At 37.7% G+C, this 72,089-nt stretch overlaps 2 protein-coding genes across 2 annotated transcripts in view; one reads left to right on the forward strand and one right to left on the reverse strand.

Moving 5' to 3' along the window:
• The window catches only part of LOC140246058 (monocarboxylate transporter 7-like), a 55,905-nt gene extending 46,178 nt beyond the window's left edge, over positions 1-9,727 (forward strand). Inside the window, exons 4-7 of the mRNA XM_072325503.1 lie at positions 1,801-2,237; positions 4,604-4,829; positions 8,406-8,549; positions 9,478-9,727. Coding sequence (XP_072181604.1) covers positions 1,801-2,237; positions 4,604-4,829; positions 8,406-8,549; positions 9,478-9,683 — 1,013 coding nt within the window. The 3' untranslated portion in view covers positions 9,684-9,727. The remainder of the gene's footprint in view (positions 1-1,800; positions 2,238-4,603; positions 4,830-8,405; positions 8,550-9,477) is intronic.
• A 7,494-nt stretch (positions 9,728-17,221) lies between these two features.
• LOC140245704 (amidase-like) lies at positions 17,222-51,418 on the reverse strand. Its single transcript, XM_072325245.1, has 13 exons — positions 51,325-51,418; positions 33,510-33,656; positions 32,862-32,959; positions 26,179-26,309; positions 22,995-23,167; positions 22,379-22,518; positions 21,471-21,671; positions 20,679-20,753; positions 20,068-20,233; positions 19,619-19,681; positions 18,768-18,868; positions 18,028-18,214; positions 17,222-17,611 (listed from the first exon to the last, which is right to left on the reverse strand). Exons 1-13 carry the CDS (start codon positions 51,416-51,418, stop codon positions 17,382-17,384), a joined length of 1,806 nt encoding a protein of 601 aa, XP_072181346.1. The 3' UTR covers positions 17,222-17,381.
• Positions 51,419-72,089: the final 20,671 nt, after the last annotated feature.

Raw genomic sequence — 72,089 nt, forward strand, 5'->3', positions numbered from 1 at the left:
TGCCTCAGTCAATTATTGTGACGCACTGTGAAATCAATGAAAGCCCACCTGTCGTGCGCGTTGTCTCCAGCAACGCACATTTTGTGAGCGTGAATTAGTTCCGACTACCACAACATGCGGCTGCTATACAGGAAGGAGAACAGGAATTTCCGCTGCTGGGGTTCTCCAATATAGACGTACTCATAGCAAATTATTTGATTCCTCATACAAAACGGCGGAGTTGAGTCTTAAATCCTTTAGCTCACCTGAGCTAAGAGTTCACAGTAACCATGTTACTATTTTATATTTAATCGTGTGCTTTACATGTCATAACAGATAAGTCCTATAGTCACATACAAAAAACAAACAATCTACCCCTACAGTTTGTAAACCGAAATGATTACATACAAACGCACACACACACACACACACTTCACACACACACACACATCTCCGTATACAGGCAAGTGTGTTAATGTTTATGAGGAGAAAGAGTTTGTTAATGTTAATGTATGTCTGCCCATAAATCTATGTGTATCGAATAGTCATCTGTATGTATGTGTGTATTTGTACATATACATATAGAGTGCGTGTAAAAAAAAAGTAATCCAACTTTGAAGGGCTACCATTTCCTAATTGTCAGCTATGGAGAGCACAATGTTAGTTGTAAGGAAAGGGGAACTCTTCCTCTTGCCATTGATACCTAATTATGTTGACAAATGCCATGCATGACTGAGCACGTTAATTTTAAAGACGACAATGACAAATTGTGCACTTTTTCCAAGTTTGAGTGTCACATGAAGGAACAACGAATGTCTCACTGAATGGATGAGATCTGTCAATGAAAGTGTCCAAATAAACAGGCCAGCCTGTATGATGCACGTTTGTGTTTAGGTTTGTGTTCAGGGTTTCTTCTAACATTTTGTGGTCCATAACCTGCAACATGGCCACCTGTCCGATAACTTGGTCACTAACACAAGGCTAGCCCACACAGTCCATTTTCTCTGTTCTTAAAACACATAGCTCATATAGCGACAAACCATGTCTTGAATATGAAGGGAGAAAATGGATAATGGATCAACCATTGTGGGAATGATCAAGTTATCGACAACATGGCCATGTTGAAGGTTATGGACCATAAAAGGTTAGATGAAACCCTAAACACAAACATGCAGTCATGCAGGCTGGCCTGCTAATTTAACCACTTTCATCAACAGAGCCCATCCCTCCTGTGAGACATTCATTGTTCCTTCATGTAACACTCAAAACTTGGAAAAAGTGCAATATTATTTGTCATCGTTGTCTTCAAAGTTCGTTCGTGTGCTCAGTCATGCATGGCATTTGTCAAGATAATTAGGTAGGTACCCATGGAAAGGGGAAGAGTTTCTCTTTCCTCACAACCAACATTGCGCTCTCCAATAGTAGCCCTCCAAAGTTCGGTTACTTTTTTTTTTTTATTTTTTATACGCACTGTATATGTATGCATTATGTAATTATGTATGGTATAACATAGAACGGTATACAGAGAGAGAGAGAGAGAGAGGGGGGGGGGGGACTGACGAAACATTATACAATAGGAATGTAATGTCACTGTCGTGTGTGTCTGCAGGACTTATGGCAGTAAACCCGCTTTTTTTTTAACGTGATGAACGTCCATCTCGGATTGCAAAACACGGTTCGGATTTTTGATACGCACTGTATGTTGGTTATTTGTATGGTATAACATAGAACGGTACACAGGGGAGGGGGGGGGGGAGGACTGACGAAACATTATACAATAGAAATGTATTCAATAAATGTCATTGTCGTGTGTGTCTGCAGGACTTCTGGCTGTAAACCCGCTTTTTTACGTGATGAACGTCCATCTCGGCTGGCGAAACACGGTTCGGATTGCGTCGGCCTTCGTGTTGGTCACCGGTCTTGCTGCTGCGTCGACCTACACCGCTCCCAATCAACAAGAGAGATCAAGCGAGAAGAAGTCGACGGGAACGTATGATCTGGTCAAGGACGGTGATTCTCGCCAAGAGACGATCAAGCAATACGAGCCCTTGTACAAGGAGCTTGCACGTGAGCAGCTCAATGAGCAAGAGCAGGCACTTCAGAAGAACCGTCGGGGACAAAAGGGTGAAAGTGAACTTCACACAAGCGAGGAGGGGGGCCCCAGGCTGTATGCGGTTCTCTGCTTCCCTGAGCTGTGGATGATAGCCGTTTCCATGGTAGCATGCTCAGCAGCCGTTAGTTTCTTCTATATGAGCTTTGTAAGTATTCAACTACTGATTGAAAGTGAAACGGCATGTTCATGTCCTATACAATGACTAAAATGTTCATAAATTGCCTTATAATAAGACAAACTCGTTCAAGCCGTCAAATTGTCCAGACCATAAAATAGCAAAATGTTTTGCATTAATGTTGTAAGAAAAGAACATTCCAAATCTTACACTGAACTTTGAATCTTTGTATTCTTTTGAAAGAAAAAAAAAAGAAAGATATTTTAGACATCGACAGTGCGAGAGGCGTGACAACTCGTCCTTGCAAATGATAAGCCACAAGGTTATGAAATATTGATGATACATTATTCTGTTGTGTGACATTGTAATAAAAATATCAATGAACATTCCCTGATTTAAGCGCCATATATCGTGTGTTCTCAATGACTTTCCAAAGCTTTGAGCTACTGTATATAGTCACAAAGTTGGACGAGGTCAAAGGTCAAAGGTCAAAAGATCAAAGAACTTACGTTGGAAAAATACTCCAATAATAAAAAATTGCGATGTTTTATGATTATTATACCGGCGAGCGAGACATCGCATATAGCGTATGCCTCGTTATTGTATAGTCAACAAATCGTTATCTTATCATTTTGCTCAGCCAGGTCTCCTTAGCGGATCAAACCACTGATTTCGTTTCAAAAGTACAATGGAGGTGCGATATAGTTTTTAATTCCTTCTCACTAATTTCTCTGTAGGTTACCTTCTGCATTACAACTACATTATTTTGAAATGTCTGAGAGTTTATTAGCAATGCACAATGCACTTACTTACCCACGAGTGTTTGTCAAAATTTTAAAATGATTACTTGCGGATATACAGTCTGTGAACTTTCTGGGGGAAAAAAAGTAATACATTTTCACAGAGCATGCAACGTTTAATGAGTGAAGATTCTCCAGCAGTTTACACTGAGTAATATAGGTCAATGAACTTCCGATAACCTCTACCTTCGTTATCGTAAACCGAGTGAAGTTGAGATTGTTACCACAGCGGATGTTTTTATTGGCGTCTTGTAACAACCAGGTGTAGTGGGCATTCACAAGAAACGGATACCGTCTCGTCCTTGGTATGAGAACACTGTGTGTTGCCTTGTATCTAACTTGTTGTTAGAATTCACACGTCATCAAATTCTCAGTGTTACATTTTGATGATGTAAATGTTTGTTATTAGCGGTATAGCAATTATCTGTTGTTTACTGGATAATCTCTTTTCAAATTCGTAATGATGGAAATAGCATAGACTAAGGCTGAGGATTTATATATATATATATATATATATATATATATATAAAATGTGTGTGTAAGCGGGCTGTCTTTAATGCTAGTGATGACTCATGGGGTAACCATCTCCAAACCGGTGCTAAACCTTGATATTTGATTATTTGATTTTTTAAGGCAAAAGTTCAGTCCATGATCCAAATTTAACAGGGTCACAGAAGGTCAAAAACATTTCGATTGTTAACAGTTCGAATCTGTCGTGTCATTGAGTATCGCTTTACGATAGGAATTACGTAACTCCTCTGTCATTGTTGAGGAGCTGTTGTGATAAGAGATAAAAATGAGATTATGAATTTGTAAGCATTAATGCAAATGGTAATTGGTTCTCACCGTACCGAACAATGTCTGATGACGGCCGTTATCTACGTGTACTTGTCGGTGCTGGAAGCGAATAGCTATCGTAAAGTTCTCTGGGATCACCCCACCAATGTTTATCGTATAAGGGCGGAGGCCCGCCTGTAGCCTGTAGTATAGGTACCCGACTAACTTATCTGTCCTGTTATACATCACGCTATACATTGACATGATGATGTCAAACACACACACAAAACACACACACACACAAACACACACTCATACATTCTTGTCTACAAAACCAAATCATTTACACCACGCCGGCACTCGAGTCTTGCCGATAGAACAGAAATCAGGGACTTTAAAACTTAACGGTTCCCACCACAACGGCATGCACTTTGATCCACTGCACTTGATGTTATTGTTTAGTTTGTTGACACTCACGCTATAGATTGCATTATCACGCATATAAATAATGTCAATGAGAGTTCACTCGTGAGAAAGACTCACAAACTGAAGCATTTAGGCTGATTATAATTATGTTCGTCATCTTTTGCAGTGGCGGATCCAGAGGGGGCACCGGGCACGCGCCCCTCTTTATTTTCGGTTAAAACAAAAGAAATAAAACGGAAAAAAAAATTGGGGAGTGGGTGCGTGCGCCCCTTTTATTTTGCAAAGGCGCCTCACCTTCACGGAATTCCTAGATTCGCCCCTATTTTGAGCGTCGCTGTTTCACTGTGTCATGAGTACACGTCTTGTTTCTTTGTTTGTTCGTGTGGTATGCAGGTGAACTTCCTGATCTCGAAAGGGTTCAACGAAGAGACCAGTGCCATCGTGATGACGGCGCTGGGTGTATCGCAGGTGGTGGGGAAGGCTCTTGTGGCCGTGATCGGCGACCACCTTCCGTTTCCCAAGATATTCAGTCTGGTGATCGCTGCTATTATTGGAGCAGCAATGATGGGGTCACTCCTCGCCTCAAACACTCTCATCGCCATCTTGGCAAATATTATCAGTGAGTTGAAGAAGGCAGTGATGTTAACCCTAAAAGGGCCGGGGGGGGGGGCGGAATCCGCCCCCCCTCGACGTTTCGCGCTATAATTCTGTAACGCGAGAAGGCCTCATCGCGAGGCTTCTTGACTTTCTTCGTTCAAGTCTCGCGCAACTTTTGAGACCAAATTTGCAACGTCCGCGCATACTTTTGCGAAGCCACGCCCATTTTTGTAACGGAATGTCGCTCCAAAACGGGCACAATTTTGTGATTTTGTGTACATTTCCTATGGAAAACAGTGCTCTGTCATGAAAGGCATAAAAACCTGATTATTTTTACAATTAATCACTTTCATTGATTAATTTTGTGCTAATTATGGTAGAAAAGTGGTCAGTGACAATTTCCAATGAAAAAACAAAGAAAAAACAAAAGTTGAAAAACAAAGAAATACATAAGAAATTCTGAAAACAATAAAATACATAAGAATTGAAATGAGTTTTGGAAGTTTTTGTGATGTACAATTGTTGAATATGCTAAAACAGATTTACAGATCAAAAAGTAGACTCTCAATGCTTTTAATTAAGCTAAAATATCACCTTGAGCTTAATTTGCATAATTAATTAATTAAAATTAGAAATTGATTGTTTCAAAAAATCTTATAACACAATCTTGTAGATTATGACGCGGGTCTCACGCATGCAAAATTTCATCGCGATTGCACCACCGATGGCCGAGATCTCAGGGGGGGCGGAATCCGCCCCCCCCCCCCCCCCCCCGGTCTGAGCATAGCCAAAAAAGCCCGGCCCCTTTAGGGTTAAGAATAACAATGTGTTATATTTATAAATATATATATATATATATATATATATATATATATATATGTATATATAAATATATATATATATATATATATATATATATATATATATATATATATATATATATAATTGGCAGCAAAACTTTAACTGTCCTTGCACCGCCCCGCCATGTTGTGGTTAAGTCCTTTGTTGTCACTATATACATACAAGGCTCGACGCTAACTTTTCTGTTGGTGGCCCGACAATAAAATTTGGCAGCCGGAAAAAGAATGAGCAAAAACATGAAAAATGAAATTTTCTCATCAATTATTAGAATAAACCATGATAATTGTATGATTGTGTGAAAATTGACAAGTGCGTCAACAACCTACTGTGACTGGGAAGTAAGACAAAAAAAAAATGAAACATTTGAAAATGAAATGATTCATTAGAATATAGTTAGATGAATATAGTTAGTTAAAAGATAGTTTGGCCGTAAACAAGACGGGGTTCGGCCGTGAAGACTATCTTGCAACCTTGCATTATAGCTGAAATGCGTGTAATGAAGCACTGAACCGTGAGTTATTCTCCCGTTGTCTGTATGGGTGACAAAAACACGTGAAAACCACATACTCTCGTGAATTTTTGGTGGCCCCATCGGACCTGTGAAACATATCTTTTCTTTATTAAAGTGGTAACCCGACATCTAATACTGGTGGCCCAGGACCACCGGGCATGCGTATATGTCACCGATGATGCTCAAATTAAGTATTACATGGATAAGCAAATAAGTGTAAATTATCGTTGAAAGGTTCAGGATCTGCAGGATTGCTTACGGGTGGACTAAAAACAGCCTAAAGAATGCAAGTACATTGTCGTCCACCATAAACGTCAAGTAATATAGACATGAGAATTATCATTATTATTGATATAGATACGATTACATCACCAGAAACGTTTGAAAGCTGTTGGGTCAAGGAGTAAATTCCTTTATGTTATCATTATTGTCCCCGCCGAACGAGTTCGAGCAGGGGACTATGAAACGGGCTCCATACGTGTGTGTGTCCGTGTGTCCGTGCGTGTGTCCATCCGTGTGTGCGTCCGTGTGTGATCAAAATCTTCAATTTGCTACTTCTCTGTCATTTATGAGCCAATATTGATTCTGTGTGTTTTATATGATAACACTACATGGGGGCTTTGAAACGTCTACACAGAATTTCAGTCGTGACCTTTGACCTTGACCTTTGACCTATATTGTACATTTTACTACAAAATGCTACTCCTTCGCCATTTCTAACCCGATTTCGATTCTTTTTGCTTTATGTGATGGCACTAGGTGAGGGCTTCAAACCTTCTACACAGAATTTTGACCTTTGACTTCTTTGACCTTTGACCTTGATTTTTGACCTGTATTGTACATTTTGCTAAAAAATGCTACTCCTTCGCCATTTCTTACCCGATTTCGATTCTGTTTGCTTTATGTGATGGCACTAGGTGAGGGCTTCAAAACTTCTACACAGAATTTTGACCTTTGACCTTAATTTTTGACCTGCATTTTGTTGTACATTTTGCTACAAAATGCTACTCCTTCGCCATTTCTAACCCGATTTCGATTCCGTTTGTTTTATGCGATGGCACTAGGTGAGCGCTTCAAAACTTCTACACAGAATTTTGACCTTTGACTTCTTTGACCTTTGACCTTGATTTTTGACCTATATTGTACATTTTGCTACAGAATGCTACTTCCGGCGGGGACATATATTACGCACCGCGTAATTTCTACTTTTCCTTGTTTATGAAAAGGACAGCTCTCTATTAAGATAAGATTACGATACATCCACATGGCAATTTTTGCCGCTGATTCGGTTTTTTGTTTGTTTGTTTATTGTTGTTTTTTGTCTCGCCTGCGTAGCGGAAGCGCGACATTTAGCGTCACTTTTCCGTCGTCGTCAGAGTCGTCGACAATAATTTGGTGTACTCTCTCTAACTTTCCACAACTTTGAGCTATGACCACAAAACTCACACCAGGGTACCGTACATCACCTAAAGATGTCGGTCAAGTTCAAACATTGGTGAACTTCAAGTCAAAGGTCAAAAGGTCAGTGAACTTACACTGAAAAGCAATATGATTACAAATTGCTATATGCAGGCGAGTCATCGCATGGCATAAGTTTGCCTTTTTTTTTTCATTCTGTCTGTCTGTTTGACTGACTGTCACAAATACGGGTGCTGATTATTATTCCGAAGGTTCGTTATTCCGAAGGTTTGTTAATCCGAAACACACAAAACTCCCTATACCTAGAGGTTCGTTAATCCGAAAATGAAAAGGGATTCATTGATCCCAACATTTGTGGCGTTATTCCGAAGGTTCCTTATTCCGAAGGTTCGTTTATTCGAAAATGAAATAGGGTTCGCTATTCCAAAGGCTCGTTTATCCGAAAATTAAATAGGGTTCGTTATTCCGAAGGTTCGTTGATCCGTCAATGAAATAGGGTCCGTAACGAACCTTTGGAATAACGAGCTTTGTTTCATTTTCGGATTAACGAACCTTCGGAATAACGAGCTTTTTTTTCATTTTCGGATTAACGAACCTTCGGAATAACGAACCTTATTTCATTTTCGGATTAATGAACCTTCGGAATAACAAACCTTATCACATTTTCGGATTAACGAACCTTCGGAATAACGAACCTTCGGAATAACGAACCTCCGGACTCGAGAAACTTCGGAATAACGAACTGTAACCCACAATAGTAATACACACTCTTCCTCTCTCTCTCCGCCAATCTTTTTCCCTCTCCAGTCTCAGGTGTATTCGTAGTCTCAGTTCTAGACACCATTCCTCATGCTGTCAGCCACCAACTGTTCCACCCGAAGGCGTGTTGTGTCTCATGGACCGTCATTACGTCATCTATGGGCTCCGGATACGTAGTGGGCGCCCTCTTAGGTTAGAAGCTGTACAATGACTTTTATGATCCGTGTTTTTGTGATTTTCCTCAAAATTTTGAAATTGTCAGTATTCGATATTTCCAAATTTCAAGGAGCAGCCTTTTGACACTAAATGCATGAATATAGATAATAATTTCGTAGCATGTTTTTATGATTTGCCCCTATTGAAAGGTTGCCTCAATCCTGCATGCAATTTTGAACTTGGTTAATGTTTTAATGTGGCCTCACTGCCTTGCATGTGTCCCATTCCGGTACAAAACGTGTACCATGCACTTGCTCACTGCTAACAAAGTCATAAAATAACTTTTGTTCATGTCGCAAGAAACAAACATTAGACGACATTTAACGTCAAACTGATATTGCTGTTTGCAGTAGCGTAGATGGAACCAACTTTTACTGTATCGTTAATAACCAATATTTATCTTTATAATGATTTCTTGTACTAGCTTTGATATCTCCTACTGTATCAGTGTTAATGTCTTGATTCTATCGTCTTATTCTGTTTTAGTTTTAATGCATTTATTGAATGTACTCATGCTTTCGACAGGGAAATGGCCAACTCCTGTGAAACGGCTTGAATTTGATTTAGTTTACCCTGCTGTAACGGAACAATGAGTGATGAAATGTATCTAGGGGGTGGGTATATTTGATATGCTGCATCTCAAAGTTATGCTCACAAAACGTGCTGTGAGAAGTTTACTGTACAAACAGAGAGCTCTCCGAAATGATAATTCAGGTGTGGGATTCATTGTGAAGATAAGGTCGTGAGAGTTCGTGTAAACACTTGATATATCAACCTTTGTTTTTGTGTACAATCCAGCAATGGCCTGAATTGGTTCTGGGAGGGTGAAATCAGGATATCGGTCTATTTTTCTTTTCGCCTGTCATTGTGTCGCTTTTTTGCTGTCATTTTCTCGATTACAAAGGCGAAAGTATCGACAGAACGGGATCCTACGACTACGCCCTCTACGTTTGTATGAGTCTTTTCCTTGCCTCGGCCTTTCTTTCGTGTCTCGCTCCGTCCTACCAACTTCGCTTCGCGCCACAACGTGTCATCACCTCTTGCCGAAAGGAGAACAGGGATGATGTCATCACCATCAGTGTCTTTAAAGCTAAGGAAACAACTGTGTGAGAGACAAACGGGTCCAAACAGATATTCAGGGTTTGATGCAAAGAACAGAGAAAACTTCGGGTTTTTTTTTTTTTTTTCATTATTACGAGAAATGGAAGCGTTCTGTATGAGAGCAACTGATACTTGAAAAAGGACAAATTTACCTTCATTTACATCTGAATTGAGAGGAAGCAGCAATGTGAATAGAAAACAGAGAAAAATCTAACAATCCGTTCATAATATCGATGTAGATTTTGATTCATCCAGATAGTATGCTAAAAGCGTGTAAATTGAATCTGTTTGACTGGACTTGTGAAAATCACGGAGAGAACAGTTTCGTGACTCGTCCGAGTCACTTCTTCAGCTCTGTCTGGCTGGCGAGCATTCACCCGTGGAGGATGAATGGGCGATGTTACTGCCTTTATTGTCTGCACGTCGAGGAATTTTGCGGACCAACGACTTGTAGAAACCAAACAGCCTCCAATAACTTCCCTACCAACATCGCAGATCCGGATCAGCTGGGAACGAGTCGGCCGTGTTCACCCACCTGAAGAACACGGGCACCACTTTGAGGACAAAGAGGTCGACATCATTGACAAGGAAACCAGATGGTTTGAAAGAGGAGTCCGTGAAGCTGTGTATGTGAATGCGGAAAATCCTTCACTCAACAGGGGAGGGGGACCCCGACACAACCTTTCATGAGCATAAAAGTCGGGGATCCGCAAAATTCCTCGACGTGCAGACATTATTAAAGGCAGTAACAGGTGGCCGCTGAGGTAGATTTGACTGTATTTGGTTTACAAAATGCGACTCAATCATAATTATTCAACTCTAACTTGATTTTAGTACTTATATCGATGAAACGTCTGTTTGTAACACGGACAGTGGACACGCTATAGCGGGGTTGCTTCATCAGTAAAATTAATGCAACTGGATCATATTCAACTCTTACTTGATTTTAGTAGGCCTACTTGTATCGGCGATACGTCTGTTTGTAGCATGTACTGTGGAAATGCTGGCAAGGTTATTTCGTCAGAAAAAATAATTTAATTATGTTGATGTGTTTTAGTGTAACTCTTACTCACAGGTATTGTTTTGTTATGTCGTATGACAATAAAATGTGATTCCACTCAAAGTGTGCATTTGGTAAAGATATAGATTTAATAGATTGGTATACGAAATATGAATTTATAAATATTAGTGAATTCATTTCTATTATAAAATGAAGTTTTCGATTTATCTCGTCTATTTTCAGCAAGAAAATATATCCATGACCGGCAAGCAATTAATTTTGGTAGCAGTTATGATTATGGCACAGTGCTACAGACTCGTTTGCTAATGATGCAGATCTAATGTTTGACATAATGTAGTTTACCAAGGTTATTATGAGAACTTGATATGAACTTAATTGATATATCAGCTATCGGTTTAAACAGAACTACTGCCAGTCAAGTACTGCCAAATTCAGTATTACACGAAACTTGCTGCGTAGAAAGACACTGGTGCAGTTACTGTAGATGTACCAAAAATTACCGAGTGATTTCTCATTCGCTGTTTAGGTCAGTTTATTACTTTTATAAACAAACACAAACAAACAAACGAAATGAATACGAATATGAACCCAATGCCTTAACCCTATTCCCACCTGTGGGGGGGGGGGGCAAAATGCCCCCCCCCCCCCGACGTTTCGCGTGATTATTCCGCAACGCGTGATGCTCGCCGCGACATTTTATGACTTTTTTCTTTCAAGTATCGCGCAACTTTTGAGACCAAATTTGTCGCTCCCGGGCATACCCTTTTGAAGCCACGCCCCTTTGAAAAAAAAAATTCGTCGACCCAAAAATTGCTCAAAAAAGTGATTTTGTGTACAAATCCAATGTACATGTGCTTTTGCAATTAATTCATATAAAAATGAATATTTTTACTTTCAATGGCTGATAATGATTCATTTTAGCCTGATTTTGCTTTAAAAAAGTTTCTTCGACAAATTTTGACAAAAAAAAACAAAAAAAAAAACAGGGAAATACATAAGAAATTCAATAAAAAATAAAGTACATAAGAAATAATGATGAAACCGAATTTTTGCTTCAATATTATTGTTGAGGATATTGAAAAGAATATGTTCACCAAAGTTAGAAGTCTTGGAGCTTTATTTTTTGATTTACAGGCAAAAATTATTTTTGCATAAATTAGCATAAATTAATTAGTATAAAAAAAACATTAATTAAAATTTGAAAAATCTGACTGTACAGTTTTGTAGATTACATTGGCCTCTACCTTAGTGCAAATTTTCGCGAGGATCGCGCGATCCACGACCGAGATCTAAAGGGGGAGGTGGGGGGGGGGGGGGCCAAAGAGCCCCTTGCCCCCCCCCCCCCCCCCCCCGGTGGTTTCAAGTCCCTCAAAAAACCCGGTGGGATTAGGGTTAAATCTATAGTATGGGAAACCTCACTTAGGACAAGTTCACCTTATTATACACGTTGATTGAGCGAATGCAGTAATATCGCTTGAACGTATCAGTGATAGTTTGAGGAAAACCGGACAATCAGTTCAAAGTTAATGAGTTTTCTGTGCAGTCACTGCTGGATGAGAAGACTTCTACAGTTTGTGATATCACGTGCGTAGAATGATATAAGGAAAATATAAAGAGAATTCCACAAACTTTCATTGGTAAAAGTACACATTCCCTCAATTTGTTACAAACGGATGATATGGATAATGATATTCCCCCTGCCTTCTGAAAAAGGGAAGTCAAGTGCTCTTTAATTACGAGGAAAAAAAATGAAAATATGAATTTCTTTATATTTTCTTTGTTTTGTTCTACACATAACATCACAAGCTGCCTGCGGTAGTATTCTCACCCAGCGATGGCGGCACTGGAACTTCAAAATCCCAACATCTGAACGGGTTATCAGATTTTCCTCAAACTTTCCCTAATGTGTTCTTTTTTTTCACACATTACGATGAACTTGTCTTTTCATTCATGTGGAACCGTGGGATGTCCCTTTCCGTCCACCACGCCTTTCTATATCTCCGTTTTCTTTTTCATTATTTGATATTGCTAGGTTTGGGAAGGTAAGTATATCGTGTGTGAAATCGTCTCTCAGTTACCTTGTAAAGATAACATTCATCTCTTACAGTTTACTTACTTACTCTCTCTAAAAAAATGAAAAAATGAAAAAAAAGTGTGTAGAAAAAGTATCTAGAGTATACTTGAAATGATTTGTCTAATTAGACATGTTGCGATATTGGTCACCTAGTGACAAGTGCACGGTATTAAAGTATGGTCAAAAGAAATATCTTTTGATCATATTTTTTTTAGGAACTCATACATACCAGTTGGTGCTCATTGTTCAAAGTGTCAATTGTACTTTTTTTGCACAGGGTCTCTGAGTTTAAATATTATTGTACTCTTTATACGACATGTATTAGGTAAAACTCATTAGTGAAGATTATATATTCGATTATACCGAAGCAAAGGCAGGTATAATAATTACTCGATTATCTCCTTTATGGTGTGTGTCAGTTTCTCTAATAGCAATTCATCATGTGTGTGCTTATATTGCTTTTGTACGGGAACGTTTGGTATGAAGCAGCGTTGAGAAAACATATTAAAAGTCTTTCAGATATCCAAAGTGTTCTTGTGTAGATATTGGTGGGTTTTTTTAATGAATCATTCGAACACAGTAGATGATGCGAATGATTGAGGTGGCGATTTTGATGCTGTATATTATGATGGTGTGAATTTTTTGCTTTATTTATCAAAGCACATTTTCCCTCATTCTTTATAATATTATATACGCGTATATATATTATTTTGATATTATATTTTCATGAATCATTCGAACACAGTAGATGATGCGAATGATGGAGGTGACGATGTTGATGCTATGTGATGGTGTGAATTTTTTGCTTTATTTATCAAAGCACATTTTACCCTCATTCTTTATAATATTATATACGCGTATATATATTATTTTGATATTATATTTTCATGAATCATTCCAACACAGTAGATGATGCGAATGGTGGAGGTGACGATGTTGATGCTGTATGTGATGGTGTGAATTTTTTGCTTTATTTATCAAAGCACATTTTACCCTCATTCTTTTTAATATGAAATTTAATTTAACCGAGATAAAAGATTGTTCCTCCCTCTACCAGTGAAGTGTAATATTTGGTGACTCCACCCCCCCCCCCCCAGTCCACAATAATAAAATTATGCATACGTAATGACCCGTATTTATTGTAACGGTGCTAAGTCAGGTTATGCCTTTGTGAGAGCATCATTATACATGTATGTACAGACTTATACGATAATTATCAGAGAGAGAAAGAGCGGTGATAGACGTGTGTGTGCGTGCTTATGTGTTGGCGATCTATATGCCTAATTCATCAGTCATATTGCGCTACACCTTTTATTTTAGTGGTGATGTTTGATGGCGTAATGTCGGTGTTACATTGATAAAGTTTTCTCGACAGCTCGAATGAAGAGACCACAATGCCAGTTCATACATGTAACCAGTTCAAGGCTCTTTATTTAATTCAAAGGAATGTTCCATGCAAAATTATTTTATCACAAAATAATAAGACACTTTGACAAATCAAACAAAGCAAGACACAGCAACAAAACAAAATTAATCATACCTCAAAATACATAGTGAAACCTCCATACCCCGGACTTGAACGATTATCATTTTCTTTTCTATTTGTTTGTTTTAATAGCGGGGTAAGTTGAAATCGCAATGAAATATGAAGTGAGATAAATTAGAATATCTTTCAGTTGTGAGATTACGTGAATTACAAAGAGGTAGACAAATTCAGCACACATCAACCGCATTTTCGAAGATGAAAATGAAATATAGCAGCATCGAAAGCAGAAAAGAATTCAAAATGGATGCCGTATCTTCCTTCCATAATGTACCCAAGTATTTTTATGCCAGATTCTAAACTGATGTGATTTTGCAGCGCCAACCCTCTATTATTTTCAAAGCACACGCACGATAGGTGTGAACTTAAAACTATACATAAGCCAATAATCTTTATTACTGTTGTTGTTGTTGTTGTTGTTGTCACTCTTTCCACAGCATCGGAATTCTCATGAATGAAGAATTGTGTGATGTGCATTTTTTTTCCTCCCATAATCATATCAGCAACAACTGTGATAACAATGATGGTCATGATTTTGAAATAAATGGAAACACCCTTTCAAATTGCATAATCTTAAAACAAAATATATCAGTTTATGTTAAATTGTGACACTTGCCAAGTACACCTACATGCACCACCTACATGTACTTCCAAACGGAGTAACGAGAAAGCTTACAACGAGTGACAATCATTGGACATGAATATTACATTTTCCACTGAAAATAACTTGCGAAATGGAACACGAAACACACGTTAGTTGTCAGGCACTATTAAAGGGATGATACAGTATTGGTGGAGATGAGAATTGGGCTTTTAACTTTTTTGTGAAATACCAAGAAAACACTTATGACGTAGTATAGAAAATACCATTTTATGAGGAATTCAAAGTTTATTTGATGAAAATCGGGTTTGGAATGACTGAAACATCCAAAAATAAAGTAAAACAAAGCGATCGTAACAAAGAGTGGGTCCCACACTTTATTAGATTCGCTCTTTTTGGATATCTCAACCATTTCAAAATCAATTTTCATCCAATAAACATTGAATTCCTCATAGAATTACATGCTCTTTCATATTTCATTATCTCATTATCTCACCAAAAAATGTTAGAAACCTGAAATTAGGTCTCAACCAAAACTATACGATCCCTTTAAGGAATAGCAAAGCGGAAAGATGAAGCTCTGAGAGAGAAAGAGAAAAGAAAGAAGTACTGTAATCTTACCACCAACTGAAAATAGTGACGTACTGTATGACAGTTCGTGGGATTATAGATTCATGTACTGACACTGTATGACGTTTATGTTGTAGATACTGTAAATTGATATGATTAGTAAGATATAATCCAAAAACGTATTAGCCTTTTGCAAAGGTGGCTCGCAAGAGACTCGCATACAGCGGGCGATGGACTCGCGCGCACACAGTTGCGATCGGGGGCCCGTTTCATAAAACTTGTCATCAGTGACAAGTTGTCATAGATGTGACAAGCTACTGAAATCCTTGCATCTGACTGGCTGAGAGCAAATTTGTAATAGAAATCTGGCAGTTGTCACTGATGACAAGTTTTATGAAACAGGCCCCGGATGGTACTCTCGCAGCTCGCCGGTCGCGTGCTGTGTGTGCGAGTCCATTGCTCTCTGTGTGCGTGTGCTGAAATTATAACGAGCTGCAAAAGGCTAAGAACGTATTGGCCCCGTATGAAAAAGATTGACAATTTCTCGTCAGAATTTGCCACACTTTGTTAATATTCGATTGAGAAAAGAATTTGCCAGGTCCTGTAAGGCCCTGAAACGAAAGAACTTGTGGGTTCCAACTGCGATTGATACAAATTCACAAAATACATAATAGTATTGGAATTAGAATATTCTCCACGCACAGTACACACGGGCGCGCGCGCGCACACACCCACACGCACGCACACGTGCATACATACACAAACTTGATCCATGATATCCATGATCACTGATTCGTAATTGTCAACCCTATGACTCTGTATAGGCACACCGAAAATAAATATTCATTCAAGCTGTGTAATAGGTATACTACAGTACGTTCAAATAAACACTTTTTTTGTAGCTCTTTCAAAACCTATACGTACAGTAAAACTGCGGTAACTAAAGCTGTCTTGTGAGGTGTAGAAAAGCTTAAAATTCCATCTAATACACTTTGAATTGAAACAAGTCAACAACGGAAATCTAACCTTTTTCACGACCTTACTGATCTTAAACCTTGATTCATCAATACCATCACTAGAACTGACGAATCACGTTTATTTTCATAATGACTGTTTGGGGGGGGGGGGGGGGTGGGAAGGTGGCAAGAAAATGACAAAGATGAAAATGTGAGAGATATTCTCCAGAAACAAATCTGAAAGCTAGAGATCAGGAAGCCAGGCACCCCTTCCTGTTATTTCGACAAACCAGTGACGATTTTTTTTTTCAGCCCTTTTTTCATGATCTTTCAGAAGTCCTTGCATATGTAATCAGTTGTTCTTGTGTAACCTTTCCTTATTCAGGTTGTAGACCCTATAGAACCCTTGTTTTGTTCTTTAGCTTTTATCTCTACAATGCAGTGACATCAAATTTTGTGCTGAATTTTCACGATTCCCGTGTTAAATTCCCAAACAAAAACTACAGCACAATCTCGCTCAGTACACACTTACAACTTGCAGTCGTGGATCAGGGCGCAGCGTATTACGTGGGAAGATGTGATCATGATGGAATCAGCATTCTTATTGGAGCGCCCTCTATCTAATATATAAATTAATCAGTTTCATCAAGATCTAACTTTTTTTTCGCACAGCCTCTTCCCAGTAAAATTAAGTCTTGTACACAATTATAATTATATAGGCCTAGGGAAGATTTGATTGGTCACCACTGCGAATTTTTAGTACTGAGATATAGCGTTAAACCGTGGCATCGCCACTAGACCATCAAACGTGGTGAGCATGCAAGTCCGCATTTGTCAACGTATAGCCAAACATTATGTAGCGTATTTTGCCATGGGCTAATAGTCGGTAGACTATGGTTTTGAGGAATGTCTCTCATACTCCCTGGAAAACACTGTGCCACGTCACAGTCTTGATGGGAATTTTGTGCAAGTCGGCTTCTCATTGCGCTGCTGGATGTTTTCTATCGCCTTGGCAACCCTGAAAAGCCTCACTTCGTCAAAATGGCGACCAACCAACGTGATTCCAACGGGGAGTCGGTCAACGGTTCCTACCGGGACGGTTATCGCGGGATGTCCGGTGCAGTTGAACGGTGTGGTGTTCAGTGTACACGTGGAACTCAAGTTGAATTGTTCTGAAAGAGTAGCGGTATTAACATGAAATCAAACTACTAAAGAACCATTGATCGATATTCATTAAGACTCATCCTTTAACCTTTTTTTTTTTCATGCAGTCATTTTTGTGACTTTTTTTTTTTTACAAACGTTAAATTTAATGGAATGACACATAACTCAAATTAGAACCGAACAGATCCACCGATCGAGGTTCAAAAAGACGATTATGAGCGACGGACACTGACTACTGACAAAGATGACTACCATGTACTAATAGGCCTATTTGCCAAACAAGTTATTGTGAGTCTATGCCGGGACTCATGTTTAGCTTCTTCATGTTACCTTTCCGTTTGGTTTTTGACTGACAGCAATAATGAACTTACATTTCCATTAATGTATGAAACAGAAGTCAGTGAGCATAATTGGTTAGACTTACCTGAAATTGAGCAGTTCTTGGACGGAAGTTTAACGGCCGTATAGGGGATGGTCGGCATGGCAAGTACCCCGAATTTCTGGAGAGCTTTGTCATACGCCTTTCGCAGGTTCAGTACCAGGTTGCGACCCTTGGCGTACAAGCAGCCCTGGTAGTTTTCCTTGAGGTACTGGCCGACTATCCTCGTCAGCTGATTGGATTTGGAATTTGAATTTCGGATTTAAATTTCACCAGCGCCATTTTATTTTTCCGGTCTTAGTCCAAAGTAAAAAAAAAAAAAAAGACTGATGACAATTTTTCAGCAGTAAAACTCGATAAAGGTTTTACAAAAAAATATTGTAAAGTATCTGTGCTGTAAGACGTCAACTTTTAATGAACTACAGAAAAAATAAGCATTGCAAAATGTCAGTTAGTTATAGCTGAACTTATAAAACGTATAGGACCCAATAATCAAGCCTGTCTTCTTTTAGTTGTAGTGTGTGCCTGTGTTTCTGTTTGTTTGGGGTTTTTTTAATCACTTCATCATTCATAGTTATACACTTTTGTACTCGTTTAGTGCCCCATATCACTGCTATGACTCGGAAGCTTTGTGAACAATGAATGTTTGTTGTAAGGAATATCAAGAGCATGTGGATTTAATATTTGGCAAGGTAGGTCTATCTGTCAAAATTCAGATATTTTTTTTTTTCAAAGAGACACCATGACTGACAGTTTAAATGGATTGGCATGATCGAATGTTTTACCTTATTTCGATGTGACGTGTCGTTCGGTCTTGCTTTAAATGCCTTCCCAATTTCTGCCATCATGCTGGTTGGATAAAATCCCTGGTTTCCGTAGCCTCCGCCTAGTTGGGAACAAACGAGGGATAGTTTTGACAACTATGGCTACTTCTTATTCAGTTCTAATGTTTGTCCTAAACACTTACCCTATTAAGACCATTCACGATTGTACATTTTAAATACAAAGGCTTATATCACGCGTGTGACCAAGACTCCAGTACAGAAGTTTATACGAGCTGAGGGCAAAAGTTGAAAACTCATTCAGAATTGCGTTAAAAAAGACACACCATGATCTGAAAGTGACTTTTAATTTTTTGCCTAACTGAATCTGTTTACTGCATTACTTGATCTGCAGTAGCGTATGTCATGAGATAGCCGAAAAACCCTTACGGGTTGTAAGATCCGTTACAAATACATTTTACCAGGGGTACGTTTCATGAAGTCATCACATAAGCCGCTCATGTAGCTAGGTAAAGAAGTAAAATTCATTTCATGAAGTGTCTCATAAGTGTGTCTTATTAGCGAACAGTCTCTCTCAGGACTGTCATGAAAAGGACTCCAAGTATTTTTATTACCGGTGAGCAGATTGTGCACACAGCAAATTGAAATGAGATTTCTGAGCTTTTGACGAAAATAAAACCTTAAATAACAAACAATGATAAAAGAAGGATGTTTATGTGATGGTACTTAGCCCTTATAATCTGTTACAATTCCATCTAAAAATGAGAAATTTGTGTCAGATTGTGTCTGTTTATAGTTTGCCATTCTTTTGTGAAAATCAACTGGGTAGTAAAACAATCATATTCAATGTTTACCTCCGTTTTGAAGTGATGCTTCACTGATCCCTTCCTTGGCAAAGCATGAGAAAATTGTTGGACCTGGTTACAAAGGATCAACCATGAGAACAAAAAGGAAAGCTATGAGTAAGTTTATGTTCTACATCAAGTGGTATGTGTATGCTATGCAACCCGGTTTTTACCTTTAATTATGCTAGGTTGTCATAGAGATACTAATATATTCGCATGAGAAAGGAAAACAAAACAAAAACACAAACACAAAGACACAGGCATCAGTGTAAGGTATTTTACTAGGCTAGGCTTTCTTTTATTTAAACGCAGTATAACATATCTGAAGTCTGCCATCTTGATCTATGACAATGTGATTTCAAATTCCCCACAAATTGAACATGATGTAATTTACTCAGCATTGAAGCGAGAGTTCAAGCCATTTTGATTTTTTTTTAATGTGATGACGTAATCCTTACCGTTTTTGTGCATAGGGACGGACACCTCCTCGACCTTTAACCCGGATTCACTCAGCTTGTCAAGAGTCTTAGACACCAGCGAGTGCACCCGCCAATCACCATCGCTGCTGTCGAATCCCTCTAAGAGAACACCGACGCTCTCGTCGTCAATGTTCAGATTTTCGATCTGGAAGAGTGACAACAAGGATAATATAGAAAATATGAATAGTTTTCCTCATGCATGTATAAGCCATCTATTGATTTTGTTGAATGCTGCATGAATCCACCATGGAGACTGAAAAATATTCCGTTTCAAGGCAATTGATTCGGGAGAAAGTTAAAGGATTCACGACTGTATGAGAAAATCAAGATAAAGAAACTGGAAGAAAGGTTGATACCTAGGGTTATAGGTATACCGCCTTGAAGACGAGATGTTTTCCTCGACATCTCGACTTCTCGAGTCCAAGAAGGCGAGATGAGATCTCGGTTCTCTTCGTTCAGCCATGCTCATCAACTCTTAGTTTTTGATAGTTTCTTCTTGTTGGCTGTTAGACAGCCATCTATAGATGAGGGAAATGCATATTTAAAACACAGACATTGTTTCTGCGGAGGTACCAAATCAATTAACTTACTTCTTCTGTGTACTTTGGTACCCTTATCGTCGAATGCTGTCTGTGATCTAACCCGTCGTCGTATCCAGCGATAACCTGAACATGAAACGGAGGAAAGATTTTCAAACTTGTTCTCGTCGCAACGAGTTGGTTATACATACAATAAAGTTTTTAAAAAGTTCATGTTTTATAACGTTCCATAAATCACACAAAGTACAACAAATTCAGTGGATACAGTGTATGTAATTATTATAAGGTAAGTGGCTTCATTATGAACTGGAAACAATAAACGTTTTGACATCCATCAATTTGGAACTACCAATTTCATGTGTCATGCAAAATAAAGGACTTGTTTCAAAGGATGACACTCATTCACATTCTTTCTTATGACTGAATACATCAACACGACAGACATGACGTGCTGGTCTATTCCATTGTTGGTCTCTAATGGAAATAAAACTGGGAACCACATGCTGGGGCGTAAATGAGGAGTTCCTCGGCTTTTAGAATACCAGTAATAAACTACGCTACACATTATACGTTTAAAAGATTGTAACAAGGGAAATCCTTATAATACCTTTTGCTTTGTTTCAAACGCTCATCATGAACATCCCGGAGAGTTACACTGTACGGCTCTTCTTAAAATGTTCAATGTTATTACTGTCAGTCTTGCTGTTTCTATCAAAATTTTTCTTGATTTTATGTATTGTTTCCTGTGATTTTCATGCAAGCAAATTTGAATGATAAATCATGACCCAAATATTTTCGATACGCCCCTGTTACAATGATAATTATAATATCATACAGTTGTACCTCTAAGAGAAGTGCGCAGTCATCGACATTTCTCGCCATAGGTCCGATATGATCTATGGTGGGCTCCATCGAGATGGCGCCAGTGTATGGAACCAGGCCGTAGGTTGGTTTCATACCGACCACTCCGCACCAAGCTGCCGGGATCCGGATTGAACCGCCTTGGTCCGTCCCAATAGCCATATCTACGTCACCGACCGCTATCTGCTCCCAGAAATAATTATTACAATGACATTATTACAATGACATTAAAATTCGTATGATTTTGATAAGTTTTAAGACCGCCCCCCCCTAAAAAAAAAAAGACGGACCTTAATTACGAATGCTTTCACTTTCATTCATATTAGTTGTATAATGTGACGCGTGGTGTGATTCAGAAATTCTGGGTCCTCTGAAAAGCATGTCTGAAATTCTTTCAATGCGCATTCCCTGGTATTCATTAAAAAATCAAAAGTATTTTATACAGAGTTTACTATATTTTCGTCTATTCTATGTTTAATTCAGCTGCATTGTTTAATCAACCAGGTACGGCTTTACCAGGGAGGTGGAAGAGAGAAACTCTCTTCCACCTCCCTGGCTTTACTGAAAAAAAAAAAAGAATGTTAGTACTGGAGTTTTCCTAGTCTTTATCACAATTGTATGAATAGTATTAGGTTCAACAGAAAGACGTTTATACCACTATCAATTGCACAATAAGCCCTTCATTTGCTATTTTATGTTTCTAACGTATCACTATTGGATATGCAAAATCTACTTTGGAAACATCCCGAAGCATATAGACATCCAAATTATCCATATTCTGTCAATGAAATTATAATCATTTTAAAAAATGCATAAAACAAGGTAGTGCAGTTCAAAAAGATATATCTTTGCCACGAAGCTTTTAAGAATATAATACATCAATGACGTACCGCCACAGCACAACCAGAACTAGAACCACCGGCGCTCCTTTCGGTGTCGTAGGGGTTAAGGACCGGACCGTTAGCCCCTGTGAAGCTACTGCCGGAGTAACACAGGTCTTCGCATGCCATCTTTCCACTTATTTCGCCACCTGTAACAAACAGAAATTATTTACTAGAGCAAAATATACATACAGATGTATCATTATTACAAACTTGGGATAAAAACAGTTGACTAGTAAACAAATCCAAATAAAAGATAGTCTGCTACACGTCTTTCCGTTTAAGTTTACTTTAATCCCATTTCTAAGCTCTACCATTTATTTCTAAAAAAAAAAAAAACAAAAAAAAAACATAACGTTAAATTAGACGTTGATAACGTGGAAAGCGTGATACATAGAGAAACGAATGCAAAATATGAAATAATTCAACAAAACCAATACTTTTCTGAGCTGATATGGCAAACGGGGACAGTGCAACAAACAAACGTCATCAAAAAAATGAGAACTTACGGGATAAAAGATGGCCTGCTTAGCAATTCAAGTTTAAACAAAAACGAAAAAGGAGATGCATTGAGCATGTTTGTTTGCAAAATGAGTTAACAGTGAGTGCGGGGTAGCTGGCATACCCTCATCCAACACTCTCGTCACCACTGTAGCGTCGAAATCCGGCATGTAACCTTCCATGGCGTGACAACCATTTTGCAGTGGGACGCCAGCTACGGCAATGTTGTCCTTGACGCCGATCCTCTTCCCTTGTAGTTTCCCAGATGGGGCTCCACAGATACCGCACACGACACTCCTGTTCGGAAGGAATGGAGTACACCTTACCATTATTATAAACGGATCGTGGAAAAGGGTAGCAACATGCATGATATTATCATCTTCAGTTTAAACTTTCGATTTCCTACCCCGCCAGTATCAGTGTTCATAGGTATATAATCAATGTCTCTGTCTTCATATGTCTCCATCTCTCTCCTTGTCCCTGTCCCCGTCTCTATTTTGTGTATCTTGATCTCTCTGAATATACGTATTCACTTACTGCACAGTGAAATTCATTTATGTTAGGGTACACTCGCCACAAGTTCTTGACAGTGTGAGATGTGCTTCCAGCGTGTTCAAAATTATCGCATTGGTATGTTTACTTGTGTATGATGGTTATTGTTTGCTGGAAATCAATGTCACTGAACTTGCGACGGTCTGTTTACATTGCATCAAGTTTAAAGTAGAGTGGGATGAAATGACAGAGAAATCCAAAAGCAAAGAAGTCCTAGTATTTGAAAGGTGGGTCTTACCTTTTATCAAGACCACATTGCTTTACTTGTTTTTGGATGTCTCTGCCATTGCAGAACCGATTTTCATCAAGTAAATGTTGAATTCCTCTTAGAATTATAAACCCTTTCATATTTTGTAAAGTAGTTTCTAATTATCTCCCCCCCCCAAAAAAAAAAAAAAAAAAAATAAATAAATAAATAAATAAATCAGCCTGACTCCCTATCTCAACCAAACTTAAAGTATCCCTTTAAACTTTGAATATGGCGTTCATCGATTTTTGCATTGAGATGATGAAGGCATCACATCAAAGATATCCCATTGACCAGCACATAAACTCTTCACTAAATAGATGAAATTTATGGCTTTGGAGTACAAACCAACGGGAAGAATACGACATTGTGACGTCATCATCCCTTGCTTCTCCTAATGAGTATGTGTGTGGTTTGCACCTAATGTCAACATCCCATTATTATGTGAATCTATTCTTTGCCCGAATATATTATGATGAAACCTCTACCATACATTTTTTTTTTCGTGTAATCTTACTTTTATCTTTTAACGTCAACTTGGACATGGTGTGACATTGCACTTTAAATCATTTGACTATTGCACCATCGGCTGAGCGGGGATAGACTAACCCCAATGTGGTCGTTATTCCGTCGCACAATGCAATTCATCAACTTTAATGGGTGCCGCTGATTCCGGTAGTCCGTGTCAATGGTGAAAATTTATTAGAATTATTTGTTGACCTCATGGAGCATGATAATTAATTATACAGGTGACATCTTGCCCCTCCTACTAATGCAAATAATTATTTTGTCAGGAAACTCATCGCTTCGCATCAACGCTCTCGGGACTGAATAATCGAGTCAATGCTGAAATGAACATACTATTTGCAGACATTATCGCTCTTTTGTCGCTTATATTGATTTTTGCGGATTTTGAAAACATACTCATGACTGGAATTCTGCTGTTTGGATCAAAAGAAGTCCAATGTTCAAGGTTTAGTGATTAGCAATCCTTTCCTAAGTGACTTTGACCCAGTAAAACCAAATGCAACTTTTTTTTTTTTTTTAATTCATGAAAATGGTCGCAGCAGTATTGTGGGAAGTGTATTCATGTTCAGAATACAAACCAGAGTGTTGTGTTCAGAAAGCACACCAGAGTGGGCATCCAGCGGCATCTTATATTCTTTCCACAGTGGGTAGCTCTATAGAGAATGTCAGTTCTTGTCATGACTGTAAAATAAGCCGCAAGGTAAGACTTCACAATTCACAATACATGCGCGGATATTATCACCCGTATACCGTGTGTACTGTAGATCGGAATTTGATGTCTCATATCATTCTCACGTCATCATCTTATAAGGGTATTTTTTTCCCACAGAAACAATCACGCATTACTGAACAATCTACTACCGTCAGTATTCGCAAATTAGTGCTGCTAAAGAAAACATAAAGTGTCGGGGGGAAAAATATGTGAATTTGCTATGATATAGTTCTGATATTTCTTCCTGCATGACAGCGACTTAATGTAGGGATTTGTCTAGGGTCTTTGTTTCGGGTTAGTTAGGTTTCCATACTTAAGATACTTTTGTATTTCTTATTTTTATGTATAACAGTATATCAAAAAATATTTAATTTGTTGTATTACGTGTGGGGTGGAATGCACCCTATAACAAGCTCTGCTTTTTAGCATTCCTTCCCATTTCCAGTATTTCCATATAATTAAAGATGTTCTGTAAACTTATCTTTTATTATGTATTGTGATGTAATTTGTGTATTCAATTTCTGTAAAATATTCATATGTTTCTGTGGAAATAGGAAAAAAGTAAATGAATGATCAAATGAATAGATATTAGTTCTGACACAACATACAATTTAAGCTTGGAATAAAATAGGGATGAGAGTCAGTAGGCTACATATTGCCCTCATTATCTACATACATAACATAGCCCCGTGCTCTCAGAGAGATAGATAATAATGATGATGATGATGATGATGTAATGATGATAATGATAATAATAATAATAATAATAATAATAATAATAATAATAATAATAATAATAACAATAATAATAATTATTATTATCATCATTATTATTATTATTACTATTATTATTATTATTATTATTATTATTATTATTATTATTATTATTATTATTATTATTATTATTATTATTATTATTATTATCATAACAACAGTAACAGTAATGAGAACAATAATAACAGCAATAAAATGAAGGTAATTAACCCATTCATTTAGCACATATCACCCAAAAAAACGACAACAATAGATTAATTTCTCTGGACAGAGAAGGAGAGAGAGGAAAAAATGAGGGAGTTAGGAGGATATCTTGCAGAATTTCTTTTTCGAAGAGGCTGTGTATTAAGCAGGCAGTATAATGTCAATATGAACGCGATGATCTCCTTCAAGGTATGTTTTCATATGATAAGCGTGCCCGTCATTTCTGCCTTTGAGAAACCATATACCACTTGGTACGTCCACGAACCGTCACCATTTGTCTGCATTACCTACCATGCGTTGTATCTATTTTCAGTCGGTTTGCGGCCAGGCATCCTCGGGTACTTCACCGGGAGGCGTGGCTCGGGTAGTTTGCTGGCTTCGTTTATCCGCTCTATTTGGCGTTGCACAACAGGGCCGTACGCCTACATACAGACGGGAAAAATAGGGGAACAAATTACAAAAAAAGACACTCAGGAATCAGATGCCAGAGATACCCTGTTAAGATAAGGGAATCGTCACAGCCAGCCATAACCAATTTCTATGGTTTCCTACTGTAATATATACATCATGATAATATAGTCACGATTTACAACCCCACCTTGTAGGATGAATTATGTATCTATATACTTAGTAGGCCTAATTAAAAGTCATTAAACAGGAAAGCAAATTAACGTTCCTCTCTTCCTGTACACAGTCATATATAGGTGACTTATGTCCTTTGAAGTAAATAATGGAGATAGGGTTTGGTCCTTGTTTGCAAGCATTCCGTGCTTAATGGGTATCGCATTCCTGTCGTGGACTCGAAAGATGAAACAATGCAACGTGTAGACGAGAGCAGAATGGTGATCATTCTCTTGCGACGTGAGGCATCATGTCAACACGTCGATTGAATATCATAGTTGACACGGACCTGGTATCACGTTACCAGAATAAGTCATGGATCATTCACCAGTCTCGCTTCGGAGAGAACATCACAAATAATAACTTGTACCCGTAGCAGCATGTTATTGAGATGAGGACATTCCAGACCTTCCCGTGTTCAATACGAAACTCGAAATAATTTTAGTCCCCACGACAAGGATCGAGAGATTTAAAGGACGTGAGCCTTTCTTCACGTCGGGTTTTCCGGTGTGCTTGTATTTTGTTTGTCTGTTTGTTTATTTATTTATTTGTATGTTCGTTTTGAGGTATTTGTACAGTTATGCGTCCATTGAAGAAGAGTCATAACAACTTTGATTAATGTACAGATAAGAGTATTACAGTCATTTCTTCTTCCACTCTTTCTACTACATAATTTTCTACTACATGACATATCTATAACGTCTAATAAATGTGTTGACATCCGTATGGAAAGTGAAATAAAAGTGAATTAGATTATTGACAACACATTCAATTCCGTTTGTACGGTTGTGATCGTTATTGTATAACTGCAAACATTTTACAACTAGGATAAATGCTAATTACTGTTCACTTTCTTCGGTTTCAACTTCTACTACTTTAGTATTCTGCTCTTCCTCCTATTACTATTACTATACTACACTACTACTACTACTACTATTATTATTATTTACTACTACTACTCCAACAGTTGACAACTGCAACAACTGCTGCTGCTACCTTACTACTACTTCTGCTCTGTTATTACTATTGCTTATTACTTACTATTACTTATCATTATTGCTTTTCTTCTAGTTATGGAAATCTGTCACTTATATATATACAGTATTTGATGGTTCTTAAACAAAGCAAACCCATGATACTCTCGAAAACATAACTTCTTAGTGAATGTTACTGGTAATGTCATTTCCTTCCACAGATGCCATCCAAATTTGAAAAGTGCTAAAATTTGATGGTGCTTACAGCTGCAGGAATGATTACTGTGAACGCAAAATAAATATATATATATATATATATATATATATATATATATATATATATATATATGAAATATATACGAATTATAAGGGATTAGAAAATATTTATCAAAATGTTAATTTATGCACTGTGTGGCTCCTTTAGTGCAAGATAACTGAGAATCTCTTCAGGAGAGGTTTCTAGAACAAAGTCTACAAGACTTCGTTCCTTGAAGCCGCGTGGTATGCGTCCTCAGGAGATTTTTGCTGCTACGGATTGATTGGCAGCCTCATTACCTCCGGTACAGCGTGGGCCTACTACAAAAGTAGGTCCCATCGGTACAACAATGCTCCACCTTTAAAGGGACTGTGCATTACTGGTTGAGGTGAGAATTCAGGTTTATAACATCTTTTGGTGAGATAATGAGAAACCTCTGATGAATATGAGAGAGCACTTAATTTCAAGAAGGATTAAGCGTTTATTTGATGAAAATTGGCCTTGAAATGACTGAGATATCCAAAAAGCGATCCTAATAAAATCAACAGGCCATTACTTTTATTAGGATCTTTGTTTTACCTTATTTTTGGATATCTCAGTCATTTCAAAACCGACTTTCATCAAATAAACTTTTGATCCCCTTAGAATTTAATATGCTCTTTAATATTTACACAGAGTGGTTTCTAAATATCTCACAAAACGTTACAAGCTGAATCCTCACCTCAATGAGTACTGCAGTCCCTTTTAACTTCCCATGCCATCTAAGACACGCGGAAACGGACAGAAGGGAGCTCCTAGAGGAGTTAGGGCTTCTCAGCACTATACCCGAGGCTCTTACAACCTTTCACTACCAAACGGTCATTGAGCATGAAGAAGGAGCATAGTCCAATGGGACTCCAAGAGGCGCATAGGGAATAAATAATACCTTGTTGTTGTTGTTTTCATTTCCGTCTTCAGATATAGATATACACAAGTTGCATATACATTACATATACATATACATTATACATATACAGTATGAAGAAACAGGGGGTTACCCGTTCAGCCATATAGGCCTACCTTCAATTCACATCACGTTGTTAGTTGTAATTTACAGAGTACAGCAGTGACCGTCGTGGCCGTTGTTGCAATACGTTATTTATCAGATAATGACCTCTTTTTTCCTAATTACATTTTGTCATAAACCAGTGGAAGAGATTTGAAAAAGATTACATCGTCGCCTCATCTAGTTTGCATGTCATGTATAGCTGCAACTCTGCCGCCGTTTCAAGATAACATTATTGGGATCTTCTGCACAAGTAGTAATGACAGGAAACTTCTACTGCTCTTTTGTTTTTTATTTGACTCTTGTTGAGTGAAGTCAAATCTAACATACAGGGGCGTTTGGCTTTCAGTATTCCTGATGGTTCCTACTTTTACATCATACATATACCGTGTTCAGAAGAAAATAATACTTTCGGAAGAATTACGCGTGTTTTCGAAGGAGGGCTCCTATTATAGCTTTGTATATACTAACTCAACTTCACGGCTACAGAATTTAAGCACTTAAGGATTTAAGTTCTTAAGTAATAACTTAAAAAGGACTAGGCCTACAGTAATCGTGAAATTAAATCCTCCACGAGATTTTGAATCTTCTTAGCACGAAGGCCATGTATGTACAAAAATGCACACATTTATAGGGTTCTACCAGGGAAGTGGGAAATCCCATATCCCTGGTTCTGCAATGATCGGATATCAGCACGATTGTCACCCCGTTCGAATTTCTGGTATTGTAGGAGATGGCCTACCCACATTATTCTTCTACTGTGATGTAGAACTGACATAGCGAACTGCCCTGAAGTTTTCTACATAATGGAATTACCACAATGTGCTTGGTTATACCTCAAAGCACCCCCCCCCTTCATCACCATTTCACACTTCACTGTACTTCCTTGTGACGCATGACATCTATACTTCCTGCAGCCTGGACTTGTATTTCTCTCTGTTATAGGCCTACACTTCACTGGTGTCTTGAACCATCAGATACTTTAGCTCACATTTATCACCTCAAGGGTCAGTCAAAACTTCCTTGTTTTGAATTATCACACAATCTATTCTCCCTTCTTGTTCTGTCATAGGGCTGTATGATTTAAACGTATAAGTAACAAATTACTTTTGTCGTCTTTATTGTTGATTAGATTATATTTTCAACTGAGGACGGGGCTTTGAAATGATATCCTTTTGTGCCAAGATGGTAGCAATGTGGTATGTGTCTCTCACGGCAATTAATCTCTATCTGTGATACAATACTCATCTCGAAGATAGTTTGGATATGATGTACGAGAACCCAGGCATACGGGGCTTAGTTGGTACGTGACCACCTCAACGGTTTGTCCGCTGTTAGTTTCTATGTTTTTACAGTCACTCGTCTCTTCCCAGCCCTTTCATGCATCATTTTCATCACCCTCAGAAAAAAAAAAACAAGAATTAAGGCCTACTAAGATAGTGGTACATGACATGCATATACCAAGAGGTACTCGGTAAGCCTACTAATCCACTGAAGAAACTTATGTTGCTTTGTTACAAATGCTGGCACAGATACATAATGAAAGAGGAAAGTTAACATCCTAAAGAGCTGGTATTCTTCTATGCAATCGTGTCGATTACAGCGTGTCTTGCTAGCGCTATAAGCTGAACAGCAAAATCAAGCACATTTTGTGCTTGTCTCCAAGTGGTCCTGACCTTCGAATAAAAGAGAGAAAATACGGGTATTACTCACTGCGAGAGAAAAAAAAAAGCAATCTAGGCCCATTGCATAAAACTATAATGACTTTACAATTAATAATATCTCTGCAGTCAGTGGTAACCATCAGTGAATTCTTGCATGGCTTTGATCAGTGTTGCTTTGGCAGTTGATTGCAGAGTTGCCGCTTTTTGTGAAGTTACCATAGTTTTATGCAACGGGACCCAGATTTTTTTTTTTCTCTTGGGCCCTACAGTTGATTCAATAATATGAGGTAAGCTTTGTAGTTGCTGTGGTGACTAAATCTTTAAACATTCTGGATGATTATGAGGTGCCTTTTTCAAAACATAGAAATAAAAGATAAGGCTCCTCACACGATGGAGTTATTGGTTGTTATAAGAGTGTCCATTTCGCAAGCGGCAGTGCTTTGTCTGTGCCACACATCAGCAATACGTCACACTGATTGGGCACAACAGATATTATTCGAGTTATGTGAGATATGTCGTGATTTGCCTGAATGTTCGTGGTAGCGAGGGTGCTCATTTTTACTCTCTCTGTTCTCATGGCAGTAACACTTAAAGGATAGGCCCATCCTGAAAGCTAGTTTGCTTGACTTCGATAACAAAAAACAAACAAACAAACAAACAAACAAAAACGAGAGGATAGCGACAGTGAAAGTTTGTACAAATTCTGATGAAAACCACTGGTATATTTTTTTTTTTCAACTCAAAATTATTGAAGCACATATTTGCAACTCCGTGATGAACCTGTCTAGCATGTGAGTTTATACTTACTATTTGCCCTTCCAATAAAATTCCACAATATCTTCCCTTTTTTTTAGAATATTGATAACAAAATATATGTCATCTTTCTTTCTTTCTTTCTATCTTTCTTTGCACGCAGGGGTTTTACAGAAAAGTATTTTGCTTGATTATATTTAAAGGTACATGTAGCCTACGTACGACTGGAACTTTATATGATGGGAAGATGAACATTTTTCATTTCAAGTGCAGAAGAAATTGGGGAGGGGTGAGCTCGCATGTGACATCAAAGAAATGACAATTCAATTCTATTTATCACAACTTCACAAAAGCATAACTTTCTCAGTTTTCATCGGAATTTGCCGAAACTTTCACTGTCCTGTTTCTCTAATTTCACTGCTTCTAAGGACTCAATCTTATTTTCAGGGTGGACTCCCCCTTTAATTGAGTTTCTTTGATATCCATTGATTATTCCATGAACGACTGTCTTCACAAATACACAGACTCTTCATAGCTCTGCCCACAATCAACACACACAATTCAGAAGCTTAGCGTGGTGTTTGCCGTTCATTCATTTTTCCACGTGTCATTGTCATTAGCTCCAAACTGCAACACTGTAGTGTATCGATTGGTTGGGCAGGAGAGCAGGACAGATGGTCTAATTTTTTGCATGAATTTTAATGAGCAACGCTTCGCACGCTGACGGGGCATATCAAGCTGACGTACACTCGCTGATCGACCAGTATCGATATAATAACACCCAACTGCCTGAAAACCACGGCAGACTCGTGAATACTCAATTAGCAAGATTTTTCAAATTTGTTACAAACCGTAAATGATGAAGGGTGAATCGTAACACAGTTTTAGTACTGAGTCTTATTAACGCTGTATTTCTTGATGGTACATCACGGTAAAGTAATTCCCAAGAGGCGTGACTGGAAATTGTACGAAATACATTTTGAAAGTCATACATGGAAATAGAACAAGAGGATGACTATACGGCGGACTTTTTCCGATGCGTTCACGAAGAGAATATTGGTCATTAAAATGTATAAGGGGTAGTCGCGAAGACTGTTACTTTCACCTCCTACCTCAGTAGGCCTACATATCCATGTAACCTCGTAGCAAATGCTACATGCTGGATTCTTGTTCTTGTTCTTTGTCACTTTGTTATGTTTCCTTCATTCTATTTCACCAAGGGGTCTAAATCCTACCAACACGCTTTCAGTAGGCCTATTTCTTTCAGATTATATTAAAAAAAACACACACACATTAGTATTTGATATCGTCACTGATCGTTTGGTTTCTATAATTTCATTTAAATTGATTTTTTTTTTCGCTCGCATAATTTGTCAATTTTTGTTTTCATTATTTCACATAGTATTTGCCTTTCATAATCTAAAGTGATATATTGACATGTTGCATGGTAACCAGCATACTAATTGTAATAATCATAATTGTAGCCATTTGGTTTTGACCATCATAATTTTTGTAAACATCATAGGTAGTAAAGTGCCAGCATTTCGTCATGAGTCTACACTATAAATCAATTGGCTTTACACTGTAATAGCTCCGGTTAACCCCCTCCCCACCCCCCACCCCTTCCCCTCCCTCTTCCAGTAAATTTGGTTCTTCGTTACCTGCAATTCTTCCTGACTGACGTCAAGCCCTTGGTCCCGAGCAATCCTCTTCAGCTCTTCCAGAGAAGGCAACCTCACTGGTGGAGACGAGTAGAGAGCTGAGGAGAACAAACCCGCATCGCGTTAATTATTAAACTATTAGTCTCCTTCCACCTCGCCACCACTTTGCTGCTACTAAAGAAACCATCAACATACTATTAATGTACCATTTTTTTTTCATTGTCTAGAATAATTTCACGTTGACACACTTCAATTGTTGCTATGATTTAATCCCATGAAACGGGGGAAAAACATCGTTACCTATATACTTTGCCTCTGATAAACCCACCGGGACTGTTACTTTGAGATTATGACTGCAATCATTGTGTAATGTTATACAAACTTGATTTTGCTTCGGAATTTAAAAGAAGTCCCTTCAAGAAACACTTCATCGTTGTACTTGATAGGCAAACTTTGTCAAACTCTAACAAAACAAGGAACTTTTATCCTTCCATATCAGATTAGGACAAGAAGGGACATTTTATCGGGGTATCTTCGAACGGACCATCTTCTAACTTGAACTTGATGACAAATAATATCGCGGATTGAATGCTCGAAGCTACGAGGCGCCCGTCGCTACCCATATGAACAGACATCTCTGATGCCTACCATTCTGGCGCGGTGTCGTGCCGGGCAGTTTCGGTCGCTCTGAAGCTGTCGGCAGCGCCTCTCCGTTGATGGGATACCTCGAAGACATCGGTTTTCCCGCCATCCTGGTATGCCCCGGCGAGGATCCGTTGTCATCTGGGGTGTGATCTGCACGAGATTGTAGTGGATGAAAACTTTGGGGTTAGTCAGGTATTCCGAAGAAGGAAAAAGAGAGGAGGAGATGGGTGGGTGTGGGGGGGGGTGGGAGAAAGATAGATGAAGAGAGAGAGAGAGAGAGAGAGAGAGAGGGAGAGGGAGGGGAGGAAAAGAGAACGGGGAGGGCAGAAAAAGGGGGAGAGGGGACAGAAGGGAAAAGGGGTAAGGAGAGGAGGGGCAGTTGAGAATAAGCGTACATTATGTGTAAAGTTTTAGTTATTGTGATCTAGTTGAGTAGGTATCAAGCAAAATCTGTTCATGATCAGATTTCAGGTTAAGAGTGTGTTAAATGAATGATGAATCTTTTTTATTGATACTCTGTATCAATGGATATTTTAGTGTAGCGGTATAACGGTTCACTGCTTTTATCTCAGTATTTGTGGTTCTCAGAAAACAACAGATTTGGATTTACATTAATATCACATTTCAATATATTGTTATGAATTATAATAAATGTATATCTAGGCCTATTCATCTACCATCTATAATGTAGATGATTTTCATTTTGCTATCATTTTTTTTTGTATAGTATATTTTATATAACATGCTTACTATCTAATTCGATTTCGTCATATGTTAATTGTCAATGCTCCATTTTGGTTTGGCATGCTTCCAATCAACAGCAATCCATATCAATACTGCTTTTTGCCAGCCCACATCAGCATGTAGTATTCTCCTTTCCTCATTGTCCTGTGCCATTCTTATGTGTAATGTATTTGTGTAGGATTTTGCACTGTTCAGGGAGATGAGAAGAAATGCACTGTTTCACTGTATTGTTAAAGTTCACGTTCACATTCATTTAGTTTATATTTGATGAAAACAGACAGAATACACCAAAAAAAAGGGTACTGAATGAATTTGATACTGATAAGATACAAAGGTAAAAACTAAGAGAGGATAACATCGAATGTGAGGTACAAACAAAAGGCCGAGGGCCTGTTAATGGCTTATCCCAAGAAACTTTACAAAATATATTTCCTACTTAACAGAGAAAAGGGACAAATTCGCAGATGATTATGTAATCAGATGGTGTACGAATGAAAAAGTTTTGCTTTAAAGGGACATTCCAGACGATTTTCATAATTTCACATCATGTAGTACATAAATCGACGACTCCATGTATAGATTTGTGGAATTTACTGTGGTTCTTGAGCAGAGAAACAATACTTTGAAAACCCTTAAACAAATTACACTGAACAAGGATGATGACATAGGAGGTTCGCATATTTCAGAAATGTGGCAGTGTAATTCCATGACAATACCGCTTGCTTGTGAGTTCACCTGTGTATAATCTATGCATGCCTTCTTCTTTTGTTCTGCTTCCTTGAGCCCCAACTCGTGCATTCTTATGGTGACTCTGCCATGTCATCATCCTTGTTCATTGCAATTTGTTCTAAATTTTGAAAATATTCTTATTCTTCATCCCAATCATCACAAATTCTGAAACTCTGTCCTCAGTATAACTGATTTATAGTTGTTCAAATGTAAAAATCTGAAAATCATCCGGAGGTCTCCTTTAAATTTCTTGTAAAAGCAGGAGGGGCATTTTCTTAATTCTACCTCGAGACCATTCCACAATTTTGGACAAAATAAGTGATTGTTGTGAAAGAAAATTCATAATCAAATCTAGGGATATGAACGCGACTTGGCCACCTTGTGGAATAAAGAACAAAGTATCCATTTTCAAGAAAACAATAACTGAGAATCTTTGGCAACAGATTATGCGTATATGGGAACAAAAAAAAAAGTTGCAGTTTGCGATTTGGGTTGAAAGAACTTTAATGGTTAATTTCCTGAAATACTATGGATCTGTCTGTAACAATGAGAGTGAACCACTTATAATGCGTATTATTCTTTTCTAAAACAACACAAACCTACTGAAATAAATTGTCTGTTTCATGGTCAATGACAGTAATAAGAAGAATTAAGTTGGGGGACAAGCAAATGAGAACACTTAGAAATTTTAAGAAATATTATCATTCGAATGAAAGACATATACAACGAGTATGGAGGCCTAACAAGAGCAAAACTTGATTATTGTGTGCACCTATATCCTGTGGTGGAAGCATGCATGTTCAATGAATACATCGTGTGTGTGTGTGTGTGTGTGTGTGTGTGTGTGTGTGTGTGTGTGTGTGTGTAGTTGATGAGGTTCGAGCAAAAGACACACCTCTAAAAGTGCACAACTGGTACAGCTTGATTCCGCGTTGGCAATTAACCCTAACTGGATTTTAAGATCCGAGCTCAGTCTTTTTTTTTAATCGTCTTTCCTCATTAACTCCCCATCCATCCCATTAACGAAGAAAATAGAAACAAGCTTTGCTTGTATCGACTTAAAGGGATCATACAGTTTTGGTTGAGACCTAATTTCAGGTTTCTAACATTTTTTTGGTGAGATAATGAGAAACCTCATATGAAATATGAAAGAGCATGTAATTCTATGAGGAATTCAACGTTTATTTGATGAAAATTGGTTTTGAAATGGCTGAGCTATCCACAAAAAAAGCGATTCTAATAAAGTGTGGGACCCACACTTTATTACGATCGCTTTGTTTTACTTTGTTTTTGGATGTTGCAGTCATACCAAACACGATTTTCATCAAATAAACTTTAAATTCTTCTTAAAATGGTATGCTCTGTACTATATCATAAGTGTTTTCTTGGTATCTCGCAAAAAGTTAAAAGCCCAATTCTCATCTCCACCAATACTGTACCATCCCTTTAAGAGATACCAGCGATGTTCAATCAATGAGCGATACCGCTAACTTTTCTAGTCCCGTTGGCAGCATGTTTGCATACAAAGACAATAGAATTTTAGGCTTGTGGCTCTGAGTGGGTTAAACCAGCTATCCTACTTCGTAGTTGGTTCCTATATGCCATTCTGAATTGCCATTGCGACGCCTGCCAGCACTCCTTGGTACACGCGCAATATCACTCTTGACGTGACTAAGAAATACGAGAGGTTAGGAGGTCCACACGAACTAATGCATTCGACAGGTAAAGCATGCATAGTAGCTATGAGGATATACTCACTGTAGTACGTATGTATGTATGTATGTATGTATGTATGTATGTGTGTATATTACTGTATCTTTGTATGTTGTCCACATAATATATGATACAAAAAAAATATCTCCCGTTCCATTATTCTTTATTGAGATTTTGAAGGGAGTACATCGTTTACGGAGAAAAAAAAAGGCGTAGGGCCTAATTTGTCTAATGGAGCTAATTGGTACAGAAATATTTGATCAAAGAATAAAGAGATGATAATTATCATACACAGCAAGCAGCGTTTGTTTACCACGTCACAGAAGGCTCCGCTGCGTTGTCATATAATATCGTTTTGATTCCATTCCATTATCGCGATTGGATGTGCGCTAATTATGTCAATATTTCCTTACCTCTCAGATCCCAAGTTCTGTCATAGAACGTAGAATCGGCACTAGCTACAAGGAATGTTAGGCAATTATGAGAGCGGTAATTTATGGCAGTCGAGATGAGCGAATAAACTATGCATCATAATAGATAATTGATGCGCTAATGAATAGTGGTTATTATGATCAAACGATGTTCCTAAATGACTCTCTGTAATTTCATGAAAATTCCTTCCATAAAGAAACGACATGCTAGTAACACAAAGTCAAATAGAACACACATAAAAAATTCCATACATGTTCATTACAGCGTATTTTGGGATGGTCAATTTGTGTTAACATAAAGATTACAGACGATTCTACACGGAATAACTGTCAATATACTCGTTATTCAGAAAAATCATAAATTTGATCATTGTTCATCTTTCTTCAAATTTTCTTATACATTCTTCAAATATTCAATATGAATTATCAAAGGGTTGTTTCTCTACTTATTCATGTCCATACAAACTGGCGAAACCCCAGGTCTGGTCAGTCCTGGCCAAATAAATATTACAACATGTCCCGTTTGTCCTGCTCATACGTAGCAATGACCTGTATGTACGGACTTCGAGATAAAATCTCTGAATTCATTCAAATCTTTCAGTAAACATACTTGGGGATGATAATCTCTTTACTTAATACGGTGTCGTGTGTTTTTCCCCAGCCCTGAGGAGCAATTAAACACCGGCCCACTCGATACCCTGTGCACGTGGAATTAATGAGTGAGGAAAACAGTATAAGATGGTGTTTAAGGCCTCAAAGCGAATAGAATGGACAATACGCAGAAAAATGCCTAACTGCACCGGTACCATTCCTCTTTTCTCCCTCTTTCCTTTTCTATTCTTACTCCTTAATTCTTAAATTTCTTATTTTATCATTTTGCATGTATACTTGTGCTGATGAAGATATATGTGGAGTCCCTTCGCCGCCAAACGTTTGCCGAGAGAACCCTGCACTCTCCACGCGCTCGAGTGGCAAGCCGCTGCGAGTAACCCAATTAGTCTAATGGCAGCTCCACTCCCCTCCGCGATGAAACGGAGGAGCTGCCGGGCGATTCTCGCCTTCGTATCATTTTGATTGCCCGATCGCTGGCTTCATCAAGTGATTCAAGTGGTCGTTGAATAGCTTTTCCCCATCCCCCTCTGTCCCCTGTACTTTAACTTCTGGATGAAATGTCAATTTACAATTTAGCAAACATCCTTTGTTCTGGGATTGGGTGCTACCTATATTGACAACTAAATATTTCAGCATTGTGATGAGTCATCACATAAAAGGGATAATATTATCCGCCCATGTGGAGGTCGCAGCTTTTTTTATTGGAATCTATTCCAATCTCGAAAGACTCACTAAGTCTGGAAATACCAACTTATTTACATGTGCGAGATAGTGGGATATAGAATGACAGCGTGATATATGGTGTTTCTTCTTTTTTTTTTTTTCCTGAGAATTATTACGGTGTCATCTAGTCATCTCACTACAGAATATACAGCGTACTTCGTAGAACTATATGAGACGATGTCATAAAATAATGGACCTTCCAGTGAAGTAGAATGACTCCCAATGCTTACTTTGGTTTGAATGCATAGAAAAAAAAAATCAATCTAAAACTACAGTAAAGGATTCCTTTCACTTGTTATCACACAACAGCCGTGACATTAGTGGCAACCACATTTGCAAATGAGATGATGTGATAAAAATGATTTAAAACAAAAACAAAAACACGTCTCTACTTTACCTACACACAAAATGATATCCATTTATATTTATATTTCAACTTACAACATTTAATAAAATGCAGCCCTTGCATGAAAATCCTGTTGCTTTACAATGCCTACGAAAGATAACTTTATGGGAGAAAGGATTGTAATTTCAGTATTGTTTCTACAATTCTGTTCATCAGATTTCGGTCTGCTTATTAAAGTCATCTTGAATGTAGAGTGGAATGCCACAAGAAATTACAATAGGTATAGATCCGTGACCTTTTTATCCCAGGCAACGGTGTTTTTGTTTTTGTTTTTGTTTTTGTTTTTGTTTTTTAGTATGGATTTCGTGTGGGGGGGGACCCGATGGTTTTAATGCCAAAAATAACGTTTTGAACTCCTTGCAAAGAGATTTTTTGAATTGAAGAACTTTGTGATAGACACGCAGGGCATTATGTTGTCAGTGGAATTATACTGTATATCAGAGATTCCCGTTTGAGGTTCGGACACTTTTATATGTTAAGAAAGTAGTACAGGGTCACTCTGAATTCAGAGACGCACAACAATATCGGTTTCATTCCTAAGTTTATGAGGAAGTGGTAAAATCACAACGGGAGTTGGACTCACAGCAACATTAAATGATTGCCTTGGATTGGATTGTCTCGATAATCACAATGCTGGTATGTGCCCTGCTGGAAAGAACACGTGTCTCACGGTGTGAGAAACACAGTGTGAACACAGTGTGAAAACATTGTGAATACATTGTGAACTCGGTGTGAAATCTCTTCACACCGCACACCGTTAAATTCGAGCGTTTCAACAGTGTGGACACAATGTGAGTCATCAATTCACAGTGTGAAACAAAGCATTACTATGTAAACACTCTGTGAAAACTGCCCCACAATGTGAAATCATCTTCATACTGTTAAATTCGAGCGTTTTCACATAGTCGACTATGTGAGCACACTGTGAACACACTGTGAAAACACTGTGGGACACTATGTACTTTCCAGTAGGGCGAATCCCCTTGTATCGACACAACTGAAGCTGAGATTCACAGATCATCGTATTTCGCAAATACATTGTATGGTAAATGGAGTTTACATGAAAATGATGAGATATGTATAAATCGTGCTGGAGAAATCTTGTTGTCATTGTCCGTTTATCAGAAACAAACGTTGTTACACTTTGATCACTCATGTGGTGTCAAACTTTCTTTGGCTGTGAATAAATCTCAAATATCTTCGCGACTTTGATAAAATTCACAATAATAACAAAAGGAACAAGTAAATGTCACTCTGTTTAAGCTTCTCCTGACAAAATATAGGAGGTCATTCGATTAATGCCTTTCTCTCCTCTGCAAACTCTAGGTTTAATATCTGCGCTTCACATAATCCCATCTTTACCACAAACCTAAGCTCTCAAGAATACATTAAGGACAATTACAATGACATTAATCAAGTAAGCGTTTAGCCTCTACAGAAGACCAAAACCAGTACAGGAAACATGCACAACGGGTACTGATCACTTTGCGTGTTTCCGTATGTACATTTGTTGAGAGTATCGCTCCAAACAGCAGACCCAGTGTATTTATTCTCCCATTCTTTTGACATTCAAAACCACTCGAATACAAATTGCAGGATACACAAAAGTTCATTAATTAGGCCAAGTATGATTGATTAAAAGTCACGTGAATGTCTGACGAACACTCGTCATTCTTATTCTCCCCAGCGCACACAAAGTAATTCACAAAAATGTCATGGAGTCTAATGTTGAGCACAAAGAGAAGATCAAGTCCTTACGTGATGGAATTGAGATTGAAATGATGCACAAAGTTCAATTATTTGGGAGTTTGTTTGTTTTTTCTTTGTGAGACAAATTTGTAGTGCAATCAGAGTTTCTAAGACAGGATTGTTTTGCGTTGTTTGCACACAAAGAAACAGTCCAGAGGAGCACAGACTATTGATACTGCATTGGTTGATAAAACTCTACAGCCTGCTTTCTCTTTTTTCTATGCACAGAAACATTAAAAAAAAAACAACTATGATAAGCTATTAAATAGGAATGCCTTATAAAAGACTAATGACAAAAACACTGAAGTGCATGTTGAAGGAGACAACTAACTTACAAACATTCGCTGCGTCACAGTATTGGTCCGTCACTCAAAGCTTCTCATTCTGGATAGCCACGTGTTCAGTCCAAGAGTCCAGGAACATTGACGTCTAAAAAGTTGCTGTGTACACCACACCTGCTTGTTCTTATATTATTGGTTGATTGCGAGTGAAAGATAAACATTTAATGTTTTCTGATGTCGGCGTAATTGTTGTTTCTTTCAAAATCGTTCCTTCTATACAAATCGCCTTTCTTTGTGTCTACTTCACTGCCTCGCTGTGATAGCTAAATGTCCTGTCAGTGTTACATAATAATATTCGTTGCTATGTCGGGCAGATACCTTTGGCGATCCCAGAGAGGGGCAACCATTGTTATGATAATACTAGCAGGTGGGTTTTTTTTTGTAACCATATTTGAATGCTAAGTTATGAATATTAAAGGTAAAAGCACAACATACAGACTTGCAAGAAGTTATGATTTGTGAATTTCATTTTAGCTGAATTTTTTCACAAAATTTCCCAACCTTTATTCTGAAGGACATCTAACCAGTGTAGATTTCAACAAGGAGACATCGAAGGTTACTAAAAAAAGAGAGGTGGCACAAAAAGTGATTTTCGTAATCTGCTCTAAGATCTATACCGTTGTCCACTCAAGAAATTCTAAAACCTTCTCCCCCAGTGCATTGTCCAATCTTTGTCGTCTATAAAATTCCCCGGCAAGAAAAACCACAGCGAGATTTGCACGTGATAATGACGAGATAGAAAGCAGATTACTCTACACGACTTTAAATCGGATCTACCATCGGATACAACGCTTGAAAGAGTGAGCGGTCGCTTTTCGTTGGGAAAACCCATTGTTTTGTCACAGGAAAGATACCATGAAGTTGATAGTGGAAAGATTCGCCATTTTGAACAGTTGAAACGGAACATTTCAATTGAATATATATTTTCCTTTTTATTCCTGTATTAATTAAACAAAATAAATCGACGCTCTGCGCAATGAGTTACTATGAGACTGAGATCCTGACTAGAATTCTGGGAAAAAAAAAATTAGTAGAAATAAAATTTCCATGTGTGGATCACATACAGATGATCGCCGAGCGAAAAACATTTTGTAAAATTAATTGCTTGTTCATTTTTCAGTCATGCACTAAACGCAATGATAGAGGTGTAAGCGTTGAGATCGATGGGAGTCGGTAATAGCTGTTTCGCACCGTCGATCTGCAGCCCGCGTTCGTTCGTTCGCTAACCATTGAAAGACATTTTTTTTCATGGTGAGAATATAGATAGGCTGTCCACGCTTGAATGCTGATTTTCAGCAGAATGCGGCAAATTCTAGCCTACGCTATTCGGAGCAATGTTGAAAGTTCGTTTATTGCCTTCTATTCTGATGTGTGTGCTCATGTATTAATCGCTCTCTTTTTTTTTTAAGTATATATATCACATCATGATTTTATGCAATGTTTCTGCTTACTCATGATAAAAAAAAAAAAAAAATACAGTGGAACAGAGTTTCGTGTAGATCACGTTCAAGAACCCAAGAAGATGATCTGTTGTTGCGCTCAACAACAACATTTGACGTGTACGCATGTGACTGTAGATGACAACATTGTTTCTTCCTTGCATTTTTCTCTTTTCATCAGATTCAAGTTAACGTCGCATTGCATACCTGGTCGGCAACGCGTCATCGAATTTGAAAGATGGCAAATTTTTGTGCTTTGTGCTGCTCCTACACAACCTACAAAAGGGAGCTACCGCAGACCAAGCAGTTCAGAGTAGCTTCATCATTTAGGGCGCGGCTGGCATGGTCTCATGCTGTGGGAGACACGGCCACTTTTTTTGTGACCATGAAAACGTGGAGCGTTTAAATTTTCAAACGATATATATAGAAAGCGCTAAATATTTAGAAAATCTAGTATTAAAGAGAGCGTGGGGTGTGCTGTCAGTCTATTAAACTGCAATTATATTGTTAGAAAGTGTGAGAATAACAAGTATACAAAAGAACCAGGTCCACCGTTTCATTCAAAACGAATGGCAGGTTTAGACACGTATTTGGGGGTACAAAACAACAATATTGAGTTTACATTATTGCAACCCATATCACACATAAAATATCAAATATTACCGGTGATCAATTAATAAAAAAAAAATCAATACATATACTATTTCTGTGTTACAATAACAGTAGTGATGTAGTTATCATCCACAGTATTAATACAATAATCCCCATTAAAATATAATATAATAAATTATACAAATACACATATAGGCCTATATATATGCATACATACATATACACACACATACATATATACAAAAAAAACCTACATAAACCTTATTATCATCACCATCTCATCAAATCTTCACCAACGTTAATCTCTATTTGGCTCATACCCCCCCCCCCCCCACCACATATTATAATTATCAAAATCTATCTTATTTACAACTATAAATCTTTTCCAACCTAAAACCAAAAATTATAAACAAACATTTTTTCTACATTTTTTTTTCAATTACCCATTCACCCATAATATTACAGTGCATAATACTAATCTCATCTCAACTTTCCAAACATATCATTTAACCTCAAATTCCTTTCCTTTCCCAACAAAAAACAAAACATAAAAAAAAAAATGCGAAATCCAAACCAGCCGCAGCGGCAGAATAAACTTTCACCCGCTATCCCCATCTCATACCTGCGGCTACCCTCCTCCTCTCCCCCCCCCCCCCCCGGAAAAAAAAAAATCTACAGCCAATACCACATAATTATAAACCATAAACATCTGCACCTATATATCATACAAACGATAAATATCTATATCAATAATTATAACATACCTCAAACAATATTCTGTATTAATTATATCACATACATAACACATACAACCGACAGATGAAATGATTACAAACAGACTTACAGACCGGCAAACACATTACTGTACTTCCACTTCGGCTTCATAGTGGGTGTGAATATTGCATAACTATTAAGTCATGGATCTAGGTGCCGTACCTCCCCCCAAGCTCTCTCTTTCCTGGCATAAAATATTGAAAAAGAGGAGAGTATGGCGAGTTTAGAGAGTGTCTGGAAAAATTCGTTCGGACGAATCTTTGAACCTGTTGTTCTCAGAATTCGCTTTAAACGGCTTTTGTTCCCCCGGTCTATTAGGCCCCTTGCCCCGACTTCTATCGCGTGGAATGACACTGAGTAGCCCTTATCCTGGATATCCCGCACAATTGAATTATACTTTTCTACTTTTCTTTGATGTGCATCCTTGAGGTTCATTTCAAAGGGAACAGTTAGTTCAACAATCGTAATATCTTGTTCTTCCCTTAAGATAACTAAATCTGGGCGCAAACTTGTAGTGAGAATATGGGGAGGTATGGTGCCCCCGGCGATTGAGTGCCCCTCTAAGTCAGTGTAAATCGTCCCGTTGGACAGATTTTCAAGAAATGTTTTATACATATACCTCAGCAGGTTGTTATGACGCCACTCGTATCTATCTAGAAAAACTGGGCAGTTTGAGAGTATATGATGCAAAGTGCCTGTTGTGCCCGGGCAGAAGACACATCTATCACTGAGGCGTTTACCCCAGGTGTGCAAATTTGTATAGGAGGGCAGAGAATCTATACACGCATTGATGATCAAACTGAGAACTCTCTTGGGGAGGTTATTCATGATCGATTTCCATGTTAGATTCTCATTTTCCAGTAACAGTAATGATGTGAATTTCCCCTGCACTAAGAGTGGCGCTACTCGATCAGTCCGGTATTTCACTGTATCCTCCTCTATTACCTGCTTAACCATTTTTTTTTTAACTGCGTTCCATGAGCTTGTCTGCACATTAACTAAGTTTCCACTTTACCATGAGTTACGTTACAATGTATATAATTTATAAACTATAAACTATAATTATATAATTTATATATAACCTATAAACTATAAACTATAATTATATAATTTATACATAATTTATAATTTATATATAAGGACCAGCCAGAAGCATGGTAATTGCTGCCATGTTGTTGTTTTAATTGGTGTTGTGAACGTCCCAGTCTTCGGTGGAAATCTTCTGTTGATAAAAGGTGTATGATGCATGGGGAAGTGCATGCCACGAACAATTCTTCACGCATGATTTGATCAAATACTTTATTTGGAATGAAATAGAAAGTTCCTGAATGCTATGACGTTTATGATAAGACATACTGACATGTCACTATAAGGAAGTAATGAACCCTGTGAACTTTCGATCTCACAACATTTTATCCTGTGATTTCCGACTGAAAAGGAAGACAGCAGAAGTTACTGACATATATGGAAACGAAGGAAATTTTGCAATCGGCCAAAAATGCACCGCCTTTGTTTGCAATTGAAAATCCCTTTTCACACTGGGAGCATTGGGCAACATCCTGTCCGTTCATCCTTCACCATATCTGCTATAGTTGCAGAACAGTAGCCTGCAAGTGGTCTTCTAACTGTGTCAGGCAGTCCGTATTTTCCAAGTTTGTTTGTTTGTTAAGTAGACTGGAGATATCCAGTTTATGATGGTCATGGTTTTGTTGATTAGCAATGAAATCTAACGAATAGGCTGTACCTTTGTTAATTTCCCTTTAATCTGTTTTATTGTGTTTTTTTTCTCCTTGATAAGCATCGTCACTATTTAATTGCTTTATCTTGCGCGCGTGTGTACATAATGTGAGATATAATTAAGAAGCCCGTGTGAATAAAGCCAATAATAAACTATGTATATATTAATCAAGAAAGAGAAAAAATCATTATCGTGACACACACTAAAATTAAGCTCATCAAAACATCAGCAATGTAAATTATCAAACTTCAGCTATACATAATCTATTTGTTTTATACACAGAGGCAGGACCTCAGGTAAAGTAAACATCACATATATTGCGTTTCCTTGAAGATTGCGATGGATAGTAAAAATTCACACGTCAGATCGCAAGAAATATCAAGTGGTAAGCATGTCGTTTACCATACAAACAAATAGATAAGTAGATAAACAAACAAACAAACAAGCAAAGGACACAAACAATCAACAATGACTTCACAAGGTCGTGTTTGTTTGGGCAGTAGCTCCATGGATGGAGGACTTCTTACGTACACCACACGACGCGCTCAGGTCGGTTCCAATGCCCTCGCTCACTTGCGCCTTCCTTCTCCGCTTTCTATATAGGAATACCGAGGACAGTTCTGTACTGTCATACAATGAATTTGTCTTGAAGTATGTATGTATTAAACTGAATGTTTCTCAGTTTTACTCTACACGCTCTGCCATCAGAGAAGTGGGACATCTTTACGTCGATTGACTATGGTTTTTCGTCGTAAGAGACTTGGGAAATACTGACATCTCATTCTGAACAAAACAAAACAAAAACGAAAATTGCGTGAAACCGCCAATTTGAATTCATTCGATGATCTGATTTGCATTTTGTTGAATCGGTCTTTATTCGACGTTGTTTATGATGATACGTTTATCTAACCGAAAAGCCATTAAAGCAAGATGTTTGTCTGACATAAAGCCACGTGATACGCCTTAACAAAAGCACAAATACGGCACCACTGCAGGAGTCAGTGAAGAGTGGCCTGGGTTTGTGCCGTAACTTCCTTAGTAACCTCTTTCTGCTGGAAGCCAGTCCAAGCTACTACCTTACTCTAGCGTCGCTGTAGGGGGTGCGTGTACAACGCACCAGCTATTTCTGTCGAAAACAAAATAGACCTTTATACCCAGTGGGCGAATTCTATTCTTGCGTAGACCTAGTGAAACATTCATATCAATAGAAGTCTTTATAATGTTTCACTCGCGAGTATGCAATTTAGTTTGCACCGAAATGGTCTTAGTACAGTTTAGCAGACATCGAATGTGACATGAGGTGACTGAATTCCTCCATAACTTTGATCAGCTCTGATATTATGATCTTCAAAAATGTGCCTAGGGCTTTTGCTAGCTTTGATATAAGCCTGAATTACTTTGTGAAGCTATACGAAGATATCATAGGCCAGTCGGAATCAAATTACGACATGAAATTAAGAACATGAAATATACACCCCAACACACAACGGCTTAATATGGCCAATATCCCGGCTTAAGAAGTTGTAGAGTACATATTACGGAAAAGAATACCGACATTGTGAATGCTATACGCCTTCTATCAGGAGCTTAAAAAAAAGACAGAACTTGGAAAAAGAGACTGTGGTTGTCCGTATCCTTCCGGGGTCTCTGCCCGCTTTTCCGGCTCATGGGGAAACAGCAGGGCAGTGGTGCCGGTGAGGATAATGTGGTATAGCCATACTGTAGTACCTGTCCAGTAGAATTGACTATAACATTGAGTGCATACTGACACACCATAACCCTCGAGCGGAAAACATGAGTTTTAATCTTATCACTGAAGAGAAATAAGAGCGCCTTTACTTCCTACAATCTTCGCGCTTGTATTGTAGTGACATAACGGCGGCTACATAATGTTCAGTACGTATCCATGTCGTGTACTCGAATGGATAGGCCTACTGCTTGCACATTGTTTTTTCGAAACTGATTATTTTTACTTTGGAAACCTGTTTGAAATTTCGGGACTCGTATTATTAAGTTCATGTTTATGTATATACTATAGGTACATACATTATACTTCAATCGTTAAGTCACGGAAATGGGATCTTAAGACTTCTACAGCAAAGAAGAAGGAAACTCTAAATGTATCGCATTATGCACAATTAAGATTGATTAAACATGAAAGTATAAACATTCTATTTCACTATGCATTTTACTCGCATGTACCTTGGTGGTGGTGGATTGGCAGAGGTAGATTTTGTGACACAGACACGAACGATCTACACTCGAATAATGATTTACAGAAACAAGGAGAAAATAAAACATAATCTTCTGATTGCTTCTGCATGTTAGTCTATAGGTTTCATTCCTGTATAACCATGAAAAAGAAAGTTAAATGGTATTTGGGTGAGGAATTCATACGAGTAGTTCCTTTGGGTTTTTCTTCGCTATTACAGTGTAAACTAATTGGGGAGATCTGTTGTACGCTGATACCCATTACATACTGCGTACATGTTAGTTACTTAAAGGCCCAGTTAACATAGCGTTCTTAGTGCGGCTATTTATTATTTTTTTTTGCCTTATATAAAATATAATTTGTTACTAAATATGAAAAAAAAATCACGTGCAAGCCATGGAATGAAAGCGGATATCAAGGACACTTCCAAACATAAACAACGGTGACCTATGTTTTCAGTGAAATTTCAAAGCTAACCCTTGATATCATCCCGCCATTTGGCTCAAAAGAAACCTTCTAAGTGCCCTTCTTATCGTTCAGAATCAGCATGAAGCATTTCTGCACCAAATGCCTCTAAATAACGTGCAGACAACGGGTACTGTTTTTTTTTTCTTACAATATTTATTGAAACATAATATACAATGTTAGACAACGGGTACTTGCATGAGAGTTGCAGCTCGCACCGAATACGTGACAATGACGTTCGGTGCGGACATTGATGCAATTCCACCATAATACTCCCGCTCTTGTAAATGAGATGCGTGTCGCATCATGCCTCACTCGCAAAGAAAACTAAAAGAGCAAACTGAAATCATGGTTTGTTTTTTTTCTTCCAACTTACCATCTTTCATGTTTCCTTATCACTTCTGGCTGGCAGCGAAATGGGGGGAAAAGAGAAGTTAAAAAGAGCAGTCCCTCCTTTTACAGCTTTTTCTTAATCAGTCGACAGTCTCGCCTTCGTAATATGTGATGACGCGACGTCCGTCCATGCCACACCCTATCCCGATATTTCGGTGAAGAATTTCTTAATAAATCATAAAACAATGCCGCTTATTTAACATTCCATGCCAGGGATCAGAAGGCTGAAGTAACGTCAAAAGGAGGCTATTAAGCGTCGGAGAATATCTGACGAAAATCGGAGACAAAAATCGTCACCCCACAACAAGCGAGCATTCATCCACCTTGCGCATTTGCATAAATCGTAATGTCAAAGGCCGACGCTTCGAAAATGAGCGTCTACCATTTGAGTTATTTCATAATACAACTTGTTAACACTAGTTTTGGAAATACCCGCAACCCCCTCAAAATTACAGGAAGGAGATCAAGGAGTAACACCGAACACGGAGATGCCGAATTATTTTCATCTCTCAAAATCCCGCCACTTGGCCGGTCTATTGAGCTGCGTCAAAATCAACAGAGAAGTGGAGGTCAGCCACCGGGCACAAAATGGTACACACCAAAAATTATATATGTATTTGACACACATTATCATAGCTCCTTCGCTACGTCATGCACAAACCTACCTGTGTCGTAGATACACACAGAGTTGAGCTGTACTCGGACGGAGATTGGCAAGTTTAGACCAGTTTTTAGAGGAATCCGATATTCGTCAATCACTGACACAACTTTCTCCCAAAGTTAAATCCATTAGAAAGTAAATCCTCGGCAAGGTTTCCTATGGCAGAACCGGAAATCGGTCTGAAAAGTAGAATTTCCGACCGGTAAACACTGCAGAGAGAGAGGGGCGGGGACCCGCTGGTCTTAGCGTCTGTGACACAACTGAGCATAAACTATGCGGCGAGGTATGTCGAGTGGATTCAATGACGCATGCGCAGTGTCGTCGACAACTTGGAGCTGGATCGCTCTTGCGTGCTCATTGGTCCCAGTGCGGCATACGGGCTTGTGAGCAAGAACATCACTGGCTGGAATATAGGGAATGGCGTGATATTCATGATGATATATTCTTGCATTGCATATTATGCATTCATTAATTATACAGTATGTCAGGGTTCATATTCATTCGATTGAAACCTGCATATTTCTGAAAACCTCAAGTAACGTTGCACTAAGCGGTGAAGGAATATCAGCTCTTCAAGATGTACATATTGATGGCATGAAATCATGGTGAACATAATGATCTCCGCAAAACGTTATGTTTATGTTATTGTCACCTGATTACGATACTGTGGTCTCTCTCAGACTTCATTATCTACAGTCTGCTTATCACAGAAAATGATTCCAAAATAGGATTATATGTATTCACAGAATGCAATATCATGAACAGTTGCTGTGTACACTGCTGCAGTAATGCAATGGGAGATATAGTTTATGGTTGCGAGCACAAAAGCTATGTGATAAAAAAGAAATAAACATGTAAAGGAAAGAATGATGATAATAGAGTCAAATTTGCTTTAAGTACGTGAAATCTGGGCATGTGTATACATACCCCATAGCTCGAGCTAATGAGAAAATGACAACAGCAACAGCAAACAAATTACCGCGCAAAACGTGTTCATAGATGAATTGCATGGCTTGAATATGTTTTCGAAATATAAGAAAGTATGGGAAAAGAAACAAAACATTAAGGGAATAAACTGGTCCGGTGATTGTGCATAGACGCGCTATCAAAGATGTTTGTGGGGAACTTTTCTGGTTTGGAAATCAATTGATCACACGTTCATCCAGATCTTCAATATTACAGCATGTAGCTTAATAATATTGATTTGACTCACATCATATCCCATATTGTTGTGCAAATCATGCGCATAATGATAATGGTAAACCGGGGAACACACTCAAAACCTATCACTACAGCAAGGAGTCACTATCTACATGGAACCTATGTTTGCTGCATGAAATTATTAACACAGAACTCTAATATTAAAGGTTATACATCGATGAAAGAGATATTGTTCTTGGTAATGTTGTATCCTTTTTTATGCTGGGGATCTTATAGAATTGCAGCATACCTATCTCAAGAAAATATCAATTTTCATATGCATTTTTCGTGAAGAACGATTCTTGTAATAATTACGTTGTCCGATGGAAAGTTCTTTAGAATTATAATGTCAGTACGACAAGTGTTGCTCATAGTAAAGACGGTTATGTGTTGTTGCATTATATTCTAATAAGATGTGTTTCAGGATTATGTTGAGTGAAGACATGGACGCGCATTTGTTGATACTATGGTCAGAAAGCAATACTTTCATTTTCACTTTGAACCTATTTGGGGAATTTGGGGTTCTCCAAATGAAAGTCATACCAGTTATGCTTTGTATTTCTATATCTCTCGGTGTATATTTCTCTGTGTTCTCTCATTTATATGACATTGTCGATATGTTATCCTTAGCCTATTTTACTTAAGACACAACATCATTCTTTCTATATCAAATGCATATTCTCTCTTTAGTCAGGATTATGATAGAGATTGAAATTCCGAATGTCAAATTACCCGTTAAAGCCTTTAATAGCCAAGTGTAGTCAATGGACGTTGAAAACGAACTGCTTCGATTAAATTAATGTAAGTAAACAGTCAGTAATCATAACAAATGTTAATCTGCTATTGTCTCATTCCTACGCATTCCTTGCGATTAACCCTGCTCAGCGGCCGTGTGATCCAAAGCACGTTCAATGAACTTCACACCGCCTACTCGCTCGTTCATTTTGGGGCTGTTCTCCGCCGACGACATACTAGCCGGCGGTGAGCTGGCGGTATAAGCGCTGCAAATGCGAAGCTTGGACTATGTGCGTGGTATACGCACGGAATAGACAGTTATATGACCCTGCCAATGTGCCTTGTGTTATAGCTCTGCAGTGTTGGGGTCCTTTTGTCTGCTTGTTTATTTGATGTGGTTGTTATCTTTTATTAAATATTTTGTGTCATCCAGCTCAATTTAGACCTCTCTCTTTATTTGTTTTCGATTAATCTGAATCTTATCATACATGCCATGAATCGAGTTCCCCACCTATACCTATTCGAAATGTGCGTATTTGTATGACAATCGGGGATTAGCTTTGTTGCTTCCAATATTTGAAACGCTTTCCATGCATATAGGAGTCTTCATTAGCAACGTCTTGGAAGCATCTAGATTACTCTTATTTCACATTTTATTTACCCGTCGTTTAAAAGGAGTGTAGAGCGCGCGCACACACATACATATATATATATATATATATATGTGTGTGTGTGTGTGTGTGTGTGTGTGTGTGTGTGTGTGTGTGTGTGCGTGTATATGTCCAGTCTGGTAGTTGCTGCACTGTGGCAGCAACTGCCAGACTAGACGCATTCCATCACAAGCAGGTTAGTTTTGAAATCCGTCCGACCAGGAGCAGACGTATACCCTTGTGTGTATGTCTGCTTCAGAAACGGATTTTAATCTAACATCACATCGCATCCTGGTCGCTGATGAAGAATGCGATGACTAATCTGTTTGGTGTCTTGTTTCTAAATCATGCGCTTTCCTCGCCAGGATAAAGCGTTTTTTAGCGTAATGCCATTTTAGGTTTTTATCACACACACACACACACACACACACACAGCACATTATATATATATATATATATATATATATATATATATATATGTTTATATATATATATATATTTATTATAAAAACAGCAATAAGTATTTTGATTATACCTTCTTCGAAATAAAAACTGCCATTGACTTGACATAGCGATATGGGCAAAATTCGTTAAAACTACGTCTTTTGTGAACCAATATATGTATAATTATATATATCTACAAGCGAAAAAAAAATTTTTCCATGAATCTACATTTCAATGAGATGCGTATTTTAACACCATTAGGAGTTGACATTTCATGCAAAACACACACCAAAAAAAAAAAAAATCGTTCTACAATCTATAAGCATTATTGGTTCTATGCTAAAATAAACATCTTCTACTAGTATATGAAACTAGTAAAAAAGCATCGGAATATTTTCCTCCATTTCAAATGAAGGGTCCATATTATGTTGTTTTAATCTTGGCCAGTGATGATTTTGAAGGCTGAATATCTATACTTCATTAATTTTTACTCCACCTTTTTACCTATTCAATTATTCCTAATGTCATACTTAAATTTTCTGATGTGCATATTTTCTCTTGGAAAATAATTGGTAGTAATAGTAGTTCTGACACATCTTTCATCTTTGACCCCTTATGCCACCTTAACAGTACATTTTGGTATTTCCTACTTTGTCTTTAAAGTGTGCTTACCCCACCACAACACAACGACTCCCTCTTATAAGTCCAGATAGAGGGACTGAAAAGACAATAATACTTTTGATATGTGGGCCCTTTTGAAGAAGGAAATCAGTACAAACACACACACACACACACACACACACACACACACACACACACATATATATATATATATATATATATATATATATATATGTATATACATATATATATATATATATGTAAATATGTATAAATTATATATATATATATATATATATATATATATATATACATATCTATACATACGTACATATCAACTACATTTGATATAATATACAGCTGCAACATAGAAAAGATAAGAGTGAACGTTTTTTTACAAAAAGAGAGAGAGAGAGAGAGAGAGTACTAATGTTGTTATTTCTAGCTATGGTGCATTTAAAGAGTAACACCTATGCTCTTCAAACCCACACACATACACACATACACACACACACATACAAACATAACACAGACCACTTCAGTTAATTACTCTCCTAACGAGATTATAACACCATGTATTTTGTACCGAGGGTGGATTACGTGTAATCACGTTAATTGTGCTGTGCTTCAGAACCTTGTAGATGTAAATGCCGTAGCACTCCTTCCTCTTCCTACGCCTCTTCTTGTTTTTGTTTTTATGAGTACCTATACAGCATACCATCTACACTTTCTTTACTTCCTCTTCTTCATTGTTGACAGTGCTATTGAATTTCTGCTAGCTTGAAGTTATCTGGATACTATTCCTTTGTGTTTTTATGACTTGATATGTTTGCATTATTGAATGAATGATACATAGTACTGGATAAAATATTAATTAAACATGAGTACCAATGCAGCAATCAAGATAACGCGATAACAGTCATTCGTGCAATGTCTTATGACTGTGTACTCCGGAAGAAAAATAAAAGATGCGTTCCATAAAATAACCTTCTAAAATTCCCTCAATCAAAATCAAAGTTTCTGCCAGTTAAGACCTTAAATGATGAAGGATTAAAATCATTTCTCTCGAAGACGAACATAAAATCATTGTACTCGTGACTTTAAACAATTCCTCCCCTTTCTCTCTCTCGCTCCACAAAGCTCTGAAGGGGTTACGCAGTTGTCCTTAGTCAGCGAGCCTGTTTTGGTCTTTCTTAAAATTTTAATATTGAACAAATTTAAACTTTCAGAAGCTTTCGCACCTTCGGGTATTCAGTATAAAGGATAGAAAACATTGCTTCTGAGGTTTACATCAATCTCTTTCAAGCAGATGTGACCCAATCCCCATCCCCAACACAAGAGAGGGATTAGTTGACAAGATGGATAACTTTGTTCTGAAAGTCCTCGAAATTGAGCCTTCATTATCTAGTCAAAGTATTGTTTGCTTGAAACTGAATTCAAGAGGAGAAGAATACACTTTTACCACCCCAAACCAGTAAAGCCTATGCTTGAACTCAGAAGTACTTGAACGGCACCATAGATCTCTCGGTATGCATATAAAGTACACAATCTCATTTGATGAGCTTAATGAAAAATGGGTCCTTCGAAAAAAAAAATGCATAGAAGACTGTAGTTCCGGGACACTTCCAAACTGAAGTCAAGTGCTTAAATCCGCCACACCCTTCTTCAGAAGATATAAAGCTTTTCAACGTATCATAAAGGGTTCTACATTAAGGGCGCCAAACATTTTGTTACCCTTTAAAACAAATTGGTCCTGTGAAAAAGTAGCATATAGAAGACTGTATAGATCAGTGACCCTTTCAAACTTGAGTGAATTACCTAAATCCGCCACACCCTTCTTCAGAAGATGTAAAGCTTTTCAACACGTAGGGCCTAGATCACAAAAAGGCGCGAGATTGAAGGCGCCAAAAATTTGTTACACTCTTGCCACCAATATTTGTTAAAAACACACCCAAACAAACTTTATCAAATGCCGCACACACATCCACAGCCACTAATATAACACACACACACACACACACACGCACACACACTCACCATCACACACGCACACACATGCATGCATGTATTCACACACAAAGAAACTGAGCGCAAGGTGATTTTCTTCATGTACGTGTACTTTATTACTGCATGCATAGTTAAACCAATACACACTGGAGAGCAACAATGCATTTTACATGCACATTCTACATTTTGGAGTTACTTCAAACATAATTTGATATTCCTTGAAGACTTTTTTTCAGTTTCAGTTTATTGAACATTTCAATTAAAAATGGCACGAGCATTAGCAACATGATGTAATTAAGGTAAGAGATTAAATTCAATGTCATAACAGTAAGCGAGAATAACTAATTGTTCACAAAAATATGCTTGACATTTTGAAAATGATCAAAGACAGACAGGAAGGCTATATAATACGAAGTATCAAAATATTATTGATTTATAAGTACTGTTACATAAACTTGCACACACACATTCACACACACACACACACAGAAAATTGTTTAGGAAAACAATATATCATGAAAAATTAGGATACGCACTTATAAGATCATGCTAAATACATGTAACAATGAAGTCTGTTTTATTTCAATCGGAATTCAATTCCAAAATGTAGGTACATAAAAATTATAGAATTATAATATCTCATATGATATCATCAGTTATCATTCAAATGAACAAAATTATATTTTATGCACAAGTTGTAAAAGCATTTTCCTAAAACATACGTGAATGAAATTGACCTTTGAAAGAGAAAGATATGCCATTATCACTTTTTATACCCACGATATTTTCAACTGGTGGTCACGAGAAATAAGTGCAATCACAAAACTATAATATTCCGAATAATAGAGGATATCATAGAAATATTATCAACTAAGAAGCTGACCAAATTGATAGTGTGGAATTAGACAAGGTGATTGCAACTGGTTGACAAATTGCCTTACATCGACGTAAATAAGCACTGAACTGATCGTCAGTGCTTATTTCCGTCAGTTGCAATGAAAACATCTCGACGGAAGAATTTCATGAAGGTGATGTTTCCGTCAGTAAAAAAAAAGAAAAAATCCCTTTCTCAGGCAATATATATGTACGTATGTATATATATATATTAATATATTTATATGTGTGTGTGCGCGCGCGCGTGTGTGTACATTGTGTATGTAGATACGTGTACTATTCTTTAAAAATGCATATATATATATATATATATATATATACATACATAAAAGATATAAATGTATATTATATATAATAAAAAATAATAAGAGTAATTATTATTATTATTATTATTATTATTATTATTATTATTATTATTATTATTATTATTATTATTATTATTATGTATACATTTTGAAAGATTAGTGTACAGGTAGATAGGCATCTCATGAAAATCAGGTTTCGATTGTATGCAATTCACTGATTATATTAAAGTAGTCTTGTATCTCATATTTGCTTTATGCGGCAGACAATCCTTCTTGATAAATAAAAAACAATAAGATATCTTGTAAGATTCGGCAGTCGCATGGCGTTGATACGAATCATTGCCAAGTCATAAAACTGACTGTCAACCAATTCACCTCCAATTCAGTCATTTTTCCCAATCAGTGGAAACAACAAGACGAGGCCCGGGCGAAAGCGGGTGTCTGTGACTCACAGACTTTCTTCCACCGTTTCATCCATCCATTAGCGGAGATTAATATCGATTCTCTTCCCCATGTTATGAAATAGTGCGGAGAGAAGTGTAAGGAACACAGTCACTTACCAAGAAGTCACTGGAGTGGAGAAATTAATCTCTGGTTCAGGTCTGTTTTTGTATTCTAATTTGGTTCTCTTTTTTGGAGGAGCATCTCATTAACTTTGGGGACATGATACGGACACGCAAGGGTGAATTATTGTTTGGTTCTTCCATCATCCATTCTCGGTCTTATTTCAGTTGTTTAAGAGACTAGAAGTCAGATGCGAAGAGTTTATTACAGACGTGAAGATGAGGAGAAAAGAGAAGGAGAGGGACCGAGGAGAGTCACGGCATGATGGAGTCAGAGATTGTCTGATATGACGGAATGAAGTAGAGGAAATAAACGAAAAGAGGAGAAAACGACATGTCACGATGGAATGATATAGCGTGTGGAGGATGTCGATTAAAAAGGCTCTCAAAGATGATTGAGATGGTACTCCTTCCCCCTCCTCCTCCTCCTACTCCTCCATGATAGCCAGACAATGAAAACGAGAAGGAAGCATGAATGGACCGTTATCTGATTCGCTATAGTCCTGATAAGCAAGACGTCCTTGCATCACACGCTTGGTATATCTACCGAGAGTAATGCTAAAAGCATCCTCCCGCAAGGTGGTCGGTCGCTTCGAATCCTAACGAACCAAAGCACGGGTCAAGTCATGCACTCAGAGCACCGAAAACATTAAATCTTGCCTGGGCATGGAAAGAACGATGATGCGTAGTTAATCAATGTCAACCTTTTAATAGGGACATATACACAGACTCTAGAGATAGGCGGCGTATACAAAAGATGTAATTAACATATCACAGCGGTATACAGACTTTGCTGTATATTGACAAAAATCTTGCAAATAAATTTGATTTAAATGCAAAGTAAGGAGTTTGGTTGAAAGCACAACACTGAAATGATTTTGAATTTTTCTTGCATTATACTGCTATTTATTGTTCTTTGCTTGATTATCGCAGACAGATGCGTTTTATTCAAGAAAACCGTATGTGATTGTATCTGATTATACACATTAAACTAGAGCCTATTCTGTTTTCATCTAAATGAAATACCGTCGTCATTATCTTACAAAGTCTTTTGAGACAGACTTACTACAATTCAGACATCAATTCCCTGTCATAGTTCACCAATCAGACATAATTGCAATTAATTTCTCGTTATTTTTCTGCGTTTTTACACCGCTTGGCCTCTCGCAATATGCGTACTTATCTTTTGTCAAGATTTGTGTTGCAAATGGCGTTTTGTGCCGAAAAAGTTTGTACTTGTACTCTATGGGGTACATCACTTTAAAAGGACTTAATGATTATTTTCTCCCCTTTATCTTCTTTCCCTCCTCCTCCTCCTCCTCCTCCTCCTCCTCCTCCTCCTCCTCCTCCTCCTTTCATTTTACCAGTAATCTCCGGCGTCATCGTCCTTGCCAATGTCTTCCCTTTATTGTCCCTTCTCTTTAAAATCAGTCAATACCATTCTCCACAGTAAACATTTTCTGGAAGTCTTACCATTCCGTAGCACCCAAACAATGAACTGTACCACCATCATCAGTATCATCACCACAAAGACAACAGGTATTTTATTACCATACAGACACTACTACCACTTTCATTACCTCCATTTAAGCTGTTTACTTCTCCACAGAACATCATTGTCACTCTACGATCACCATTGCCGCACTCCCCACCGCTCCTGCCGTCTTCATCATCATAATCGCAATTATACCATTGTTACTACTACTATATCACTACCACCACTACTGCTATTAATACTACCAGCATTATTATTACTATACTATTACTACTACCACCACTACTACTACTACCACTATTACTACTACTATTACTACCACTACTACTTCTACTACTACTACTACTACTACTACTACTACTACTATTACTACTACTACTACCACTACATGTACCTCCACTACTACTTCTACTACTACTACTACTACTACTATTACTGCTACTACTATTGCTACTACTACTACTACTACTACTACTACTACTACTATACTACTTTTACTACTTCTACTATGCTACTATTGCTAATATACTACTATCACTACTACACCTACTACTACCACCACCACTATCACCACTACTACAGCACAACACACACAACCTTCACAACTTCCCATTGTGAAAACTTGGTCATGTACGTGAAGGCGCGCAGCATCGAACGCGTCGGTGCCAACCTGATGACGGCTCATCCAGCCGTACTCACAGCGCCGCTGTCCGGGCAGCGGGCACGGAGCTACAAGAGGTGTCTTGTAGCTCCATGGTCGGGCAAGCCTCATTAGACTCCGACGCAGATGACACGAGCTCATCAATAATCCACAGTTTAACACGCTGCATTATAAAGGGGTGGGTGATAAATCTCCAACTTCTCACCCCGTCTCGAAGTCATTATTTGGTAATTGGGGATGACTCGCGGGTTGTTGGGATCTCTGGCAGAGAGACAGGCCTGCAATTACGTCTTTATGATTGTAGTTGAAGCAAATACAAAGCACAAAACAAGGAACGAGCCTGACACACAGAAACTTAGAGGAAGTATATAGACAGATGACGAGACAAATTTATGAGATATATAAAATGACTTGATAGACAAACGCATGCATTCTGTATGGTATTATGTGTATATTTTGCAATGATATCCCTTTATACGTTATTTTGTGCATAATATCTTATTTCAGAGATATGATTAAATGCATTCTCTGTATCTATATGCATTGATACATAAATGTCCTTTTTTATTGTAAATTGATAAGTAATAAATGAAATACAAAGAAAAGGTAAATCACAACTTAACAAATATAATTTGACAACGAGAGTGTAGACACATTCACGCACCCATGCATATGTATGTACGTACATATGATATAGTATACTAAGTACATCAGCATATGAATATATACATGCAACCGATGAATGTGAACGCAATGCCTAGACGTGCCTCATATATCACATAACATAAATAATGTATGTATGATATTATACATATAATCTGTTACCAAAGTTTCTCGGTAATTGCCTTCAGAGAATGCATGGGTCTTTCCTTCCTTACTCCAAACTGCCAAAAGGAACTCCAATCACATTTGTATCCCTATAGTTTTAATTATTTTTTTTTTCGCACGACAGTCACATATTTTGGTCCCAAATTCTGGGATGGTCTTGAGTTGGAGTTTAGAAAATGCTCTTATTTGGGATCCTTTAAAAAGGAATTTAAAACAAACTTCACTATAGTATGTACGGCCTTTAACCACATGCCTGCGAATTAATTCCCTTCTTTGTGTTTTTATGTCACTTGTAATTATTTAGTTAGTAGCAAATCCTGAGGACTTTCTTTGGATAAGCGCTTCTTTGTCCTCGACACGTAATATTATTCTGTTTTCTCTTATCATCTGTTTCATGCTTTTCCCCTTGCCTCTATCAATGATTCCTTTGGTAGAACCAGTTTTTAGCATCAAGTGTGAAATAAATGAACTTGAAGTTGAACTCTTCCTCATATTTTGATAAGGAACAAAATAAGAGTGGAAGAGAGAGAGGAAGAAAGAAAGAAAGAAAGAGAGGGAGAGAGAAGGAGAGAAGAAGAAAAGAAGAAAGCGACGAATGTGTACATAGTACATGATTATACGCATGAAAAAAAAAATGCTAATATTTGTACGCCAGATGCTACCCCTGAAAAACATGTTCACAGTAGATGAAACCTCCCTAGGTTTTACGCATGCCATTCTCGGGCAGAAAGACGCAGTGTTTGCTATGCAAAGAGTACAATACCAATTCACAGCAATAATGTACGTCTAAAGAAGCGGCAAAAAAAAAAAAAAAAAATGCAGATAGGGTATTTGCCGAGTAAACCTCTTCAGCGGAACGACTTACCTGAAGCTTCGTTCTTGAAAGAGTGTACACATCGTTACACAGCAATCTTCGACTTATTCACGGTTGATCTGTGAACAAGACAAACAAAATGATAGCTTAAACCTGAATAATCTCCACTCCCTTTAGGAAGAAGAGAAATGAATATTTAACAGAGCCAGCAGTGTCGAGTGTGAAAATAAGCGATATACAGCATGTACAGGTAGGTTATATACCGTGATGTCAAAATGACGAGCAATATAAGCATCACATATTGACAGACACAGTAACAAAGCAAAAGAAAATAATGCACAAAATAATGGGGTGGAGGATCTGTGGTACTGTGGTCAAGAGCTTTGCCTATCATAAACGAAGGTTCCAAGTTTGAATCCTTCAAGTGCTCATATCTTGTTCACATCCGCGGACGAGATCTTTTTACCCACCATGTCCCTCTCAACCAGGTCCCTGCCAACGCTGGGGTAATAATAATGGTAGGACACCTGATTGATATTGGCAACACTGAAGAGGATACTCTGCAACATGCATGAAGAAGACAATAAAGATTACATGGACAATAATTGTTTACATGTCTATATATATATATATATATATATATATGTGTGTGTGTGTGTGTGTGTGTGTGTGTGTGTTTATATCCGTATTTTGTTTGTTTGCTTGTTTGTTCCCATGTTCTATCTTCTGTATAAAATTATGTTGTCTAACGGAATATATACCTATTGATATCTGTTTCCATAGAGCCATGAGTATCCTTTTAGGTAGAATGGAAAGATATATTATTTAAAGAATACACTATAGTCATTGTTGATTATCAATACTGCAATAGTCATTAATTTGCTTCTCTACCCTTCGTTAACATGCTTCCCAGAGTTAACATAACTACCTAACTGTAGCTTATTTATTATTATAGTTATTATTATGCTTAGTGTTGATAACTATTAACGTGCTTAGTGTTACGATCATTGTCATCACTGTAAATACGGCTTTTGTTATTTGTTTTTTTTCACAATCATTGCATCTATCAGCGTAAATTTCTCTAGCTATACTAATACATGTATAATACTTAAATACCATGAAATGCACGTTGTATCAAACCGCTTGTAGGATTATATTGTAATAAAGCCAATTAATAAATCAGTATGTCCTTGTCCTTTATGGGATAATAGGAAGGAGTAGATTTTTTTTTTCCTTTCCCATCGAAACTAAAAACGTACATACATGCAGAGAATATCATGCACTGTGACTGAAATCCTTCTCATTTTTTTCTTGCATGAGGAAATATTCAGGAAGCAAATAATTTGCATATCAATAGGAGGAAGAGGGGAGGAATAGAGGAAAGGAAAGAGTGGTGGTGAAAGGGGGGGGGGTTATAAAGAGATAAAGGACGCCATCGTCTGGCAAGTTTTTATGTATCACTGCAGACAACTCTTGAGAATGATGCTGTCAGTGCATATAATGTGAACCGTCCCATGGTCCCTAGAACGTTGATTTTCCTTTCAAAAGGAAGCTTCTTCTTCTTTCTCCTCCTTTTTTAGAAATGGTCTGCACAGGGGAATTACAAAAAGATCCTAACTTTCAGTTTCTGTGTTGCTGTTTTTCTCTTGAACCATTCTTCATGAAGAGAAAGAGGAAACTATAAGTCCATCTAGTTAGCCGAGTTTAACAGCAGCTCTTGACTTTATTATGAGGAAGACAGATCGGTAATTGTTCTCATTGTGCAGTTGTTACCAAGGAGACATGGTACCCAAGTAACAAGTGATTGAGATGGCTAAATCAGCGCCCCCCCCCCCTCCTCAACCACCCACCCACCTCCACACACACACACACACACACTCACACACACACACACACACACACACACACACACACACAACACACACCGGCACGAACCTAAAGTACGCAACATAAAAACACAAGACAAGCGATTCTTTTTTTTTCTTTTTTCACTTTGTAAAATTTATGTTTATTTGTTTTCATACATTTTCTCATTATTTGAAGAAATCGGCATTGATTAACTTGTTCATATCTGAGACGATCCATTAGTATGCATAGCCCTCTTCGGCGAGACTCAATTTTACCGAAATATTAATCTTCATACTGCTTGTTCTTCAATGACGATGATAGAAAAGGATTTCAAAAACTAAAATATTCGGAATATGAAATCATATTGTTTACCTCTTCATTTTCATCAACATGATCTTAACAAAGTTCGTGAGCAAATTTTGAAATTGAAATCACATATGTGTATGCTTATGTTCTTTTTCCTCACACAGAACCAGGCATCAAATATACAAGAGAATAAAATACCTAGTAAATGAATTAAAAACATAATCTGGCGCCTCTCATGAATACGTATGATTTGGGTTTAGATTTTGAGCGCTTCCCCTTGAATATAGCACTTGGAAACCAGCCATATTGATATAGAAACATATAAAACATTGGACGTGGAGCATACTGCTTTCACTTTCATGGTCCCATCAAAACTAGCTTGTCTTTGTTTTTGGAAATTTAGAAATGCAAATCGAAAGAGAAAACACTAATGCATGAAATAAAAAATATTTAGCAAGGGTCTACAAATTTACAGATTCCTTTATCTGCCTAGTCAACATGGGTATATTAGTCTGAACTTAGAATGCAGTGTGCGAGGCTGGAGTGTCCTGATACGATGATTAAGGTCCAAATGCACACGTAACTATAGCATTTAATCCGATGACCTTCTGTGCTCACACGCAACGCATTCCTTCGAGACATCACAGTTCGACCGTCAATCATACCCTGGTGCATATTTTTGAACGATGTGACACGCTCTGAATGTGCTAAACTGACGGTACACGTGTTTGAACTCTAAACAGCTAATAACCTCCGGCAATGATGTTATGTTTTTTGTCGGCGTTCGCTCGTTTGTTTGTCTGTCTGTCTGTGTGTCTGTGTGTGTGTTTGTCTGATCGCAATATCATTTCAAAAGTTTGAACGGATTTTTATTTAATTCTTAGGATAGGACTTTGGTGCTAAAAGGAACAAGCAATCACGTTAAATGGCTTCATTTCCACACACATACACACACATGCACACAAACACGACTATGTCACTTAGCATGCTGCTGTATAACCGTTAGGGTTTTATTGCATTCCCCCATGTTATTTTGTTTGTTTGCATTACTCTGCTTCTCAAGTCAAAAATACAATCACACTGTAGTAAAGAATTAAAGACAATTTAACTAAATATCAAAAGAGCAAATTAGAAATACAATCTAAATACTGCAGCATACTAGTACTCGTTATAACTCAAAAACATTTATTGCTGTATAAATTTTTTTAAAGAAACGTTTTGATTCGACAAGGAAGCAGGAGACCGTCAGCATGTTCTCGTTGGCTTAGGCGACAATCCATCTTCATATCATTGTCAGGCCGTCACCGTGGCCTCGCCGAGCTTCTGGCCGCCAAATCTTGATGGTATAATTGGCGTTCCTGTCCCACGAGTAGCCGTTCAAATGTCGAGTCGGATTCCTAGCATTCTCCGTCGGTTACTCCGCCGCTGTTCTCCCGGCGGGTGTCATTCGGCTCCCGGTCGAGGGATGCGGCGGCGAGCCGTTGCATCGGTGACGCGTATTATTACCGGGCTCGTGACTGGTAGAGGGATTACGATCACTGATGGTATCGCGTCGGATGGTTCTAAACAAATCCTAATTACTACTCCTGTACTGATTGAAGAAGAGAGTGCGAAAGAAAGAGAGGGGAAAAAACAGGAGGGGGAGGAAAGGGAGAGGGGGAGAAGGAGGGGACAATCTGAGGCATGTGATTCTAGCTTAAAGCTACTATTTAAGATCGGGAGCAGTGATCTAAAAATGAATTATCACATTTGATGCATATGTATAGTTAAGTTTTATCACAAAACACCCTACCATTCAAAAATATCTCAATAAAGCTACAAATAAAATGAGATATCACTAATTTTGTCAATAAATCGTCACGGTGACAGCTTATTCTAGAAAAAGTTTTTGATAAAACTGTTGTTCACATTTTGTACATCTACCAATACTTGACATTGTTCATACTGATTAACATTTTCATGTTGGTTATTTCTATCCATAGCACACATTTTAGAACTATTTTGAAGCACTAAAGCGTTTATTTTCATCCGCAAATGTTAGCTAGGGGCTTTAAAGTCATATCAACATTTTTATGTCATTTAGAGTAGAAGCTGTTATCGTTTCATTGTCACCGTGGTCAACAACCATTCTGCGTCAATATTGTTGTGCAATGATGTGTGAAAGACACAGTCACAATCACGAGATATTTCCTAAAATATCTGTACGTATAAACGGTAAACGGGTAAACGGGAATCTCAACAAGCCCTCTCCCTCCCTCTCTCTCTCTATACCAACATTTATTATAAATTACATGTATATAGAATTAACACACACACACACACACAGAGATACGTTTACCCATAAACAGCATGATTTTATATGATAACATATAATTTCATATGATATAAATAATATATTTTATAACAACATACATCTACATGCTAAATATTTACATGTAACAAGACACAGCAAGAGAAGTGTTTGATCTATGAGAGAAATCACATGCACATGACTATGATGATCAAGATAAATTACACTCTACAGACAAATTATCCTGGATCGGTCCTCTTTTTTTTAACCTTTTTCTAATTCCATGGGCCAAAACGATTTTATACAAGTGTATAACGTTGCACGCCATACTAGTATATATCTAAAGACAGAAATAACATTTAATGAAGCTACACCTGACAACTAATGCGCTTACCTGAAGTAGGAACATGGAACATGGGACTAAGTCTACAAAAAATATGTTCACAGCATTCCAGCAAGTCATATCACACCTTAGACCAAATTCTGGCCCTTTTTTATCGTTCACAACTCTAGTATGTGAGCGAGATGTGTAATCGTCTCTCGAGTTGCCCGGGAACCTCTCACCTTTCTTCGGGATTCGCCACACACTACGCCACCAGCGGCGACAATTGGCATTTTCTCGCTCATATCAAGGAGTTTGAGAAATGGAGTAACAACAGTCTCATCCCCTTTGATCCCATGTTTCATGCCGCCACTCAGAAATATTTGAAGTATGTGCTAAACTGAAGCTGCCTCACAGATAGGAAGACGATTGATTCATGTGGCATTGCATCATGACTCGTCACTATCAAAGGAAGATATGTCTTTATGATGGTGATTGCTTTTCGCCGTCCCTTCTCAGAAAACAAGCGGCACATTAATAGTACAGGCACAGGGATGTGCGAATAAAAATTGTACAAAAATTGATGAAATGAAAATCAAAATAACTCATGTGTACATGACTTTACACTAATCTAACATAAATAAATGAATAAAGAACTATACTCGAAAATTATACCATATCAGTTTCATTTGTCGGAAGCGATCGAAAAGATGATAAAATCGGCTTTGTAGAGAGAGTACAGTTTCGAATATTTTCACAACATATACAGCTCAGGTTTACATTTTTGCACATAATCTTGGACGGGATTTACTTTTGTTTCATATGCTTTATCATTAAGAGAACGTTCATTCTATTTGACAAATAAACAAGCAGAATATAGATGATGTAATGTTAAAGTTTAAAATGAATCTTCAGATTGCTCAAAATGACGGCGGCATGGAACCCTGATCATCAAAGGCACAAGTGCACCTGTGGAATTCTTTTGTGCATCAATAGAAAAATGGCAGCTGTTTGAACAATTACAGCCAGTTGGAACTCCATCTCTTAAACCTCCTTGCTCATATCCGGTAACGGGAATACGAAGACAGTCCACATAGAGACTCCAACTCTCCAGCCAAAAGCCCATTTTTGCAAAATCTCCCGTTCTCCCGCTTGAGAGTTAATTTCTCCCGCCCTGACTCTGTGTCTCCCGCTTGAAATGATTTCTTACTTATTGTCATCATATGTTGAAAAATAAGCCTTAGATAGCAGGAGAAAGCATCTAGAACCCTAGAGCCGTAAAGGAACTTCGCGCACATCAGGATGGAGTCTCTCGTTTGCTAGGGGTTTCAGGCGGGAGAATCTCCAGATCAGGAGGTGCTTGGGGTTGGAGTCTCTGATTATTGTCCAGGCTATATAACAATGGACTACTTTATACACGTATGATTTGCTGTGATCTCCGATCTAACCTGCCTGCTCAAACGCCCGGTCGAGTGCTCCTCGTATACTTGGAATATCCCTATGTGTATATCAAACAGATACATTGATACCTCTTTGATTAGTGTCCCTTGCTTCTCTAGAGAAAGGTGAAAAGAATTAACTTCCCCATGATATTATCCCTTTTGGTGTCAACAGACTGGACCAGCCCCTGCCGTGCTCTTACTTTGTTATATAAAGAAAAAACAACAACAACAAAACAAATAAAAAAAAACAACAACTAAAGAATAAATAATGATGGTAAATTAATTGAAAGTAAGTTTTTCATGGTAAATACGCATCAGTTATGGTTGATTTGGGAGAATTTTTCAAATAAAAAATGCTCCATGCACACAGGAACAACATTTGTTTAGTGTATCTCCAGAAAATAATGATAATAATAATAATAATAATAATAATAATAATAACAATAATAATAATGATCTCTGCGTAGACTTTGAACTGAATCAAATCCCCTCCCCTGCAAAGTTCATGATTGAAATGAAACAAGTTATTTTTACATAAATATGGAACTCACGAACATTGAATTGTTGGTCATTTACGTTATCAATCTTTTATTTTAACTCGTGTGTCTACGAAGAATGAGCCACCCCAGAGCTCCAATTTGCGCATGAGCTGAAAAGGTCATTTGTACCAATATGGCATGCTGACTTTTAAATTGACTGAAATAAACATCTGTGATGCAATGATTATTCGAATAACCTTATAAATGGTGCTTGCCATCACAACCACTTCACAGCAAAAGGTGAATTCAATAGAAAAAAGATTGTTAACATATTCAATGCAAAATAATAAAATGAATGCTTTCCCAAGAGTTATTGAAAGACCATTCTGGTCACCTGGTCATATACGCAAGTTCATCTTTTGTTTGCAGATTATTGATTGTTTCAATTGTTTGTTACGTCGGGCAAATTTATGCATTATGTCGCTTTGTAAACGAGTGAAGTGCTTAACCGACTGAGAAAACAAGAAGAAGAAAGGTCATTTGTATTCACGTGCACATGGGCTCTTACTGGCTTATTATCCACAGGTTTGAGACCGATATTAAACGCAAATCGATCTTTCCTCCGAGCAAAGCTGGATAACGCCATCTATAGTCTAAAGCTATGTAGTTACATTTTTCAGTTGTCAACCACCGACATGCGTCAAATCGTTAAAGTTTCCTTCATGATAATTCGCCTGTTCGACCATTTGCATGTTTGTCAAATCGCGGTGAAATGTCCTTCATAATACACGAAATGTGATGTCTGTGTCAACGTAAACAGCGAGAAAGGAAGACAGTGGGAGACGGACAGACAAACATACAGAAGTAGGCCATATACACTAACCATTATTGCAAGGTGACATGGTACCTTTCAGAGTTCTACTATCAAGGACCACAGTGCATTACAGGAAGACACTGAATAATAGGTACATTTTGAAATAGAAAGTTGCACATCATCCGAAAGTGTTTGCTTTTAAAGATTCTTTTATATTTTCTATGGTCGCATTTTCACTGGTTAAGGAAAGAGAGACTATGATTTGTTTTTGTTTTTTTTTTCGTATTTTCTTGAAAGCTCAGTTATTATTAGGCCCTATGTATATTTCCATACCTCTGGCCATTACGTCATTGTTGGTGAACCTGTGCTTTACACGCTATATGCTTCAATGAATTATTTCCCTCCGTAATGCTTTAGTGTATCATTTTGCAGTTCAATTTCGATATGTTTTATAAAATATATATTTATCACCTTCCTTGATAATGCTATGTGACAGAGATTAAGAAAGAATCATGACCTCCTTTCTTGTTGCTGTTGTTATACTGTTTTTTTTTTGTTTTTTTTTTTGTCGGACTAAATACAAGATTTCTGAAATCATATCATGCACAATATCTCTAGTAACCTCTTCCAATCAACAATGATTTTCCATCACTGAGCTCCTATCGTGATATTTGTTTGCATCTTGTATGTATGACGGATTTAATGTTCTTAGTTCCCCTCACCATTTGTGTTTCTGTTTTTTTAAATCTACACTATTATATAAAGGAAAAATACAAGACCACTCCAAACGAGCAGACGGATATGTTCACCAGCGCCCTCTTTCGTCTAGCTCCTCCAGTTCATGATTAACGTTAGTTGCACGAAACGTCGCGATCGGACATCACTCAGTCATCACCCAAGCAAATCATCGTACAAATAGAAAATACAATCTGTGACAACTTTGTTACTAGAATAATTATATTCTAAAAAAAAAACAAAAAAAAAAAAAAACTTCAGCAAACATCACCGACGGAGACTCCTGAGATATGAGAAAATCATATGATGAAAATTCATTTTGGATGCTCCTTGAACGCATTTAAACCAAAATTGGATATTTTTTCCTCAACCCTTGAACTACACACCCTGGATGTTTATTGTTCAACCGAAATACAGAACAATGAAAATCCAAAAAGGTGGCGATTTTTATCACTTTAACCATTGTTATTTCAGTTCCGCAAGTACATCAAAGTCCCTCAGTTTGATGTATGTTGTCCACAACGACTATTTATGAAAGTAATGAACGATATTATCCTCTCTTTTTCTTTTTTTCTCTTTCTCCTTATGAACCTGCAATCAAGGTTCTGCAAAAGATCATCTACTGATGTTATATTCGTTTTAGTATCACATTCAGTTTTGAAGTATTTTTTAGAGTGAAGCCTCTGCTAGAAGAACTACAGACAGCTAAAGATGACGTTTCTGCCCTGAAAGGGATTCCAAAGCTCGCAGTCTTCAAGCTGTTAGTAATGCAAAAAGGGTGAGATGGTTTTTCTTTCTCCGTGGAAAAATTGGAGCATGAGAATCGTTGGAGGTTGAACTTGATGGCGCGCTCGTTGTTTCTTCAGGATGTAAAGACCAGCTGTGGCAGCAAAGTCGTTAGCTGAAATACCATACCCTTGTCGGCCGATCGGTTTGATGTACCGCACGGGCCGCCTCACTCAACAGGCAAAAAATTATGCTCACCACGGAGAACGCCCCCAACACATGACTATTGATCATCTCCGTTACCAGGGGCTGACTGGCAATGTAATACGTGTGGCGGGAAAGTGACTTGACTTTAGACGGGTTATAATGGTTTATTACTTGGGGTAACTGAAATACATCTTGCGTCTCTCTAACCAAATGTCGGTTTGTGTTTCATCACTCTCTACCTATCTCACCCTTCTTTCCGGAATCTGAATTGGTTGATTGTCACACTATGACCTTATTAGACGACATTACATTAATCTCCATGGAAAAGGAGGGGGGGGGGTATAAGTGCCACTGATGACATCTGAAGTTGCGGGAATTCTGCTGGTGCACGTCTCTTCAGATGACGCGTATTTGTCTAATACCAGTCTCTTTGTCTTAGTTGGTGTGCTCAGACAAATTCAAATCGGTGCGTAAGGTGGTATTATGATTACATTTTTTTTCAATTGAACGAGCATTTTAAGCGGAAGGTTCAATCAAATAGATTAGAATGTGTGTGTGTGTGTGTGCGGTGTGTGTGTGTGTGTGTGTGTGTGTTCACGTGATGGTATAAAGGAGATATTTTGTAAACATTTATATAAGCATACGTATTATTGTACTTCTTAATGTAATTACCAGACATTGAAAATAAGACTTTTGTAATCATTTCAATAGAAATACTCTATAGATGATTAATTACTCGTTATTATGTCGCTTCCAGAGGGAAATTGCGTAAAATGGTTAATCGTGAGCCAAGTGTTGATAATCTGATGTTGAATCCTATGTTGTGTAAAATGCAAAGATTGAACTCTATCAAAAATAGCGCTGCAAATATGCAGCTACTATTTAGGGACACTTTATATATATGTATATATATATATATATATATATATATATATATATATATATATATATATATATATATATATATATGTATATGTATATATGTATATGTATATATATGTATATACATAAATATATGCATATGTGTATATATGTATATATATATACATATATATATATATATATATATATATATATATATACATATGTATATATATATATATATATATATATATATATATATATATATATATATATATATATATATATATATATATATATATATAATTGTGTTTCCTTCATGCCTGTATCCTGTATCTTCCTGAATAATAGCGTTAACCATGGTATTATATGTAATGTCGAAAAATTCTTGAAGAGCAGGTAACTATGTACTCCGTCTCGAAGGAATGGACGCGCCTATTCTACACTGTGTTGCAAAGGTCACCGCTATAACTGCCCGTCCCAATTTCTGTTACAACTGCTTTTGGTATGCCCTAGATAAAATTGACTGATCAGATGAATGGGGCCAGCCACAAAGCTTGAAAAAGTTATAATAATTACAGTAAATGAATCTATTTGAGCGGTACAATGTGTCTAGGTCATTTTCATCACAATCGAAACAGGTGAACTAATTGGTATGTAAAGGCCTTCCCTCCCTAACCACGAAATTTGAAATAATCATATAGGACATGATAACAAGGTGACAAGGTCATTCATCATTACGCCATCATCATATTTCCATATCTCACTGAGATGATATTTACCATAGGACCTGATAACAAAATGACTATTACACCATCATGAATGACGCAAATCATATTTCAATATTTTGTCAGATAAAGGGTAAATGCAATCTTATTGATGTATGCTTTGATTTTTAGTTTGGCCTCTTCAAAGATAGAAATGTTGCTTTTTTTTCCCGCTCCGTGCAAGGAATGTATAGAAAATGTAACACCCAAAAGATTTGTCCTATTTACAGGTGTATTCGTATTAAAGAAATAAGACACGCAAACACGCTGTCATGTAAAACGTCATAAGATGGAGCAGACCACGTGACCAACAACTTATCAACAGAGGAATGTCGAATGATTGGAAAGACAATGGCACAGTCTTTTCTTGTGATGTCACCTCACTTTTACCTGCATGTAGTCTTACAAAATGATGTCTTTGATTTTTAGTTTTATTTCATTTCACCACGGTTCACTCACTTCAGCCAATGGCCATTATTCTGTGAGCCTGTGCAGTTGTGTTGGATCTGTTAATTTCCAAGGCCAGGGTTTCATATCAGTCCCTTGCACACGTGATTTGACCTTTGAAGCTCGTCCGCTCTCCACGCACGTAACAGGCGTGAAAAATACTTGACTTGCTGGCCTATACAGAAGTCTGGAATAACAACATGTATCTCACGTATTCAAAAACCTTTGAAACATACAAGCTCGAAAACAATTAACAAATCTTCATTGTCTCCCCCCCCCCCCACAACATTCGTCAGAAAATCGCCTTCCTTTAGTGAAAGTGTAATATACCATTCGAGAACACGTATACAGACCATTTCACAAAGATGCCTTGTCATTCT

This window comes from Diadema setosum, chromosome 2 (assembly GCF_964275005.1).
Source record: "Diadema setosum chromosome 2, eeDiaSeto1, whole genome shotgun sequence".
NCBI lineage: Eukaryota > Metazoa > Echinodermata > Echinoidea > Diadematoida > Diadematidae > Diadema > Diadema setosum.

Coding starts and splice junctions, on each gene's coding strand:
- LOC140245704 (XM_072325245.1), bottom strand. CDS start 51,418: ATGTCGTCGGCGGAGAACAGCCCCAAAATGAACGAGCGAGTAGGCGGT. Junction 23,168..26,178: donor GAAAATAGATACAACGCATG/GTAGGTAATGCA, acceptor CCTTCCGAACAG/GAGTGTCGTGTGCGGTATCT. Junction 17,612..18,027: donor CAAGAACTGCTCAATTTCAG/GTAAGTCTAACC, acceptor CTACTCTTTCAG/AACAATTCAACTTGAGTTCC.